Source organism: Benincasa hispida, chromosome 3 (genome assembly GCF_027475165.1).
Source record: "Benincasa hispida cultivar pf3 chromosome 3, pf3_genome.v1.1, whole genome shotgun sequence".
In the NCBI taxonomy this organism is placed as follows: domain Eukaryota; kingdom Viridiplantae; phylum Streptophyta; class Magnoliopsida; order Cucurbitales; family Cucurbitaceae; genus Benincasa; species Benincasa hispida.
In genome coordinates, this window is record NC_143480.1 from 47,208,952 (window position 1) to 47,281,040 (window position 72,089).

Here is a 72,089-nt window from a genome sequence, read left to right on the forward strand (position 1 = left end):
ATACAACTTAGTTAATTGGTCTAGGGTATAAATAACTTTAAAAGGTAAAAACTTAGCTGTTTTTGTCAATCTATCCACAATTACCCATATACCATCATAGCTCGTTGGTGTCTTAAGTAATCCAAATAGGAAATCCATTGTAATATGCTCCCACTTCCACTCTGGTACTGGGAGTGGATTAAGTAATCTTGTTGGGCTCTGTCTTTCCGGTTTAACTTGTTGACATATTAGACACCTGTCAACATACTCCGCTATTTCTCATTTCATAACAGGCCACCAATACGATCTCTTTAATGTTCTGTACATCTTCGTACTACCTGTATGCATAGCATAGGCTGAACTATGTGCCTATTCTAGAATAGCTTGTTTAAGTGCTAAGTCCTTAGGTACGCATACCTTTCCTTCTTTTAGTAGCACTTTGTCGGCTCTTAATTGATAGTCCGTCCTCAATCCTTTACTTACTTCTTCAGCTAACTTCTAAAGATCAGAATCCTTTAATTGCTCACGTAGAATATCTTCTATGAGAGTAGGACGTACTTCAAATGAAGCTAGTAATCCTCTTATTTGACTGATTGATAATGCTACCTTAGCATTATACAACTCATGAATAAGTGTACCCTTCACTGAATTGATACTAGCTCTAGCTGATCTGGTCTTTCGACTTAAAGCATCAGCTACCACATTTGCTTTACCTGGGTGATAGTCATGGAATTCATATCTTCTTCGTCTGGTCGAGAAGGGACTGTGACTATTTTATTACATTACGGAGAAGTCCATTTTCGTCATGATCGATCCACGTCCTATGCCAGCTTCTTGTAGACTGAACTCTCTTCTCTTTAGTTTCAATGGTATAGTCATAATCTTTTATCAACTCGATCCATCTTCTCTACCTCAAGTTCAGCTTCTTCTGATCAAAGATATACTTCAGACTCTTATGATCCGTAAATATGTGACAATGCTCACCAAATAGGTAATGTCTCCACAACATTAGAACTAACACAACTGATGCAAACTCCAAATCGTGCGTAGGGTAGTTAAATTTATGCTTCTTTAACTGTCAAGAAGCATAAGCTACTACCTTTCCCTCCTGCATCAGCACACATCCTAACCCTTGTCGGGATGCATCACAATAGACTTCAAACTCCTTACCTGGTGTAGGTAGAGTTAATACTGGTGCTGACACTAACCTCTGTTTCAATACCTGAAAACTGTGCTCGCATTCTAGTGACCACTCAAACTTCACATCTTTTCTGGTCAATTTTGTCAACGGCAGAGCGATCTTAGAAAAGCCCTTCACGAATCTCCTATAATAACCTGCTAAACCCAGAAAACTGCGTACTTCGGTTACATTCAGGGGTCGTTCCCAATTGATTATTGCTTCTATTTTTTGGAAATCTACGCTAACTCCGTCAGTTGAAACTATATGCCCAAGGAATACGACTTGATTTAACCAAAAATCACACTTACTAAATTTGGCATATAACTTCTTTTCCCTTAGCATCTGCAACACCATCCTCAGATGTTCTTTGTGCTTCTTTGCACTACTAGAATACACTAGTATATCGTCTATGAAGACTATCACAAACTGATCCAGATAATGATGAAATATCCTATTTATTAAGTCCATAAATACCGCAGGAGCATTTGTCAATCCAAACGGCATTACTAGGAACTCATAATGTCCATATCTAGTTCTGAATGTAATCTTTGGAATATCTATGTCTTTCACCTTCAACTGGTGATAACCTGATCTCAAATCTATCTTAGAGAACATTGTGGCTCCCTTTAACTGATCGAAGAGATCATCTATACGAGTTTCTTATCCTGTGAAACTGCTACATAGGCTAAATAGGCTTCACATCCCTTACTCAACAGTTTCCTAGCCTTCATTGCTGATATTAAACTTCCTGGAAGTATTCTTTTACTTCTTACCAAGGTTATTTCTTTCTCACCCAGTTTTCTAAATACTATTTCTCTTCTAAAACAATCCATAATGGCATAGTGTTTACTTAGGAAGTCCATACCTAAGATAACATTAAACTCCATTAATTCTAATGAAATCAAGTCAACCCATAAATTCTGATTTCCAAGAATTACTTCTCAATTCCTATAATACTCACATACCACTAGAGTATCTCCTACAGGCGTAGAGATAAACAAATCCTCATTCATACGCTCAGGCACTCTATCTATATGTAATGCACATATGCTAGATATGAATGAATGCGTAGCACTAGGATCAAATAATGCATAAGCGGATTGATTACATAAAGTTATCGTACCATTTACGACATTTAGAGCTTCTTCCACTTTCTGGTGTGTCATAGCATATACTCTACCTTCCTGCTGCTGCTGTTGCTATTGTTGTTGGGGTCGTCCAGCTACTCCTTTCTGCTTAGCTGCACCGGATCCCTCACCTCTAGTTCCAGTCGCTCTTGGTTGGTCTACAACCTGGGTAACCCTTCTTTGTTCACTCTGTGCTCCATGACCTAGCTGAGGACAATCTCTTTTGAAATGCCCCGTTTGTCCGCACTGGAAGCACACATTTCTATTGCCATAACATACTCCTGTATGGGGCCTACCACAGTTTACACAAAGTGGTTTTCTCCCTGTACTAGCTACTGACTCGCTAGCACGACCTGATACCGATCTACCACTCGGTCCAGCTGTAGGTCTTGACCTCTTTGGACCTGAACTTTGTTGGCCCGTGCCTCCAAAACTTCTCATACCTGACTGTCCAGAGAACGGGGGTCTAAATTTTTTACTCCTCATTTCTCCAAGAGTCCTAAACTATCCTTCACCTGGCTGGAGTATATCTTCCCTCGCTACACTCTGCTATACTTGGATAGCAGTCTCAACTAACTGAGTGAAATTCACCCAATTGGATGTAGAGGTAACGGGTGTACGTATCTTTCTTCTCAGGCCATTCTCAAATCTCCTACACCTCTCATTCTCTTCCGTGATGATTGGAAGGGCATACTGAGATAACTCAATAAATCTTTGCTCATACTCAGCAACCGTCATTACTCCCTGAGTTAGCCTAAGAAACTCCTCATTCTTTTCTTATCCTCAAATACTTACCTAAACTCATACCAAGTCATAGTTTCCGAACTATTCCTTCTGGCCTCTATCACTTTCCACCACTTCTCAACCCCTTTCTGTAGCAAGAATGCCGCTAATTCGACCTTACGGTCCTCAGGGCACCTCATAACCTTAAAACATTTCTTAGTCAAGTCCAACCAGACCTCAACATCTACTAAATTTGTGGCTCCATCAAACGTCGTGGCTTCTAAAGATTTCAGCCTCTCAACGTTGAATTGCTTTTCTGGATTGGTCTGAATCGATCCTACACTCGTCGCCAATCTCTGAGTGATTCTATCAAACACTCGATCCTCCATCTGGGAATCTACATCTACCCGTGGTGTACTCGACTCGTTCGCAGAAGTCGCTTCCTGTTCTACTGAGTCTCTAACTCTTTTCCCCTATGGATCTGGGTCCCGTCTAGCTTCAGGACCTCCGCTGGTAGGGTTAACATTCCTTTCCTCAGTCTGCTTGCTCCGCCTGTGACTTCTCCTCAGCATCTTTGCCTAATTATTAAGTACATATATTAAGGACTTATTTATGGGACTTAATCTAATGCATGAACTCTCTCTTTCACCCAAAACCTTATGCTTTAATACTAAGCTAGTATAAACTAATTCCTTAACCTTCCCAGAAACTTATGCTCTGATATCAAGTTGTCACACCTCGCCCCAGAATACCCTCCGAGCATGAGGAAGGGCGTGACTGCAGCAGTATCAACCCTTTTGTTGATACTTACTGCTTAATAACTCTTGCGGAAATAACTCTGATACCAATGAACAAAATTCAACTTATAACTCATTAAGTAGGCCCATTTTATTACAACAACGTAACATTTATACAACTCCAAAACTTAATAACGAAGTTTACAAGAACAACTGTAAAACCGTCTGGAAGTGTAACTATGGTTTGTGGAAGACCTTGACCTCAGCAGCACCCTGGAACTCCTCACCTTTCTGCTACCTGGGAAGAAAAAGAAAAATATTTGGAAAGCATGAGCTATAAAGCCCAGTGAGTGACCAGAAAACTGATTTTTATCAAAAGAACTACCTCACACTTGGGTACTTTTGCTTAGATACCTTCTCAACTGTGTCCTTTAGTATCGAGCTACTCAGATACCTTCTCAAATGTTCTTCGTTATCGAGTTTCAAATAAAACTAGTCATACAATGACTTTCTTCAATAAAACTTAGAAAACATGTCTTTATCTGAAAGATCTTTCTTTAACATATGGTTTCTTAAAACATTTTAATATTTTAGTCACTTACCTTGATCGTTTAGGAACCTTTCTCTCTAGAAGTTCCTTTGTCACCTCGGGCTCCCTTTTGAACCCTAAAATTCAGATTTAGTTTAAAGCTTAGTTACTCATAGTTATAGGCTTTATCTAGAGATACTTCCTTCTACAAATATGCTCTAAAATGTCTCAGAAATCTTACCCTAAAATCTAAACTCATAACTCCTTGTGGTTTAGCCAGAATTTTCAAAACATCAATACTGGCCCAGCTTATCCAACATACTAACCCTTATGTCTTTTTCTCAGCTTCCATCCCGATTCCTTGGAGCTTCTTCTCCGGAAGCCCCACCATGAAAACTAGACTCTTTTATCTTTCAGATGGATTTGAAATCACTCCAAACGCACGAGTAAATTGGGAGAACTTCTCGTCCCAAATTGATGCTGCTTTCCAGGCTTCACTTTCCAATGCGTCCTCTTTGAAATTCTATGATCAACGAATGGAATTTGGCCTCAACGCAAGATTTGCTCAACTCTCCCACTCTTTTTACTGTATTTTGAATTGTGATCTAAAAATAAAGTCTTCTGGCCCTATTTATAGGCGTCCAAACCTTCTCCAAAGTCGACACCACCTACTTGGCTGCATGTCCAAGTGTTTCCTCCTCACACCAACAACACAATTCTTTGATCAACATAATTTAAGTGTCCTTCTCCTATGTAGCCAAAGCATGAGCTTCCAATCTGATGCAACTATCTCAAATTCTTAAGGCTTAAGGATACCTCCCAAGAAGACACATGGTTTGATGACGTTTTTTAGATGATCTCATCTTTTATATGCGTCCAACTCTTAGATGTTCAACGCATAGTCCATACTCAATGCATAGCCTTTAATGAACGCATAGCTAGCCAATTCACTACCATCGTAATCTAACTTAGCCATCACAATCCAACTTAACCATCGCAAGAGCTAGCCATCACCAACGCATAGGGTGACCACCTATCCTCGACATGTGGCTCACTAGGTAGCATCACACGGCTTGCTTGGCATGGGTGCATGGTGTTGGCCACCAACGCATAGGCGTGCTGCATAGGCTGGCCGCTTGATGCATGGATGTGGGGCATAGGCTGGCCATCGCTCGCTTGCTCGGCTGCATGGACGTGCTTGGCCGCATGGCAGGGGTGTTCGATGCACGACCATTCAGTAGGGCTCTTCGATGCTTAGACATGGCCGCTCGGTCAGGACGCTCACTGCACAGGCATGGCCGCTCGACGCATGGCAGGAGCGCTTGGCTGGGCATTTGGCAGCGCTTGGCTTGTTCGACGCATGAGCTGCCTTCCAACGCATCACCTCCATCTTTCTTCCTCCACCCGTATGCCATCACCAACAACCCTTCCAACGCATCCCACACAAAATTCTATATTTAGCCAAATTTCCAAATTTTTCCCTAAAAGTCAACCTTCCAATTTCCCTATTTTCTTCTAATCTCCACTCTTTTCTCTACCATTACACACTAGTTTCCACATCAACCTACTCACCACACTAGTCTTAGTAGGGAATGTACTCAAGTAGAGAAATTAGAATTCAGGGTTCACATCGCTACTCAACCTATAACAGTTTTCTTTTTTGCATGTTAATTTTCGACGTTTGACACCGTTTGATCGCAATTATCTTCTATCCACCGAAGGTAGCCGTTCCAACATGTATAAAACTAGATACAATTTAGGCAACATCTAATCATTGCTCTTATAAATGGTGTTGAATCATTCTCAAAATAAATTTATTGAGAGAGTGCACGATACAATGACCAAAAGGTGGCTAAAAATGGAATGTGCATAAGCTTAATCCACAATCCATATCGACGTCCATGCAAATATTCACCTCGACCGTGATGCTAGGTTAGGCACAATAGTGCCCATTGGCTAGAAATTCACAATATATATTTTAAAGTTAAACTAAATTTGTAATTAATTAATTAATTACAAAATTAATTCAACTTTAATAAAAATCTTCTAAAATTAACTTATTAGTTATCTATAAATTTAAATTTGATATATAAAGGAGATACAAGTTTTCAATCTTATGTATAGTAGATTTATAAAATTTAAAAAATTCAAAAACTCAAAAATTAAATTTCTAATTTTGAAAGTTTATGAACTAAATAGATACATGATACTAAATTTTCATCAGCATATCAACATATCGATATGTCCATCAATATTTATACATATCCATAGATTCAACACTGACACAAGGATGAATCAACATTTCCATTATGTCGTTAAAAAATCATAAAATGTATGAAATTAACAACATAATAATATAATGTGAATATGATATAAATAATAAATATTTAAATTTTTTCACCGCGTAAAATGTTTATTTATTAATTTAAATATATAATTTTATTTATTATTATTTTTAATAATGTTTCATTGACATCGACAATTTTTGTTTACATTTTTGTAAAACCGAGACCCAAACATTTTTATCAATATCAACATTCTAAACAAACGTTGCCTCCTCAAAGTTTCATGAATAAATTTGTAATTTAGCATTATGTTTTTCACGGACTCATTATATAGATAAGATATGGTAAATCCATAAATTAAACTTCCTATATTATCAAAATGGAAAAAGAGAAAGAAAAAGAAAAAAAAAAGAAAAGAAAAAGAAGGAAAATGGAAAAAATAGTATGTTTACGTTTTTACCTTACAAAATTATTTTTTTTAAAACTCGTAAAAATGGTTTTTCTCGATCCATCTAGGACGACATTGGCCACCGGATTTTAGTTAAAAAATCAATATTTTTCAACTTATCGATTGTTTGGGCTTTCTCGGTACATACCAGATTATACACTGATATTATGTGCATCTCGATGTTAATCTTGAGCAAAATAGCACCAAGATTCTATATATTTGAGCTTTCTTGGTGAAATCCCAAGCATAATTAACACCAAAATTCATATATTTGAGCTTTATTGGTGGAATCTCGGGTATTAACATTGAGATTCTATATATATCCCAAATCTTACCCAATTTTTCGAAAATTTGATCTTTCTCAAAATTTGAAAATGTTGAATCAATTTAGAAAATCTATTTTGATAATTGAAAAATCCATTGAGAATTTTGGAAATTCATATAATTGTGAAAACATAAATTATGCTAAAGATTTGAAAATATAATATTTAGTAAACATAAACGAATTTGGAGACAATTTAAAAATAATATAAGATTTAGTATAAGATTTGGGAATATTACATACAAACATGAGAAAATTTTGGTGTGTAATGAAACTCAGAAAAAGTTGATGTTTTAACTAATTTTTAGTGGTCGATCTCCGAGAGAATCAAGAAAAACTATTTTTTTGAATTTTCAAAAAGCATGTTAATTTTATAAGGTAAAAATCTAAACCTTTTTCCAATTGGGAAAGTTTTACAAAATGACCCCAAACCCAAAAAATTTTCTACCAATAACCCATTCCTAAAAATTTTTCTACCACTGACCTTTTGTCCAAGCGAAATTTCAAAATTACCCCCAATTTTTAAAAAGCCTTCAGACCGCACCATATTTCTTCTTCCTTCAACGATTTCTTCAGCCCTTCATTCATTGTGCATTCAATACACCACCAACATTCCTCCAAAACATTATTCCTAATCATATTCTTCCAATAGCATTGAAGAGAATGGAACGTCACTCTCAGTATTCACTTTTTGTTGTTGAACTCCCCACGAAATTCTCTCATTGTTCTCTTGTAGCTTTCTCTCAGAGTTTCAACCCAACATGTTTGTTGATCGCTTTCATCGTCAGATTCAGTCCATATTTCTTCTTTCTTCAACGATTTTTTCAGTCCTTCATTCAATGTATGATTTCTTGTCCTATATCGCTTTCATAATAAGTGTCATTTAGCATTAAATTACAATATGATCGTTTATACATTACTATGCGATCGTTTATATATTACTATGCAATCATTTACTATGTAATCGTGTATAAAGTACTATATGATCGTTCATAAATTACAATACGATCGTATAGTAAATTATAAACGATCGAGTAGTAATTTATACACGATCGTTTAGTAAATTATAAACAATCATGTAGCAATATATATACAATCATTCATTACAATATAAGTGCCGTTTAGCATTAAATTACAATACGATCGTTTATACATTACTATGTGATCATTTATACATTACTATGTGATCGTTTATACATTACTATGCAATCGTTTACTATATGATTGTATAGTAAATTATAAACGATCATGTAGTAATTTATACACAATCATATAGTAATGTATAAACGATCACATAGTAGTTTATACACGATTGCATAGTAATGTATAAACGATCACATAGTAGTTTATACACGATTGCATAGTAATGTATAAACGATCGCATAGTAATTTATACACGGTCGCATAATAATGCATAAACGATCGTTCACTTATCAATGATTTATTTATCTCAATGTAGATCAATGACGCTACTTCACATCTTTGTACGATTTGGTGGGGATTGAGATGAGTTCGGAAGAAATTATATTGGTGGTCATATGAAAGGTCTGAAAGTCAGAAATGATATAACAGTCAGTGAATTAGTGAGCATGATGCAACAACGACTGAATATCGATCTAGATATGTTTGATATACACATCAAATGTTGCTACAATCTATTGGTCCTGACTCCCCCAATTGACATAGTCGACGATGAAGATCTTAGCTTCTTTTTAGAAGGCAATGATGCATCCTAGATGCCGTTATTTGTATCAGTTACACCTTGCGAAAGTCATGGAGTACACAGGGATGATACGTACCAGCATTGCAATCCAACCGATCAACCCAATCCAATTCATACCATGTCTTTACTTGATGATCATATTGAGCCATGTAACTTGGGGGGATGACCGAAGTGAAGCTTGGTTTAGTCAGAACAGTGAATCCAGATGTACTTCACAATTTGATATGGACAATATTTAGGATCCACCAGTTGTGATGCCTTCGGTTCTCATGCATTCCACCGTTCCAACCAAATCATTTGTTGATATACCTAGACCATCAGAGGGCTCATTGTATGATGACCTCATCACAATACCTCATGACTGTCTGAATGACGAGGATATAAAGGCCGGTCAAATTTTCTTTTCGAAATATGATTTTTCAGTTAAATTATCGATGCTTACAATAAGAAAGAACTTTGACTACCGTGTAAAAAAGTCAACAAAGAGCTTACTAACTATCTGGTATTCGGTAGAGGAATACAAATGGAGGGTTCGTGCAAAAAAAAAAAAAAAAAAAAAAGAAAGAAAGAAAGTGATTCCTTCAAAGTGACGAAATATCCCAGCGAACATACATGTTCTCTTGAAATGAGAATTGGTAATCATCGACAAGCAAAAAGTTGGGTTATTGGACATTTAATCAAGTCCAAATACGAATAAGTTGGTCGAACCTACTGCCCAAGGGATATAATTAAGGACGTTCGGCGAGATTATAGAGTGAACATAAGTTACGGGCGGGCTTTCACGCTAGAGAGTACGAATTGGTGTATGCATGAGGGTCGCCAGAAGGATCATATGCTATTGTTAGGGCATATGGCGAGGCACTTAAGCTTGCAAATCCAGGTACAATATTTGAGGTTGAAGTAGAGGACAGATAATACTTTAAGTACGTCTTCATGGCATTTGGTCCGTGTATCAGGGGTTTTCTAAACTACATCCACCCAGTAATCGTTGTTGATGGGACCCATTTGCATGAGAAATATAAAGGTATGTTGTTAATAGTAACGTGTATCGATGACAATAATAACATATATCCTATTGCCTTCAGTATTGTAGATGGTGAGAACAATGCATCATGGACTTGGTTCATGACTCATTTGAAGGCTTTGATAGGAGACGTTCCTAATTTAGTGATTATATCAGATCATCACATCTCAATTGTAAAGGATGTTGCAAGTATATTCCCTGATGCATTTCATGCCCAATGTATATACCATATTCGGAACAATTTGGTTGACAAATTCAAGAATAAGGACATAATCTCATACTTTTACCTAGCGGCGAAAACTTATAGAATGTCTGACTTTTAGATGTATTGGGCTAAGCTCCATCAATATCTTGGTGTGACGGCCTATTTTGAGGAGGTTGGATTACAACGGTGTGCAAGTGTTTATCTAGTTCATTGTAGGTATGACAAGATGACGACAAATATAGTAGAGTACCTCAATGGAGTGTTGAAAGATGCATGAGAACTACCAATCACAAAGCTATTAGAGTATATCTGCGAATGGCTACAAGGTTGGTTCTATATCTGACGTACACATGCAATGGAATGCACAAACATTGTAACTGATTATGCAATGAGTATTCTTAAGGAATCAGAATTGATGTCTAGAACATATTGTGTTTCCCTGGTGGATATGCATATAATTAATGTGAACGATGGATATTTGGGGGGGTTGGTTGATCTTCGTTCATGGACATGTACGTGTATGAAGTTTAATTGCCTTGAGATCCTGTGCTCCCATTCAATATCTGCAGTGACCTTGAGAAACATTAATGTTCAAACATTATGTGCAAAATGGTTCACAGTTGAGTGTGTGCTTGCTGCTTACGCCGAATCAATCTTCCCAGTCGGACACAGACAAGAATGAGTTCGAAGACCATATGTTGGAGATTTTGAACCAATTTTACCACTGCAAAAAGTAGGAAGTGTAGGTCGATGTCAAACCGTCAGGATACCTTCAATTGGAGAGAAGCCACGACAAATACATAGGTGTACACGATGTGGTCAGAGAGGACATAACAAGAAAACGTGCAGAAAAACATTTATAACACCTGGCGTTGACCCATCTAAACTAAATAATATGTAATTTTTGTTTCGTTTTTTCTGTACAACACCAATTATACTATACAAATTTATATTGTACAATATGTAATTTTAGCACCAATTATACTATACAACATGTAACTTTAGCAAAATTTATCTAAACGATCACTTAGTTATTTATTTGCTTAGTTAAATGTACGACACCAATTATATTCTACAAATCTAATACGAATTTATCTAAATGATCACATAACAAAAACTAAACGATCGCATAACAAAATTTAAATGATTGCATAACAAAAGTTAAACGATCATATAACAAAAACTAAACGATTGCATAACAGATATCTAAACGATTGTATAACAGACATCTAAATGATCATGTGACAAAAACTAAACGATCGCATAAACATATATTTAAACAATCGCATAATAGTTAGCCAAACGATCGGATAACAAAACTTAAACGATCACATAACAAAAACTAAACGACCGCATAATAGATATCTAAATGATCGCATAATAGATATCTAAACGACCCTATAAAAAAAACTAAATGATCGTTTCGATCGTATAATGAATATCTAAACAATCGCATAACAGTTAGCTAAACGATCGCATAACAGATGTCTGCATAACAGTTAGCTAAACGATCGCTTAGTAGTCTCTATCTGATCGCTTAGTAATATCTAAACGCTCGCTTAATATTCTCTAAATGCTCGCTTAGTATTCTCTATCCAATCAGTTAGTATTCTCTCTACGAATACTTGACAACTTATAAGGTCTCCCTCAATTTCATTCATTTCTTGATAGTTGAGAGACGTGCGTTCACCAAACGGTCTGAAGACTTTTTAAAAATTAAGGGTAATTTTGGAATTTCACATGGACACAAGGTTAGTGATACAAAAGTTTTTAGAAAAAGGTTATTGGTAGAAAAGTTTTTGAGTTTCGGGTTATTTTGTGAAATTTTCCTATTTTTTTTAGCATTTTCCGAAGAAAAGTCATTGAAGGTATAATTCTAGAACCGAAGAATCAAGAGGGTTCACGAATCGTCTACTTGCCGCGTTTCTTTTGTATAAATCGACCTTCCCGTTTCCATGTTTTGATTCTTACAATTCCTAATTGTCGTACTTCACTGCACATTAATCTATCGTCTTCGTTACTTAGGGCTTCCTTCAATTACTGAACGGCTATGGCGAAAGACGGTCCCAACTGGGATGGGTTGCTCAAATGGAGTCTTGCTCACTCCGACGGAACTCGCCCTAATCGTAATTTGAGGTCCTCTCTCTCTCTCTCTCTCTGTCTGCTTGAATTGTCGATTAATCAAGTACTAAGATCTGTTTCTCGTCTTTGATATCTCATGTATTTGTTAATAGCTTTATTGGGTTATTGCTGTTGAAGCTATTGTGGTGCTTTTGCATTCTCTAACTGTTGTAGATGTTATTTTAGAAGATTGTTTTAGTTGCGAAGAACAATAAGAATTATTAATCTGTAAGGAGACGTTATTTGCTTAATACCCATTTCAGTAATGGAATCAATTTACTAGGTTAACTGACTATGCATCTCTTTAACACATATCTGCAATGATTTTTAAGTCGTCTTCCAGCATTAATTGTGTTAGTATGTGGGTGTATACCATAGTTGTTGCTATTGTTGCTGATTTTGAAGATGTGAACCTTGGTTTCAAATTATGTTGTGTGGCCGTGGTTAGATTTATCTGTTTTGCACGATGTGTTTCCTGGATGATTTATTAAAAGGTGGTGTTGAATTACGTCTTTTTTATTTTTTTCCCAGTGAGGAGGATAGGAGATGGTTTATGGAAGCAATGCAAGCTCAGAGTGTTGATGTTGTCCAGCGCATGAAGGAGATAACTCAAGTGATGCAGACTCCTGAGCAAGTCTTGGAAGCTCAAGGTGTTAATTCAGAGGATATTGAAGGTACTTTCATTTTCAGAACTATCCTTTTCCCTAGTCTCTCCGGGCAGGGGTTCTATTTCCTCTTAAGGACATTTTCTAAATTGTTGTGGTACATTTTCTGATCCTTGTAGATATGCTTGATGAGCTACAAGAGCATGTCGAGTCGATTGACATGGCCAATGGTAAAGTACTCTCTTTATTGCATTATATAAATTAATTGTTGGGTGGATGTGGATTGTTTCTATGATACCTTACGGGGAAGCATGACATGCTTTCATTTCTTTAAGAGAAAAACAGTTGGTAGAATCTACGAATTGCACTCAATTGACCGTGGTCTTTGTAGTTTCTATATGCTTTTGAGACAGAGGGCTTTTCATTGCTCTAGGTTGGTTGCTGTTAGGTTAGGCACCTAGTTTGATATATATCATGGAATAAGGGAGAAGCTGCTGCAGTTTCTGGCGTACTGTCACCACAATAACTAATGTAGAATTTTTTGGGGTGCTTTTACGTAGAAAGATTAGAAATTACCTGCAAATGGGTTTTGAACTGTTACATTCTGAGCAATGTTTCCAAGTTGTGGAATTATTGTTGAACTTTTTTCCAAGAATAAAATGTCACCGTTGAGTTTATGGTATCACTTCTTTGAGTGAAATTGTTTCTCATCCTCTTCACACTAATCATATTGCTGACAGACCTTCACTCTATTGGTGGGCTGCATCCTCTTCTTGGATATCTTAAGAATCCCCATGCAAATATTCGAGCCAAAGCTGCAGAAGTTGTGACCACTATCGTTCAGAATAACCCACGAAGTCAACAACTGGTGATGGAATTGAATGGTTTAGAGTCGCTTCTCATGAACTTTACTTCAGACCCTGATGTCACTGCTCGGACCAAAGCTCTTGGTGCTATATCCTGTCAGTATACAGATTCCTTTTTTTTCCTCTTTTTTTTGGTGAATAAGTGTTCAATTTGTTTCTGTATAGGCTTTAGGGGCTTTTGTGTATGTTGCTGACTTTGTTTTCGGTTTTGTTTTTGTTTTCCCTTTGGCTGCTTTCTCTGCAGCTTTAATCCGATACAACAAACCTGGTATTGCTGCATTCCGACTTGCAAATGGTTATGCAGGCTTGAGAGATGCTCTTGGCTCCGAGAGTGTAAGATTTCAAAGGTAATTATGATTGAATCATAATCCATCACCTCCAACCACCTTGCCTTCACGACCTTAGGAAAATCCCATTTCCTCTTGGGAGTTTTAGGAGCTATAGGAATGAATATAATAATGTTCATTACTTCGATGCAATAAGTTCTTAGGTTTGAATGACAAATAGTGTAAATCCCTCTGTTTGGGGATAGCTGTTGTAATTGATCGAGTCTGTTTCTTTGTTATACAACTACTCATTGAGGGAACCATTGTGCAGGAAAGCCCTTAACTTAGTCCATTACCTGCTGCATGAAAATACTTCAGATTGCCACATAGTGAATGAACTCGGATTTCCTCGTATTATGCTACACCTGGCATCCAGTGATGATGCTGAGGTACGGGAAGCTGCTCTTCGTGGCCTCCTCGAACTTGCCAAGGACAAGACAGGTGAGAATGGTGGAGGGTTAGGTGAAGATGATGACAAGTTAAAGCAGGTTCTGGAGGAACGGATAAAGGGAATCAGTTTACTGTCACCTGAAGATCTTGGGGCAGCTAGGGAAGAAAGGCAGCTTGTCGATTCACTCTGGAACACCTGCTACAAAGAACCATCATCTCTCCGTGAAAAGGGTCTTCTTGTTCTTCCTGGAGAGGATGCACCACCTCCTGATGTTGCTAGTAAGCATTTTGAACCTCCTCTGAGAGCTTGGTCGGGAAGGCCTCCGGCTGATACAAGTCCTAAAACCGAAAAGAAAGAAACTCCTTTATTGCTGGGCTTAGGTTCTGCACCTGCACCTGCACCTGCACCTGAAGCTAGAGATGTTACTTCCAGTTCCACATCGAATACGAAAGAAGAAGTGGATTCGACTTCATAACTTAGGCTGTATATTTACTAGTTTTAACACCTGTTCAATGATCCTACTTTTTCCTTCCTCTGTGCCATGGTTGAACTTGCACCACCAAGGCACATCAAATAGGTAGTGGCCTCACCACTTCCTCTGTTATAGTCAAGGGTGATGTAGTTTTATGCCATCTTTGAGATATTTATTACCAAACTTCATTTCGATAGAATTCTATTTTTTGTGATTAGTTGGATTAAGAATGAAAAATCAATTATTGTTGAACTTGAAAAAAGAGTCCATTTTAGTTGCTAGATATTGCTTTGCAAGACTTCACTTGGAATGATTTGTGCGTTATTTACGAATTTATATAGAAGTAATTATGCAATCTTTATTTTTGATATATTCTTTTTACAATAATAAATTAATCTCTCACTTTTCGTGAGTGTAGCTAATATATTGTAATGAAGTTTAAATATACTGTAAGGAGGAGGAGATTATATAAATCTCAATGTTTCGTGTAGCTAATATGATTCCTTTTACTGTTTACAATTTTTTTCTCGCTTTCATTCATTATCGATTTTTAATGACATTTTCCCCATATTCTCTAAGTTATAAATGCTTGCATCATCTAGAAAAACAACAAAAGGTAGAACATATTATATTATCGTCATTAATGTTTTTGAGGTTGAATAAAAAATGCTTGGAGTTTGACAGTATTCAATGAGAATCCTCCAAAATCAACTTCATTTAGAATTAGATGTAACTTTACAGTTTGTAAAACAAACGAAAATTCTCTCTTCCATTGATAGAAGGATCTTCCCATTACAGTTACATAAGCTAGGAAAACAAAACCTTAGCAATGAAGAACTAATAAAACCAAAAGACATCGAAGCCTAACAGCCATCTACAACAACTGAGGAGGGCAAAAAGTAATGACATAACGAGAAGCCCTACATCTGTTAAGACTGGAGGAATCATCATAAGCATAGCTATAAGCCTTGGGACATATGGCTTTAAACAAGTGAGCAAACAGAGTAGGCTTGCAAGTATTTGGATTTGCATATTGTCCTGTGCAACAATACTTAGCCGATTGCATAGCCAAACAAGCACTCTTGCAGCCCACAACCTTGCTGCCCCTTCTCACCTCTAGCGTCGACGGGCAACAAACGTTCACATCGACCTCGCAAGACGCCACCCCACAGCCAACCCCTCCTCCGACCGGCTTCATTGACACAGGCAAGTTAAACCCATCCACCAGACTCACATCGTAGAAATGTAGGGGTGATGTCGACGACCCTAGCGTCATTTCCACCAATGTGGCTGGTGGTTCACCCCCAGATCCTCCACAATGTAGTTGGCCGCCGCAGTCGCCCGTGTCGCACGAGCCTTTACCGTTGGAGTCAAAGTTGCAGCCTTGCCTACCCCATATTCTCCCCGACCATTTGTCGGGTACGTCGATGACTACTTCCTGGCCACTTCCGAGTAAGAAACCCCCATCTTTCGGCGTGTTCTGCCCTGCACCGCCAAGAATTCCCGGCCATATGCTTTCGTTACAGTTGTTGACTATGATGATTTGTTCCCCATCTGCACAAAAACAACACAAATCAGTACATTTGTAAAGCTCTGTTCTCTAGAAAAAGAACACAACGGATTCAAGATGAGACCAGGAGAGAGTAGTACTTGTGATTAAGAAAGGCATTGATGAACAGAGAAGAATGTAGATGATGAGAAGTGAAACAGCTGCCATAGCTTCAGAAGATCTTGAGAATGTAAACAAAAAAAAGAGAGTTTTGGGGAAGAAGTGAAATTGAAAATGGGCATCAATGAAGAACTATATATTTGAGTTTACGATTGCTTTATCTCAATTTCCTTTTGGTGTATCACTTTCACTTTCAAATAAAGGGCAATATTCATTTCTTCTTAATGGGGCTTTCTTTTATTTCTATTTTTTCCCCTCTCATTGTGATATAATATGTTGGTTAGTTGTACGTGGTTAACCCACTGAAGTAGTTGGATTTGTGTCTAAAGACACGACCATTTGGAATCCTAAAACATGGCTATAATTTTCTTTTGTTGTAATTTATTGTATATTCTTCTTAGGTTGTCGTTCAAAGGTGTAGTCTTTTGCCCTTTTCTTTTTGTGAAGACAATTGGGATGGGTTGATTTAAATTCAAGATGAAATTGATTATATCTTTCTTTATAAATAGTAATTTCATTTAATTGATTTGCAAAGTAGTTCAAGATAGAAAATGGAAAAAAGAGGAGAAAGGTATTATAATTCTTATGAAAATTGATTTTTTTTATTTAAATTTTATAATTACATCATCATCTTTCTTTCTTAAGCAAATATTTGATTTCTTCTATTAATTAAAATACAAGTTGTTAAAATATATATTTTATAAAGTTTTCAAAATTTGAATTTGATTTTGAAAACAAAAGTAGATAAGAAAAAATCATTAGGTAGATGTAGGTCTTTGAGCTTAATTTTTAAAAAGTATATTATTTTGTATTTTCTGTTAATAAGACTAAGTATATATAGACACTACTTTCATTCATGATTTTCTTGCTTTATTACTTACTTTTTAAGAAGCATAGACAGATTTTAGAAACGAAAAAAAGTAGTTTTTGAAAACTTGATTATATATATATTTTATGTGGTTTAGAATTCAATTGTATGGTCTTAAAGAATGTGAGAAACCTAACAAAAAATTTGTAAAAAAATAGTATAATTTTCAAAATAAGAAAACCAAAAAGAAGATGGTTAACGACAAAGCTTAATTTAATTTTTAAGTGAATTATATTTTTGATTCCTTAGATTTGTGATTTGTGTCAAATTAGTTTTTATGTACAATAAAGTTGAACAATAAGTCTCCAAACATCCATAAATCGAAAGTTGATGTGACAACTTTTATAACAAAAACCCTTTTCTCACTCGTTTCTCCTATTTCTTCTTCAACTCTCTTTTGATGAACCGGTTGCTTTCAAGATTAAAAATATAATTTACCTAGAATATGTTTGAGAGTGATATTAAAAGGGTTAAAATTTCCTTTATTATTTTCAAAATTACTTATAAATTTTTAGTCCTTCGGAAATAATTTTGATGATATGAATATTGCCTTTAAAATGTAAAATTACATATTTATAAATTAGTTTTAAGTGATTATATGTGTGTTTCATAATGTTTTTCAACACAACCAAAGTGATTTAAACATTTTTTTAAAGATAGATTTTAACAAATTCAATATCATACCAAACATGTAGACGTACATAATCTTTTAAAAATTCTCATTTATAAGGTTCAAGCCACCAAGTACTCAAATATTTTTGTGAAATTAAAAATGAAAGAGTAGCCTTATAAATTATATGGCATCAATTCTAAAAACCTTTTATTTCCATCCTATACACAATTTTGTCTACATAAAAGAACAAAATTAAAGTAATTAAATGGTAAGCTTTAGATACAAATTGGAATAATTAACATTTTACTTTATGGGATTATTTATGTTTAAATTCTGCAGGGAGAATATAATGATTTTATCTTTTTGATTCTTCTCCAATAAGATTGCATTTAAAAGTTACAAATAACCAAATAAAAAAGGAAACAGAAAGAATGGAAGTTGGAGAATGATTTGCCATTTGAGAATCTCATACCAACTTAACATTTTCTTTAATTAAAAAATTATAAATAAAATAGTAAATGAATATCTTAGAACTCTATCTACCTCCATTACAAAATTACTGGATAACAACTTAATTAAATAACAAATAATAAACTAAAAAAAAAAGGTAACTTTTGTTTATCATCCTCCTTTTTATGATATTAGAGACCATCTAAACATAGCTCAGAAAATAAATTAATTATAATCACCATCTTCAAGGTCAATAGTTCGATCTTCATCTTATAATAATAAAACTTGACGAGAGAAAAAAAGAAAGAAAGTTGAAAGTATAATATTTTGACCTCCCTCTCTTTTTGAATTGAAACAATTCAACCATCTTCATATTGTCTTATACTAAATATTATTATTATTACTATCATTATCACATATATTTTTAAATGAAAAGAGAAGTTGTAACAATACATACTTTTGTTACTTTTTGTTATTATTATATTTTGTCAAATATTATTAATATTTTAGATATAAGATGTAAGATTTGGAATAAGCATATTCTAAAGAGGAGTTGGAAAGATTATGGCAAATGGCTCTTCAAAAGTTAAGATTTGGGCTCTTTTAAAATCTTTTGAATAAGAAATAGGTTTAAACTTTAAAGGGATTAAGTTGGAATATTTGTTGTTCAAGCATACTACTTCTAAAGCTCCATTTCATAGGCCATCTCCCCAAATATATATATATATATATATATATATATATATATATATATATTTTGTATAAATTATTATGTTTGTGTGTATAATAATATTGATCTTTTTAATATGTAAATCATATAAACATTTATGTGGTATAATTTTGATTAAATTATAAATTTAATCTTAATAGTTTGTTAAAACCTTCGAAAAAATTACATTTTCTACTTTTTACAAATTTGGGTTTATCTATGATCCAAATCCCATAGAAATGATGCAGACATGTACAACATTATTGATAAACGATCTACTTTTTTTTTTCTTTAAAGTTCAAACCAAATGTGTGGCTATAAATTTTATGGCTATTTTAAAATATAACAAAATTTTAGAACTATCAATGATAGACACTGATAGACTGATACTGATAGACTTCTATCAGTGTCTATTATTGTCACATAGACTTCTATCAATGTCACTGATAGACACTAATAGAAGTAATTGTCTATCAACGTCTATCATTGATAGTTCTAAAATTTTGCTATATCTTGTAAATATTTTCAACAGTTTAATCATTTGAAATAATTTTCCTAAATTTTAAGGTTTTTAATCGAGGGTATTACACTGATGATGAGCTATGAAAAATTAATTCGCAGAGAGAAAGAAAATTGAGAGTAAGCTCCAAATTAGTTTCACTAAAAATGACAAATTCTTTGCCACATGAATAAAATAATAATAAATGAAGCTCCATGATTGTTACAATTATCCTTGATTTTTCCTATATATTAACTCTAGTGGACCTCAATTGATAATTATTTAATTATTTTTTTTTCAAATTAACCTTATAAATATAAATATGACTTTGTCCATCAATCTTTTAAAAATATTTTCAAAACCTAATTAAAGCAAAATTTTGAAAATTAAAAGAGTACACAATTTTTGTTTTTGAAAGGATCAAAATATTTTCTTTGTTTTTTTTCCAAGAAAGGTATCGAAACTAGGAGAGAGTAAACGTAAACTTTAAGAATAGAAAACTAAAAACAAAATGGATATCAAATGAGCCGTTGATTATTAATTTAAAGAAATGATTTGTGTTGGCTCTCTTGACTTTAGCAGCAATGGTTCTTCATTAATACAGAGGTGGGGCTTTGAGGGCAGCAAGAAGATTGAACAGCTTCCATAATGGCTCGACATTTCATCATCTCATCCTATATAATTTGGTTCAACACCACATGAAATAATTAGTAATCAATTTGGATAATAGTTCTAAATGATCTGTTCTAACTTAGTTAATTAGAAGATGATATGGTAATTAAGTTGGTGATTAAACTTTGTCAACGTGTGATGCAACTAGGTAGAAGAGAAAGAATATCATAGATTTGTCAATCTATGTTCATCCAATTCTGTAATCATAATTTGTCACATGACAAATTCTTCTTACTTCATTTTAGAAATATTTATGATTTTTTTTTTTGTGTATTAATTAGAGTGATCTGGGTCCATCCGGGATGCATTTAATTCTTGTTCTAAAAGAAAACATAAGGGTTGTTTGGTAGACAATTCAAATTCTGTTCATGTTTTCAGATTCATTGAGTTAATGAGTCTCGGTTTGGTAGACAATTTGAATTTTGTTACATTTTCGAAAGTTGTTTTCGAATTATTTGATCTAAATAGTGAAAATTTTGAAAATAACATTTTTATGTCTTAGGGTATTCAAATTTTGAATTTGAAATTTTAAAATGGTGGGTATTAAAAAAAAGATAAAATTTAAATAAATATAGTATTTCATTTAATAAAAAATATATATATTACAAGATAAATATTTTACAAATTTTTTAACATAAATCGAGTTCATAAATTAATCAATAATAATTTATATTCATTTGAATATTTAGTGAGCAATTATAATTAGTTTTGTAGATTATAAACATATAATCAAACACATTTTTGAACAATTTTTAAAATTGAAACTAAATTTCTTAATATGCTATTAAACACATTTGTTTTCAAATTGAGATTTAATTTTTTAAAGTTATTTTCATTGAATCATTTGTTTTCAAATTGGTTACCAAACATGCAATCCCAATATACTTTTGATAACTTTAAATGAATGGATCATGTTAAAAAAAGTCAAATCACATCAACTTAATTGTCATATGTTATCCTTCTAATTAGGGCATCCAATGACGATCCTATTTAAAACCACTTAATATGAAACTCAAAAGAGTGTAATAAAATAAAAAATATGTTAGAATTAAAAAGTAAGAAAGAATTGATAGGCCAATTTAATTACCTTATGATGCTGATCGAAGAGGCTCATAAAATATGAAAGAGAAGATTGAGAGGTGATTGGAGGAAGCAAATCTAAACAACACCAAATTGAAGAGATAGCAATGAGACTTGGTTTGAAAGGGATGAGCCTGTAATCCAACACTGCTCCAATAAGCAACTCTTTGATCTTCACCATCAAAACATAATCAGCTTCTTCTCCAATGGAAGACTCCAATAATTTCAGACCCAAAAGTTGGATGTAATAATAAGGTGTTGGACAACTTAGATGCCAATCCAATGCTTCTAGCAATATCATCTCCATTCTTTCAATGCAGCTTTGATCAAACACATGATCCATATAATCCTCCATCTTCAATAATAGTATTATCCAAATCATCAATATTCATTACAATATATATAATGATTCTTTTAATGATTTGTTTTATGTTCTTAAAGATCAAAAACCACCTAATACTAATAGATTTATAAATTTTTTAAGAAATATCAATACATATTTAATAGCGATGTTCAACCTTTCGATTTACATCAAACGTTAGAGTAGCCAAAAGGTTTCTTTTAATCTAACTTTTCATAATTTTTTGAATTTCTAACCAAAATTATGATTATTATTATTATAGAAAAAAGGAAAACTAATTAGTTCATAAAAAAATCATTTAAAAAGATTTACCTGAATTTCACTTAAAGTTGGAGGATAGGTCTCGTGGAATTTGCTGGCTATGGATAAGCATGCAACAGCCAATAATTCAACCATCCAATCCTTCCATTCCTGCCATTTCAATTATATATATTATTCTTTTGCTAATTAAGTAAATACTTTGGTTATTCCTTGTAAAATGAACTAATTAATTTAAGATAGTTAAGGTTTATTGAATTAATTAGTGTTGAGAATCTAATCTATCTTATAATGAAATGTAATCCATATTTCTTTAATATGACAGACATTCGGGTTAAGAGTTCGGCATGAATCCATCAACAATACCCAAATGGGAAATTTACTTTTTAAGTTTCTCAAACCCATCAACAAAAAATGAAGAAATGTGCTTACTTTGGATCTGTTCTTAGATATGAAGCGATCAAGGTAATTTGCAGCAAGAAAAACAGTTCCATATGAGAAATTCCATCGACTTCTACACTGAAAAATATTTAAGAATAAAAATGTTAAAAGAACTCATTTACTTATTTATTTTTTTTTCTTTTAGATGAAAATCAATGGAAGAAAAACTTGACCTTGATAAGCCATTGAATACATCTAAGCCTCACAAAAACAAGACTTTTACTTTCAAGAAACTCCTTATAATGAGGTTCAGGCATGTAACTCATCTCCTTCTCCATGCACACTGACACGGCCTGCTCGTCTTCTTCCTTCATCGTCGTAGTCATACAAACCGAACCCATGACGCTTTTACCGTAACCACCATGCTTTTCGTTACGAGTCTCAGTTGAACACGAGAGCCAATCCTCATCACAAAGCAAAGCTTCCATATTGGGTAGAAAGAAAAAAAAAGAATAATAGAAGTCGATCGACAATTCGAACGACGAAGTTAAATACCTCTTTTTCTCGAGATATTTCAACAAACTCATAAATGAAAAAGAGAATTATTATAACCTAGCTAACACGCCCGTAAGATCTAGATATATTTACGTCTCATTTGATAACGTATTTTGTTAAGGTGATGTTTTTTTTTAAAGAGGTAAATTGATAAGATGTAGATGATCATGAAGGTTGAGAGTGGGAAATTTAAGGAGGAGAAAGCATGTCCCACATGAAAAGGGTAAATGGTTAAGTATGGGATATTTTTGGTCATTTATTTAGGTGAGAGCACGAGGGATATGCTGGTTGAAGCTGAGCCCTTACAAAACCCTAAAATTGAAGTAAATAAGTTCTTTTGGCTCAGAAGGAAAAGCTGTTTTCAACAACTCAACTGCCCTCTCCAACTGGAATCAATTACTTCTTTCCCAATTGCTCATACTTTTTCTTCAATCATTTGAAAATGCATTCGAGTAAATAAGAGTTTACTTTTAATTCAATAACTTAATACTTTTGCTTGTTAGTAATAGTCTAGTTGATTTAGCATGGACATATTTTAGTTTAATTCTTAGAAACTTAAAATTAGATTATATTACAAATTTGTTGGAGAAAGTTAGAATTTATTTGAGAAAATACTCCTAAATAGTTTCAATGGTCCTTGTGATATGAATCATCTAGGACATCAAATTATCAATTAAATTTTATATAATAATTTTGATGTAATTTTATTGTTTTCTAAATTTATCATTTTCAGGACATTTTAAGTAGGGGTATTTTAGTCAATTTTACTATGAACTATGATATGCCATTAGAGTTTTCTTTGGGAGGCTATTAAAACCTTACCTTTAGATTGTTTAGATTAGTTTACGATAAATCAGGTTTTAGTCTTTGTATGTCTTTCAAGATTAATTAGCTAGGAGAGCTTCTTGAATTTGTAATTCATATGTTAAGTTGCATGTCAAGAACATTCATTTTGTGGAGTGTTTGAATCTTAGGACAAAGAACCTATTCTTTGTCTCAAGCGCTTTGATCTTAAGATAATATGTATCTACAATCCAATCTAGAATTGAAATTGTCGCCTTAAGAATTTTAGTGATGGAGAATTAGAAGCTCTCATGCCAAAAGAGTTCTTAATTCCAATTCGTTAAGATTTTCATAACATTTTGTCAAACTATTAAGACAAAATTATTTGAGGATCATAGGATCTAAATTCTAACGTTTTCCTAATCATAGAGATTACTTTTTTTAGTTTTCCATAAGACAAATTTTGAAAACACTCTTAAAATGTAAACAACAAAACATAGAAACCAATTGATGGAATGAGAGTTTATAGGATTAATTTTCAAATAAAAAAATTACTTGAAAATTAAACACAAGTAAAATGATTGCCAAACATGACTTATATTAATTTTTGAATGATTAAAAGCATGATTTGAAGTTATTTTGAGTACAATAAAAGTTATTTTAGTTATGAAAAAAATTATTTTAAATGATAAAACAACTAAAAATATTTATACATAATAGCAAAATATCACGGTCTATCTGTGATAAACCGTGACAAATAGCGATGAACTACTATTTGTATCTATCTGCATCATGGTAGACATAGATAGTCTATCGCTGTCAATCACAGATAGACTGTGATATTTTACTATTATTTGTAAATATTTTGGTTCATTTTCCTATATTTGAAAAGAACCCTTTAGTTATCTCAAACTAAAAATCACCAAAGCTTGCCTTCAAGAGAAGTTATTCTATTCATTAGTAGAAATATCTCAACTACCAAACTATATGGTAAATTACTACTGTTACTGTAATTGAAGAGAGGTTCAACTTGAACAGTGTACTTGTGCATGAGAGTCATTATTTGAGAGTAGGTGAAGTGTGAGTGACCCAGCATTCATCCATAAATGGCTGTTCTCTTTTGCTTTTGCCATTATTGTTCCCACACATACAATCTCAAAACTTCTTACCATATGTAGTACAATATTCCCACAATTTCACATATCTACGTGCACCAAAAAGGAAATTATAAACTTGAGAAACAAACAACAGAACAGAGATAGAATCATTACAACCTGTAGCTTGAGTCTTCAATCCTGCAACTTTTGGGACCAAAATTTTCATAAACCGAACTTGGTACACTGGACCTTTCCCATTAACTTTCATGGCGAGTCTCCAAATGTCGAAGCAAAATCTCGGTATCACTAAGCCCCTGCTTTAACTTCAGTGGTTTGAAGCAGGAAAACCATGGAATTCATATATAGCAATAAGTTAAACCAACCATAATTGTATTAAGGAATTTCCCACCTAGGGTCATTGCAGCACGTACGATGAGAAGCTGAAACCTGATCTTCCCTCGTTTGTGGATTTAAGTTCAAGCTTCTGAAATGGGCTGCAGATTTCATGCAGTAACTTGTTAACTACATTGTTAAAGCAGAGGAAAGCTGTATTTAATCTGTGGTTATAATTAAGATTCATACCTACTATTAGGGTCATAGTAGAAGCCATTGATAGAACCGTCACTACAAGAGAAGCAAACATAATAAAAGCCAGCTATAGTTAACCCACAATCGGTTCCAACATTCACAAAGTATTGCTCTTTCCATCTCTGCAAAGCAACCATAATCCTTGGTCTTAAGAACGTAATAATGTTTATGGACACTGAAACAGTAACTGTAAAAGGAGGTCAGAATACCATAAAGATGCATGGATAATTACTAAGGTCCAAAGATTTTCCGCCATCAACTTCCACCTGGTTCTGGAACAGATTTTTTAAAAAAGGTAAACGTAAAAAAAACAGACCGTTATCAATGGAGCTAAAAGTACTAAATGAAGGGATGTATTGACTATGGGGTCCTCACCATCAGGGGAGCAAATGACGGAAATTTGGTCCAGTGCCTTATATCATCTTCTGGTCTGAAATATTGTAAAAAAGGACTTAAGAGGTTAAGATTTTTATGTTCTTACCGATATTAAAGTTCACATCAGAAATAAACTTGTTTTCAACAGCTCGATACAAATAAGCTTGGTGATTCTTGTTAGTTTATATATTAATTACATACGCTGCTTGCCATTTTCCAGTGAAGAAATTATAATTCTTGCCATCCACAATTTCTCCTTCCCAAAAGGTTACTACCTGTCACAATCAGAAAAGCCAAACAAATTTTCAAATGAAGCTATAGTAATATCATTCCAAACAAGGCACTAGATAAATTCAGTAGAATCCAGCACCCAAGGTTTTCAAAACATGAATTTAAGCAAGTATAATTTCTCAAATAGAATGGAATCAAGTAATGTAAATTGTGTATTTTTTTTTTTGTATTGAAGTAATTATAGTTCTAATATAGCTACTAGATCGATATATGAGATGCTTTGTCATTATTCATTAATAAAAAAATTTTATTTTAACCAATTCATCATTGGCTCCATTTACCCCAATCTCTCCCACTTTATTCAGAAGATGACATCTTCTCTTGGCAGTTGCCACTGATGCACGCTATTGAAATATGGAAATGAGCAAAAATCTGACCTCTAAAGGTTGTCTTGGATCTTCTTGTGTAAGTATTGCCATGAAAAGAAAAGTAAAAAATTGATGGTCTAATGCTACGGCGTTTATTTATTTATTTATTTCAATCTTTCATTCAGTAACAATGAAAGAAAGAGGGCATACACAAAAGAAAAAGGAAAATGGAGAAGATTTTTATTATCAATTGGAATAGATATGGAGAGGTTGTTAGTGATATTGTTTTGATGGGCTCACAAAGTGGGATGATAAGAATGTCATCCTCCACCCACGACAAAATCGATCAATGAAAATATTTCCCAGTCTGAGATGGGTACAGAGGTTAAGAATCATTTTTAGTTTGGAAAACATGGAAATGAAAATAAGAAAGAGCCCTTCTTGTTGGGTAAGAAACAGCAATTTTTTTTCAGGTACAGAATATGTAAGAATCATTCTTTAGTTCCCACTCAAGTAAACAATGCGAATGGAAATAAGAGAAAATTAATTTTCTCTGAACAAGTAAATATAATCATCGTCATACCCATACTGTTTTTTAGCTACTACATTGTGTGGTTTTAGTTGATTAAAATGAGCCAAATGCTTATTGTCAGCACCTACAGAGTTTTTTTAAAGGAAATTCTCAAAAGTACGTTCGTTCTTAAGAGAGGAATGATGAGCAACAATGCAATACATTTCATAAAATCCATCATCAAGCATGTGCAACACATTCTCAAATCAAAGTCAAAGAGGAAAGTACGCTCATTTGCTAAGTTAAAAGGTGCATCTAGTAGTAATGCAAAATGGGTTTATAAAAGAGTATGACAACAATTAAAACAAGCAGGTCGTGTTTCTTGCAGCAGAAGAGAAATATGGAGGTGATTAACAATATGATAGAAACCCCAGCCTTACCATAGGATAACCCAATGAAAAAGAAATGTAGAATCATAACCATAGAGTTCACACACAATATATTAAATAAGATCAATCAGCCAACGGAAGTCATAAATTGTGGTTATACAAGAAAGTATGCAGAAATCATACTCCATATAGCCACATATGAAAGTAATTAATAAGAGTAGTTTTTAGCTTCGTGTTAAGCATCATAAACAAGTTAATGTTTACACTCAATTTTCACAGAAAACAAACCAAGAGTTTATTTACCGGTGTGTCCGCCATAGGAACATTAAGAGCCTCCATCGTGCCACAGAGGTACCCATGTTCAAGGTCCAATCCCTGTATTCGTACATTCACCCTCCATGCCTCATCCTTTTGATTATTAGAGACATTCTGAGTACCGGAGAAGGCCTGGTACAAAAAATCATGAGGCTACTTGAAGATAATTTCAACTATTATTCAACCTAAATCAACATGGCAAATGGTTGAGTACTGAGTTAACGAAAAAACTGACGAATATGAAACCTGTCCAACACTCAACAGTGTACAAGCTTGAGGAGTGGTCTGCCTAGGATCAGCACCTACCAGCAGCAAAATTATGAATGAGAAACTCGAATCAATTTTCCAAAAGCAACTTAAGTAGGGAAAACAGTGACTCTAATGGAATCGCAAGTAAATTCAGTCCAAGAACAAGGCGATAAATTAACCGGAGAAATCGAACAAAAACAGGAAAATAGAAGAAAAACCCTAATTGATACACGTTGATTCATGGATGGATGGATCGGCAGAAGAAAAACCCCAGTTTTCAGAATCGATCAGAGGTGAGAAATATAGGAGAAGGATGGATGATGAAAAGTGGAATTACCTGAAATTTGAGAAGGCGTTGAGCTCTCAACTCGCACCGGCATCGCTTTGCCGCTAAATTTCCGGTGGTTGCAATTAGCGAGCAGTTTAACGGTTATTTATTTAACGTAAAACCGAACCTGGAAGAAGGGACTATCTAAGTGGCTTCTTGGGCGGCCAAAGGGACCAAATGCTAGATGAAAATATTTTAAAATTAACCTCTAACATTTTTAATTAGAAATATAATTTTAATAATTTGGCTCAATAGTTCATGGGTGTTCAAATGACCCGACAATCCTGACTATCTAACCCATATTATAAGAGCTGTGTTGGGATAGTTTTAATTTCGAGTTGAGTTGTACTTTTTATGTTTATTTCGAGTTGGGTCAGATTTGGGTTACACTTTTAAAAATATGGGTTGACCCAACTCAACCCAAATTTCTAATATTATTAAAAAATATATATTATAACTTATAACTCATATATATTGTTATGATGTTTATTTGAAGTTTGTAATAGATATGTTGGATTTTGTTATTTAACATGCATTTTATGAAATTTTAATTATTAGCATGTGTTCTAGACAATTTTAATAATTTTAAGTTAATAAAAAAATGTATTAGAAAAAGAAAAGAAAAAATAAATAACCCGTTAGAGTTGGGTTTGGAGTCCCTATTCGAGTCATTCGATAGCCAACCCAACTAATTCGAATTTTTTGGTTGGTCCAAAAAATCTCCTCAACACAACCCAACCCCACCCATAAACACCCCTACATATGATACTTTGTCAAGCATATATATATATATATATTTTAATAAAAACATCCTTATTAATTTAAGTCATGGGTTCAACTGAAACATATTTCTATTGAAGTTTATGTGGATAAAAAAGTCATTATACCTTGTTGAACTAAAACAAAAATCTTGACTGTTGTTATTTATATAGCTTAATTCATTAACACTAACTCTTATTACTAATTTGAATGCACTTCCATGATTGATGGTTATATCAATTATCATTTTAAAAGTTAATGATTCGGCAAATCTTAGACTTTTCTATGTGATTAGAAAATACCTATATTCTTTCATAAGTTACAATATTATCTTCAAGATTTCAAAATATCTTAAAATTACTCTAGATGAAAATTGAGACTTAACAAGCGAATGATATCGTAGTACAGAATCATCTCCAAAAATCTCGATTAGAACAGACATATGCCAAATGTGAATACCACCAGAAGCCACTGACAGAATACTTAGTAAAGAGACTCGATAAATAAAGAAAGCAAGAAAACATAAATTGTAAAAATCGACACGAAGACTTATGTGATTCACTAACAATATATTAGTTATGTTCACAAGTAGGAGAATGCTTAGTTTATTATTAAAAAGAAATATCAGGTAATACAAATTATAGATGGATTAGTAAAACCATATATCACAATCTTTTTTTTTTTTTGAAAGAAAATACTTCATCAAGCCTTAAAGGCATTTGAATTACACGTGTGTTTAGTAGCTAAAGAGACAACCCATTTTGGGAAAGAATTACACCAAATACCAGACATTCTAAATCTCCTACGGGCCACTGAATTCAAGTTTCTCTTCACATGAGTAAAGGAAATTTCCATTAAAAATGAAGCAAAATTAAGAATTTTCTCTATCAAACATTCGACTTCACTGAAAGAGAAGGTGAATGGCTATGAAGCACAGATACAGATACGGCTACACGATACGGATACGATCGGATACGACGATTCGTCAATTTCTAAAAAATTAAGATATGGATATGTCTAATGATACGTCATTTTTTTATATATATTTTTAAATATATATATTTCTAAAAAACGAGGATATTGATACGTTGAAGATACATTTTCTTTTTCTTTAAAAAAAATCTAGGATGTAGATAAATTTAGCATACAAATTAATAACAATAGCACAAAATAGAATACAAATACTGAAACACAATACAAAAAAACAACTAAGATGTTGAAGTACAATAGTCAATAAAATGCAATAGAAAAGTGATTCATATTGTAAAGAAGAAGAAGATTAGAAGGAGAAGTATGAAAATAAACGAAGAACTTCTTCATTAAATTGTTGAAAATATCCAAATGGTTTATATTTTGGTGGATTTTGTGGGGACTCAAATGTAAAAATGGAGATTAGATGATTCTAGTCTAGGATTTTGTTCGTTATTTATTTATTTTTCCTTTTAGTTCTAGTCTCAAGTAGTGAGCTTTTTAAATAGGTTGCCTAGTTTTAGATTGGGAAAGATTAGATGAGTTGCTTGTATTTTTTCTTTAAAAAAAGTACGCATAGAAATAAATACATCAAATATGTGTCAGATACGTATCTGGAAAATATCTAGAAGTATCGATATTTGATACGTGCTTGATACGGATTTTTTGCCTCACATGAAGTATCTTTGCTTCATAGGTGGATGGATTAAGCAAATTGACGGCTACTAAACAATCTGATTCAACACCCTGTCGGAAAGAAGGGTGAAAACCTTCTAGAATAGCTTTCATCTCAGGTATAGCTAGGAATTTCAAACTTCCTGAAGAGTCACGACAGACAATTCCAATTCCTAGCATTGAACGAAGGATTCTCGTGCCAAGCAACATCAACATTTATCTTCATCAGATCAGATGGAGGACGAACCCACGACAATACATTCAAACTCTTCGTAGCAGCAAGGACAAAAAGGTAAGACATCAAGACCTTTTATACTTAAATTACATCTGGTTGGTAATATGTTGTATAGTGCTCTCCAAAGGAAGTGTTTAACTTTTTCATGAGTGTCCATTTTCCAAAGATTCTTCTAAAAGGAAGAGTTTAAATAGGAGTATTCCTCTTCAATTAGACCCTTTATGAAAAGATTGTATCCCCTTTTAACAGTGTATATGCCTGTTTTGCCGTAGTGCCAGATGATTTTGTCTTGGATGTTGTTATTCACAGGAATTTTCTTAATACAATTCACATCATCTTCACATAAAAAGTCTTCCAGCTTCTCAACATTCCAGGATTCCCAAGGAATTATAAAATCAACAACTTTGGAATCGGTCATCAGAGTATTAAAGCAAATGAGTTTGAAAAGTGAAGGTTTTGGCAGCCAAGGATCAGTAAACATCATTACATTTCTTCCATTACCAATTCTAAATATGATATCTTTAGTCAGTAGTTCTCTGCCCCAAATCAAACTTTTCCATATAAAAGAGGAACGATTACCAACCTTAGCTTCCAGGATTGAATAATTTTCATAATAGATGCTTTTTAAAACCATAGACATAAGAGAATTAGAATCATCTAGCAGCTTCCAAACTTGCTTGGCAATGGGAGCTTGGTTAAAACCTTCCAAATCACGAAAATTCAGTCCTCCTAGAGTTCCTTTTTTTTTTTTTTTTTTTTTTTTTCAAATTTTCTTTTGAATAAAGCTAAAGTCAGCACATCTACTTCTTGATAATGAGATGGAAGGCCTAGGTAGTGACCAAGATTGTTAACATAAGAGATCCCCAACAAATTGTTGAGAAATTCAGCCCTGTTTTGACTGATATTTGTAGAGAAGAATGAAGGAAATTAAAAACGAGGATTTCCATGAGCAGCGAAAGGAATCATTCTAAATTCCATTCAAATGAACACAAAAAATTACAGTCTTAAAACGAAAACTAGCAGGTCATGCATATACAGAAATTACAGGATGCTAAACGATGATACAAGGGATAGAGGATGCATACCTTTGAAGAACCATTCTTCAAGATTCCCTCGATTAGTCTATAATCATCCAAACGAGCACACGAACGTAATGACTAGAAACACCAACAGCATGAACAACAAACAAACCTAATCGAGTCCAACTTGATTCGTGAACAGAGTGAGGACACCACCACAATGGTTACCTTGGTATTCTTGGTGTGAGAATCCAAGAGTGGTGGGTTTTGTATGATCTTGGCTTGAGGAAGAGACTAGAGAACTATGATCGAGTAGACAATCGAGCAAGTGAGAGATAAGACACTGTCTATCGTATAGACGATGTGCTCGATTGTTTAGTAAATGGCAGCCTATCGTATAGACTTAGCCACTCGATCGTGTAGATACGATCAACTGAATGACTATCGTATAGTCCACTCTAAGCGACCACTTAGCTGATTGACTATCATATAGTCCATTCTAAGCGACTGCTTAGCTGATCGTTTAGTCTCTCTTTACTATCGCTTAGTAAAACACTTTTACTTGATAGCTTGTCACTGTGAGAACTTTCTGAATGAAGTAACTCACTAAAATTTAGGAAAACAATTTTTCTTTTATTTCACGGTTACCATTAAACTATCAATAACCTCCCATTTAATTAGTTATTGGAGAAAAAGTAATTAATTATCATATAATTAATATATTATAAATAAATATGATAACCAACTTACCATATTATATTTATAACCTATAGTTTTAATATTTCATCTCATGAAACATACAAACCATAGTTCTTTTTCTATTTTATGGTACTTAATGTAAATCATATTTACATTAATTCCTCCACTTGATGTATCTCATACATCATACCAATTATATCACATATAATTGAATTTCCTCTTGTCAATTTGAACACTTCAAATTAACCCCAAAATCTGATTCTCAACTTGAATCTATTGAGCTACCAAGGGGACCTTATGGACCTGTAGCTTGAAGCTCCAACGGTACGTGAATAGCTGACTAAACTATTTAGTCACGAGATCTACCATCCGTTAACTGCCAGACACTCCACTAAAGACCAACAGTTGCACTATTCTCACTACAGATATATTTCTGTATCCATATCAACCTATCAACAATGCGATAACCCTTCATAGATCGCTCATAAGTACAATTGGGCCAATTTACCATTTTGCCCCTGTAGTTACATCTAACTCATTAAGTACCACTGATTTCTCTAATGAACAGTAAGTCATAGTCTTACTATGAATGAGTTCTCTCTTCCAAAGAGAGGGTGTGACCACTATATTCAAGACTTGGAATCAGTCTTTAAGAGAGCAATCTATCTACTTACCCCTGCTTTGGGGAAGGAGTGAATTCCTTCTTGTGTAACTGAGTTCCCAGCTCCCAAATCAGACAAATCCCCAAAAAGGTAGGCTTGTTGAGTTGGCAATCTGGTCACTCTCATCCATACTAATCGAAGGACTATCCTCATAGACAGAAGTTTCCAAAACATTGAGGATTAAGGTCATGTCATCTATGGTCGTTTTAGTGAGATGTAAGTCTCAATTATTAACATCGTTATATAAAGAGACGAATCTTCCCATGGTCCGATCTTATACAAACTCTTTGTATAGGACACTCCCGCTTGCATGTCTCCACATGAATGGTCAGGATCAAACCATCTGTAGTAGTTCACAACACTTATAAACCTCTACAAAGCGGGTCGTATCCGTAGTGTCACAAGGATAAGGTATCCCTCCTTTATCCTTATACTACAAACCATTTAGGTTATTACTTAAGGCATGATCTACTTGTATATCTCACATACATGCTTAAGTTTACATAAAATAACCACGAATCTTTGTTTATTGTATATGAGTAAATGCAAATAAAATAACTCTTATTTTATTAATAGCAATGTGTACAAAGTTTACAAACTATGAGATTCAGGGAGAATTAGGACACCAATCCCAACAAAGAGCACAACAGACTTCTGGAAATTGATTTTTTTCCCCCGAGGAAGATTTATAAAGAAATCGAATATCTCTGAGGTTGATTAATTCTCTTTCAGAAGCTTTGCAAAGGACCAAACTATCATCAGCAAAAAGAAGATGTGAGATAGTAGGACTTGAATCACTAAAGCAAAATCTTGACAATGTACCTATGATAATAGCATCCTGCACCAAAGAAGAAGAAACTTCAGTTACAAATAAAAAAAAAATATGGAGATAACGGGTCACCTTCTCTAAGGCCTCGAGAATGTATGATATGGCCTTTAGCTTCTCCATTAATAAGAATAAAAAATCTTGCTGATGAAATGCATCCATGATGAGGGATATCCATGAAGGATCAAAACCAAGCTTTTCCATGACTTGTTAAAGGAATATCCACTCAACTCGGTCGTAAGCTTTACTTAAATCCAACTTTATTACACCTACACCATCTTTTTCCAGCTACACCATCTTTTTCTTTCTTTCTTTTTTTTTTTTTAAAAAAAAAAGATTTTCAAAGCATGTAGGCATTCATCCCCGATTATGACATTGTCTATAATAGCTCTTCCAGGAACAAAGACAGGTTGAGAATTAGAAATCAGAGAATCTAAGAAATGCTTAATTATGTTTGCAATAGCCTTTGTAATAATTTTATATGAAACATTGCAAAGGCTTATAGGTCCCAAATCACCAACTGAAGAATGGTTAGGAATTTTTGAAGAATAATTTGGGTATTGTTTAACGAATTAATTCCTTTCCTATTATTGAAAGATAAGAAGAAAAGAGACAATACAAGGTTTACGTGGAAAACCCTAATACAGGGAGAAAAAACCACGATAGAAAAGTTTTATTATTTAATGTCATACATACAAGAGACTCCAACCTCAGATATAAATAGAATGAGGGGAAACCCTAATTTAGTAGGCATAAAGTAAAAGACAAATATGCCCTTAGGGCTAATGCATCATATTTCAACACTCCCCCTCAAGTTAAGGCGTAGATATCAGCAAGACCCAACTTGCTAACACAAACTTCAAACGTCTGTCTCGGTAATCCTTTAGTAAGAACATCTGTAACCAATTTGACTGAAGGGACATAGGGAATACAGATAACCCCATGGTTTAATTTCTCTTTAATAAAGTGTCTGTCAATTTCAACATGTTTGGTTCTATCATGTTGTACTGGATTGTTGACAACATTGATGGCAACCTTATTATCACAATATAGTTTCATGGACCCGAACTGTCCTGATGAAGATCAGACAAAACTTTCTGTAACCATATTTCTTCACACACTCCCAAGCTCATAGCTCTATACTCTACTTTAGCACTACTTCTGACAACTACACCCTGTTTTTTACTCTGCCAAGTCACCAAATTTCTCCATACAAAGGTACAATATCCCCAGTTTGACTTTCTATCGATCATTGATCTTGCCCAATTTGAGTCAGTATATGCTTCGATGCTCCGTGTGTCACATTTTTTGAAAACTGAGCCCGTCCCTGGGGTGGATTTCAGATATCTCAGAATTCAAGTCACTATTTCCATGTGCTTCTCATACGAACTTTGGATGAACTGACTTACCACACTCACAACATAGGAAATGTCGGGTCTAGTATGAGACAGATAAATAAGTTTTCCTATAAGGCATTGATACCTCTATTTATTTATAAGAACTCCTTCCGTAGTGTTTTGCAGTTTGCCATTGACCTCAATAGGAGTGTCAATGGATTTGCATCCAGTCATTCCTGTTTCCTTTAACAAGTTCAGAGTGTATTTCTGTTGAGACATGGATATTCCTGCTTTCGATTTTTACGACTTCCATCCCGAGAAAATACCTTAGACTACCAAGATATTTATCTCAAATTCGCCTGCCATCCTTTGTTTTAGCTTAACAATTTTTGTCGTATCATCTCATGATAAAATGATATCATCGACATAAACCACCAAAATAGCAATCTTCCCTGAAGTGATTTTTTGGTGAACAATGTATGATCAGAATGCCCTTGAACAAACCCTTGGGATTTAACAAACACTGTGAACCTATCAAACTACGCTCTAGGAGACTGTTTCAACCCATATAAGAACTTTTTGAGTTTGCAAACATGGTTCCCAAATTTAGCTTCGAAACTTGGAGGAGGATTCATGTAAACCTCCTCTTCTAACTCACCATTCAGGAAGGCATTTTTTACATCCAGTTGATGTAGGGACTAATCCTTATTCACGACAACAGACAGAAAAACTCAGATCATGTTGAACTTAGCCACTGGGGAAAAAGTTTCTGAATAGTTAATCTTATACGTCTGAGTGAACCCTTTAGTAACTACTTGGACTTATATCTCTCGAGCATTCCGTTAGACCTATACTTCACTGTGAACACCCATTTGCAACCAACTATCTTATGACCTCTAAGGAGGGCCACTAACTCCCAAGTCTTGTTCACCTCGAGAGTTCTCATTTCTTCCATTACTCCCACTCTCCACTCGGGAACTTCCATGGCTGCATGTACACTGGTAGGTATTGCTAGAGCATCCAGTTGGATAGTGAAAGCCTCAAAAATAGGAAAAAAGTTACTATAGGTCAGAAAACTGTGCATAGGGTACTTTGTACGTGACCTGGTTCCTTTCCTCAGAGCAATTGGCATATCAAGAGTGGTACACTAATTGCCAGTTTTCTTCGGCCTCTCTCCAGTATTAGGATACCGACTCTGCTCAAACGTCTGAGACAATTCTTCATCTTCCTGAGGATCTTCCAGCACCTCATTACCTCCTGTAATTTCAACATTCTTTGAGCTCGTCTCACCATTTTCTATGTGCCCAGACTTCTCTTCAAAAACCTTCTCTAAAACAACAGGATCTTGAACCTGAGCTGGTTCCGATGCTTGGACACTTTCCGATGGAACAACAGAGGTTTCCTGGGTTTCCTTTCTGAGATTCTTCCTATAGTATGTTATCCAGGGCACTTGTCTAGCAGAACCAGATTCGAGACTAGGTAGACTGGGTTTAGAAACATTAGGAATAGGTTCAAGATTGAAATTAATAGATACGGAGTATGTGGAACTATTAGTCTCTTCACTCATGGTCTCATCCTGAAGATGACTAACAGAAAGAATGGTTTATCTTCAAGGAACGTGACATCTATAGTGACAAAGTACTTTCTGGAAGGTAAGTGAAAACATTTATAGTCTCGCTGATGAAGATGATACCCGACAAACAAATACTTTTTAGCTTGTGGGGAAAACTTAGTCCAGTGAGAACCGTGAGTGTGAACGAAAGTTGTACATCCAAACACGCGAAGAGGAACCTCAAGGATAAGACGTGTAGACTGGTAAGACTTTTTAAAGCCTCAAAGGGTGTTTGAAACTTTAGAACATGTGAAGGCATCCTATTAATAAGATGGGCTGCAGTAAGGATCGCATCTCCCCATAGGTACGATGGAAGAGACGCCGGAATCATAAAAGAACGAGCAACTTTAATGAGATGGCGATTTTTTCGTTCAACAACCCTATTTTGTTGTGAAGTATAAGCACAAGAGTTTTGATTGATGCCTTTTGACGTTAAGAATTCCCGGAGGGTGTGATTGACGAACTCACGTCCATTGTCACTCCAAAGAATGGCAATTTCGTATTAAACTTAGTTAAAATAGTGGTATAGAATTGTTGGAAGGTAGATAGGACCTTGAACTTGTCAGTAAGGAGATATACCCATATAAGCCAGGTATGATCATCGATGAACGTGACAAACCATCGTTTAAGTACAGGGTAGAGATGTTTGAAGGACCCCAAACATCATTGTGGATCAAGTGGAAAGGCTATTTAGGTTTATAAGGCTAAGAAACAAAAGAAACACGAGGTTGTTTAGCATGTATACAGACATCACAAGACAAAGAAGAAAATATCACATTGTGGAATAAATGGGGAAACAAATATCTCATATATTGAAAATTTGGGTGTCCAAGACGAAAATGCCACAATAAATAATCTTTTTCATATATAGTAAATAAAGATAAAAGACTAGTCCTAAACAAATTCCTAGAGGAAGCATCTTCAGAAAGGAAATAGAGGCCCCTGTCATATCGGGCAGTACCAATCGTCTTCCCCGAGCTCAAGTCCTGAAACAAAGTAACATCTGGTGAAAAGATAACTCTACAGTTCAAATCTTTTGTTATTTTACTTATTAACAACAAATTATAAGAAATTGTTGGCACATGTAGGACATTCTATAGAATTAATAACAAGTTATAAGAAATTTTTGGCACATGTAGGACATTCTGTAGAATTAATCCCTGAAACGATGACAACCAGACTTTTCCAGCAACAGGAGTGAAGGACCCATCTGCAATTCGAATCCTCTCATTTTCAGCACTCGGATAATACGAGAGGAATCGATCATGAGCTAGTCAAGTGATCGATCGCTCCTGAATTTAGAATCCATTACTCATTCCCTTCAACAAAGAAACTAAAAGATTGAGGAGTACCTGACTGAGCAACTGTTCTGATCCCTATGGTACCTGAATCACTTGGGTTCGTCACTGGAGGTTGTATGGCGCCCTCAATAGATTCACTCACAAGGGCACGACCAGACTTTGACTTGTCATTTGGAGGGCGACGTTTTCCATTAAGAGGTCGACCATGCAGTTTTCAACACTGATCCTTCGTGTTCCATGATTTTTTGCAATGCAATGCTCATATATTGGGGGTGTTTTGCCATTCTGTTTGTTTCCATCAGATCTAGAGGATTTTACCCCAAAGGCAACCGACTCTACAATGGTAACACTAGACACATTCATTGCACTTAATCTATCCTTTTCTAATCAAACCTCTGAATAGACTTCCATGAGAGACGGTATCGGTTTCTGACTTAGTATTCGACTTTGAACCGTATCAAATTTAGGGTGCAATCATGCAAGAAAATAACACACGATCAACATCTTCTATCTTTGAGTACTAAATTTCGTCATGTGGGCAGTTCTAGATGATCTCCCGACATAGATCTATTTCTTGCCATAATAAAGACATCTTGTTGAAGTATGACGTTACATCCATGCTCCCTTGTTTGCACTCATGAATCTGTTTATGTAGAGTATACAGGCGAGATGCGTTCTGACGTCTCGAATATAACTGCCAGACTGCATCCCAAATATCCTGTGCGGTGGCTGAATAGAGCAGGGGTTGCCCAATTTGTGGTTCCATGATACTTATCAACATCGAGCGGAGCAATGAATCCTCTCCCTTCCAGACATGCTCTTGAGGATCCCTAGGGCTTGGTCGTGGTATCTCTCGGTCAAGTACCCAAACTTATGACGTCCCTCAAGGATCATTTTAATTGTTTGGGACCAGGAAAAGTAATTCTGGCCATTCAGCTTCTCTTCTATGATCATCCCTGTAGAGTTTCCTATAGTCCCAGATAAAAGATCAGTAGTAGGAAGAGTAGGAAACATTGTTACCAGATTTTCTGAGTAGATTGGAACACTGGAAGAATCATGGCCATTCAGTTTGGCTCCAAGGGCGGCCATCTGTTGTTGGAGACTAGGTAATTGCTGTTGAAGTTCCCCATGGCATTCAAATCTGGGATGTTTCTGTCCATAGGGAATGGAATTTTCTCCAATAGAATCACCCATTCGAAACTAAGGTTGAACCAAGTATACGTAAGGGAGAAGCTATCCACCATGGTGCTGTGGAAAGGAGGATGTTGCTGGAACTCCAATAATGGCAAACGGAGATTGCCCACGGTCGATGTTGCTCCTAGATGGTTGCGAAGTTTGATAGTGAGAGGATGGCTTGGCGATCGGCTGTGAACTGGAAGCAAAGGCATCGATCTGACCCGACCTGGTGGTTGGAGCAAAACCATGGGAAGTGTCTAAAGCAAACCGATAGATTACGAAGTTAAAGCAACCCCGTCGGCAGCGTTTGGCTAGAACGAACCATATTGCTAGAGCTGGGAGGCATTCGGTGCACTGGCTGGAACGAACCCATTAGGTGTCTGAGTAAATCGCGATCTAGCTAGGTTGAGAATGCTCAGCAGCGCGATTCCAAGGGATGGGTTTAAGAAATCTGGCGGCGCGACTCTAGGGCCTGGTCGTGGTTACGCCAGGTTCAAGATGGTCCGGAGATATCAATCCACGGCTACTTGAATCATAGCCATATTAGTTGTGTCTGCCATTGTTCCCTCACCTACCAAGTTTGATGATTGAATTTCTTCTATCGGGGCTAGAGTTTCATCACCTTGCTCTGATACCATATTGAAAGATAAGAAAAAAAGAGACAAGACAAGGTTTACGTGGAAAACCCTAATACAGGGAGAAAAGGCCACAATAGAAAAGTTTTATTATTTAATGTCATATGTACAAGAGACCCCAATCTCAGATATAAATAGAATGAAGGGAAACCCTAATTTAGTAGGCATAAAGTAAAAGACAAATATGCCCTTAGAGTTAATGCATCATATTTCAACACCTATCATTTACAACTTCTAATTATTGTTATATTGTACATTTGTTTACTATATTTTATTATCTATGATAAAAAATAACCGAATATCCATCGAACCTAAAGCTTTCGTCGAAAACATTCGATGGATAGCCACCTCCATATCCTTGGAAGTGAAATGAGATAACAATTTTTTCATTCATTTCCTTTGTAAATTTAGGTTGGATGGCTTTCAAGACATTCTCAATGATTAGGATTTAATGATGTAAAGATGTCCTCAAAGTATGAAACAAAGATGTTTTCAATCATTGTTGGGTCGGCACTCAAAACATCTTGATGATCCATAATGGTAATGATTTCATTCTGCTTCCTCCTTATAGTAGCTTTTTTATGAAACCATCTAGAATTTTGATCTCCCTATTGAAGCCAATTCTCCTTTGATCTTTGCTTCCAATAAATTTCATCCTCTTCAAGCAATCAATCAAGTTCAAACTCCAGGCTATGAACTTGGTGAAATCAATATAAGGACAGTGGTCATGTTCCAGCTTAAGTTCTCGTTTGCATTTAGAAATTCTATTTCTTTTGTTATTCAGAACATTTCCCCCCATTTACGGAGAACCTTTGAGCAGATAGAAAAATTGCTTTCAAGAGATGACTGGGTTAATATTCCGTTGTTCCAGTTACAAGAAGACCATATAATCTCCTTGCATTCCTCATGTAAGGTTTAGGCTTCTTCAAATTTCAATGACATGTTCCTACTCTTGTTTTTTCTTAGTCTAGTGTTTTCCAGGTTGCATACATTTGTCTATGATTGAACCAGCCAAATCAAGATGAAAGATATTTAGATTAGAAAAAAGATCCTCAAAGGTAGCATTACATAGAAAACGATCAAGTCTTCCAAATTTTGATACCACATCAACTTGACCAAGTGAAATCCATGCCAGAATAACCCAAGTCTTTGAGTGCACAATCATCAATCACGTCTCTGAATCTTTCCATAATCATATTGGCTCAAAAAGGACCACCATGATTTTCATAATTCCATAAGATTTCATTAAATTCACCACCTATAATCCTTAAGGTCAAGAGTGAGGTTGTTATGTGGGCTGGATCTTGGCATCTCATTAACATCTTCTAGTTCGTCAAGGACAGAAGTCAATGGATTTTGGACATTGCATTCTTTATCATTCAAGGTGTTTATTAACTTTCTCATCGTGAATGTCTTCAAATTTGTCGTTTGGTCGATCTTTATCGTTTGCCAGCGTTAATTTCCTCCTTTCATCCATCAGTACATTAGTATCTTAAGATCATTCGGATAGAGAACATATTAAAAACATTTCAATAAAATTTCTATTTTAAAAATAATTTTGAAAGCCTTAAGATTAAATAATAATTACTCACAAATTAGACGACGTCGTCATTACACGGCTCAATAGTCATCGTCTTCCCAACCAAAGCTACCTAAAAGAAAAGCATTCTAAATCAGCGGCCATCCGACAGAATAGACTCCGCAACCGACGAAGAACTCGTCACATTCCTTTCCGTCGATAACGGATAAGACACCGTAAAATCGTCCAACCCATCGTCATCGCCGTTGCGAGGCCTCAAATTGAAAAACCCACTTCCGGAGAGGCGCCACCGGAGCGAAGAGAGGTCCGGCAGTGGCGCAGCGGCCTCCAAATACTGCAAAACCTGGTGCATTGTGGGGCGAACTGAGGGTGAGTAGTGGGAACAGAGCAAGCCAAGCTTGAGAACCAATTCAAGCTGTGAAGGTTCGAAATTTCCTCCCAATTTGGGATCAACGGTTTGGAGAATGTGGCCGTTTATCCAACAAGAGAACACCCAATCCATTAAAATGAAATCGTCGGCATCTTCTTGAGGGTGAATTGGCCTTCTTCCACAGGCCACTTCTAAAAGAAATGCCCCAAATGCATAAACGTCTGTTCTTGTTGTGGCTCTCCCTGTTCTTATGTGCTCTGGCGCTAGATACCTGTGTTCCACAATCATCACTCTTTTTAGTTTTAGATTAAACAATTTCTAAATTTTCAAAATCTCTAATATTTCTTTCAAATTTCAATTTTGGAGAAATAATATTTAAAGCTCAAGAACTCAGAAGCCATGTTTGAGATTATGAATAAAATGGTTAAAATCCCTTTCAATTGAAATTTTAAAGATTTAAAAACGTGTTTTAAAATGATTTTAAAAATAACAAAAGAGATATTGACGATTTTAAAATTATTCTCAATTATTTGATATAAAATCAAATATTTTGGAGCCCTACACTTTTCAAAATTCAAGGGCTAAATAGGTTTGTATCTTAACCTTTTATTTATTTTATTTTCAATGCAATCCTTTTAGTTTTATATTACAACTTTCTAATATTTTTTTGGTGTTATATGTGTGAACTTTTAAAATTTTAAAATTTATCTTTATTCATTCATCTTTAGACATGATACTAAAAAGTTTAGGTTTCAAATTTATTTGGATCAATAAAACTTTCAAATCTCAAAGTTTAAAGGCTAAATTTGTAATTAAGCCTTCTAATTTTTAAGTTCAATTATGAGTTTGGTACTTAATGGTAAAAGATTTTGTTTAGTAAATTTTCTCTTAAGTTTAACAATCATGAATGAGATTGAACCATCAATATTTAGAAAAATAATAGGTGTCTTTATTTGTTAAGATATATTTGAATTGATGGTGTCTAATAAAATTTTAAACTTTTAATTTTAAGCATAATTTCTCTTAATTTATTACCATGATTTGTATATTTCTTAAATAGAAGAGTTGAATTCTTAGTAAATTCCAAAAACAAAAATAATTTTTTTTAAAACTATTTTGGTTAGTTTTCAAATTTTGTTTTGATTTTTTAATATTAAATTTTCTCTTAAGTTTAACAATCATGAATGAAAGACTGAGCCATCAACATTTAGAAAAATAATAGGTGTCTTTATTTATTAAGATATGTTTGAATTGATGGTGTCTAATAAATTTTTGAACATTTAATTTTGTGTATAACTTCTCTTAATTTATTACCATGATTTGTATATTTCTTAAATACAAGAGTTGAATTCTTAATAAAATTTCAAAAATAAAAATAAGTTTTTTTTTTATTAATTGTTAAATTTTGATTTGATTTTTTAAAATATTAGAAAAAATAGATAACAAATATTGAGTTAAAATAAGTATTTGTAGACTTAATTTTGAAAATGGTAAAATAAATAATTACCAAGCACGATAATTGATTAAAACTTTGAAAAGATAATGTTTTATTTTTACTTATATATACACACATAAAGATATTTTGAGGTAGTCGAAGAATTACTATCTACTCTTGATGAAGCAACATTTTTCTTTCAACATTAAATAAACAATTTGAAAGTTTGACAAAAAAAAAAAAAGTTTACTTTTTAAATGTCAAACACCAAAATCTTACCTTTAAGATATTCAAATATGAAATGGAGAAAATTTGAAAGTTTAGACCATAGATAACAATTTTCTTTATAACTTTTCCTAGAAGATATAGGAAAACAAGGGAAGAATATTTTTGAAAAAGTATAAAAAGATTTATATATAAATCCTATAAAAACAAGGGCAAAACTATAAAATATTAAACCTAATAAAAAATAAATTTAAAATTCAAAGAAAAAAAACGTAACGTTTTAAAATTAAGAAATCAAATAGAAATTAAATTCAAAATTTAAGATTAAAATTGTAACATATTGAAACTTAAAGATCAAAATTAATCTCAAATTTAGTAATCAAAAATGTATTTTTTTTTCTAAAAGCAATTTAAGTTATACCTAAAGTAAAAAAACATTACAAAACTTTCCAAATTTTTTTTAAAAAAAACAAAATTTTCAATTTTCAAACCAAAAATCAATATATATAAAAGTTGTATCAATTTTAATCCTAAATTTTTAGTTTCATCTATTTAAACCTCAGACATGGAAAATTGTATCTATTTTGACCTTAAATTTTTAATTTAAACTTAAATTCTAGTTGATTGTGTCAATTTTAATCCTAATAAAACTTACTAGATGATGTAAAATGTTACAATTATTCAAATTTGAGATTTAAAGGGATGAAATTGAAAGTTTATATATATATTTTTTTTTAAAAAAAAAAGTTCAATATTTAAATGAATAGAATCAAAAGTTTAGAGTTAAAAGATTGATAAAAGAGTCAAATTCAACTAAAAAAAATAAAAAAAATAAATAAAGATTAAGAAAGTAAATGGAATTGAAGAACAAACCCAAGAGTTCCAACGACGTGGGTGGTTCGAGGATCAGCGCCACGGTCATACATTTTAGCCAAACCAAAATCCCCCAATCTTCCATTAAATTCATCATCAAGCAACACATTACTCGCCTTCACATCTCTATGAATCACCACTTTCTCGCACTGTTCATGAAGATAAAACAGCCCCGACGCCACCCCTTTTATTATCTCAAATCTCTGTTCCCAATTTATCGTAATTTCTGGCCACTCATGTAAATACGAGTCCAAGCTTCCATTCTTCATGTAATCATACACCAAAAACAGCTCCCCTTTCCGCCGGCAATACCCCAACAGCGCCACCAAGTTCCGGTGTCGGAGCCGCCCTACACTCACTATCTCCGCCACGAATTCCTTCATCCCCTGTCTCGATTCATGAGAGATTTTCTTCACTGCAACTTCCATCTTTGAATTTGGTAATACCCCTTTGTAAACTCTACCGAATCCACCAAATCCCAGAAATTCCTTTTCCCTGAATCCCTTTGTTGCTCTGTATAAATCCTTGTATTTGAATCTTTGTGGTCCGTATTCCAGCTCCCAATCCTCTAGAATCTCTCCGAATTTTCGTCTCCGGTATATGAAATAAATTACCCCCGAAACTGTCATTGAAGCTGCTGAAACAGAAATCAACGGTAAACCGACCGTCAAGAATTTAGATCGTCTCTGTTTTTTTCCCGGCCGAGATGGAAGATTGGGGAGTTGAGATAGAGCAAGCCTCTGCGCTTCGCCATTGACGCTGAAACTCCAAGCTAAAACGTAATGCGACGTCGTAATGGAGCCTGTCGACGATGAGAATCCGACGTACATGATATCGTTGATGACCGACGATAAGTCGCGCCGGTAAGATAAAAGGGGAATTTTGGGTTTATCTCTGATTTCAATTGGAGCTAAAGTAACGTTAATTTGCTTTTCAAAACCGTCGTATTCAACCCAAACTTGCATGGGTTCACCACTGATTAACGTCAAATTCCTAAAGTCGCTGTCAACCCAATACCCTGCTCGCTCCGCCTTCTCCGATACTAGTCCGTTTATGTTGATTCCGACATGGTTCTTGTTGATGTCTCTAAGATCAAGATTCTGAATCGTGTCGAGTTCAACAGCGAAGACGTGATTCGTTTCGTTCCCGTTATTGGACTCGTTGAATAGACCGAGGCTTTCGCTCGGCCGAGCTCCGGGGAGACCGCTCGTTGGAGAAACGACGAAGGCGATTCCATGGCCGCCGAGATCGTCGTATTCTGAGATTATGGCGAAGACGAAAGTTGCAGAGAAGGAGGAAACTGAGGAACTGTTTGATGGGGTTTTGAAGGAAATGGAATTTGGGTAAAAGGCGTGGCCAATTTGTTGGTCGTAGTCGTTGGTGAGCTTCAAAAGGCCATTGGAGGTTACTTCGGCAACGCCGTCGAGAAAGAGATCGCCGGAGTGGAAGCCATTGAAGGTGAAGCTTTGATCTCCAGAAGATAATGAAATGAAAATCAAAAGAATTAAGGTGAAGAAGACAATCGCCGCCATTGTCTCTTCTTATGAAGTTTGTATCTCTCTGGTTTGTATATTATTTGTATCGGTAGATTTTCAAGCTCGGGGAACGACGTGAGTGAACGGGAGTCATCTTATTTCTTGTCAACGAATTTGACTTGGTATTAATCGTAGCGACTTGGTATTAATCGTAGCCGTTCAAAGGTTCAGCTTCAACAGTCTAGATTCTAACCATGGCACCCACTACGGCCCGTTTGGATATTTATGGGTAGGGTAAATCTAAAATTTAAATTTCTGTTGTGTTTTAGATATGCAAAATAATAATAATTAAAATATTGAAGTTAAATTTATGTGTTTATTTTACCTATTATAAACACTAATTTTTTTTTTTATTTAAAAATAATATTTAATTACCTGTAGAAAAACTAGTCATGAATTAAATTTTGCATAATTTAGTATATTGTTATATTAATTACTTATTTAATTATTAAAATGTAAAATTAAATAAATATTTTAAGCACTCAACTGCGCTCATACTATTAACATATATTTAATAATTAATTAAAACTAATTAGTAATGATTATTAAATCTAATTATTAATTAATTAAGTTATGTTTTTTTATTATTATTATTATTGTTCATCTATAAAAGTTTTAATCTACACAGAGAGTGCATGTCTAAAAGATTTTTAAAATTCGCTGAATTTGTAATATACAAATTTTAAAAAGTAAAATTCGGTAAAACAAACCAAAAATATTAGCAAAATGGGGTTTGATAAAGTAAAAAAACCAAGTTCAATATCCATGAAATAATTTCTTGCATATTATATTGTTTGATTCAATTCCACAAATAATAAACAAGATCTTTTTTCAAAAAAAAAAAAAAAAATCTAAAACGTGAAAACTTTTTGACCAAGAATAAATATTAAAAATTGAACTTGAGTTGTCCCAAAGTTTACTTTTTAGATTAAAATATCACTGTGATAGTTGTATGTTCAATTTTAATCTTGGTATTTTTAAATATTTTATTTAGTTTACGCATTTTTTATAAATCTTAAATTCAATTCCAAAATTTATTTTTCGCGGAAATTAGTTTAATAATAAAAATAATTTTCATGAAAAAAAAATAATAATAAAACACATCTTTAAAATTTATAGTAAAAATATTAATAAGACAATTTTTTTTAGAACAATAATCCATAGGAACTAAATTTAAGATTTACTAAAAGAAAATATTGAAATTATATAATTAATAATATGTAAATTAAATTTCAACAAATTTCGCAAAAAATAATAGGACAAATATCAATTTATATCTCTAAAGTTTACAGTTATATCAATTTAAACCATAAACTAAGAATTGTATCAATTTAAACCCTAAGTTTTAGAGGTTGTATCAATTTAAACCCTGAATTTTTAGAATTGTATCAATTTAAACCCTGAATTTTTATAGATATATGAATTTAAACCTAAACTTTCATGAATATATCCAAATAAAATACAATGAAGGGTTTAAGTTGATACGATTGTAAAAGTTCAGGGTATAAATTGACCTTATAAAAGGTCAGAGATTAAATTGATACAATTATTAGTTTGGGGTTTATATTGATACAACCCTCAAAGTTCAGGGTTTAAATTGATGCAATTAATAGTTTAAGGTTTAAATTAAAACAACACACAAAGTTCAGAGGTATAAATTAATATTTGTCCAAAATAATATTTTAACATATTTTATATCACCTCATCCATATCTAGGACTTTATTTAAAGTCGCGTATATAAATTTTGTACCAGAAGCTATTTTTGGCCACCTAAGAAAAGTATATAACTATTGGTGAACTTGAGGAGAACACATATACCAATAAAATATAATACTAAAATAAATATAATATAATATAATATAATAATAATTATAAATAAATATTAAAATAAATTAAACATAATATATAAATATATGAAATAAATAAATAACAAAAGTAAATAAAATAAAAAAATGGAATTCTCCACTTTCTCCAATCTTTTTGGATTTTGCCCAATGTTTGTCTTCTAGAACCTACCAAATACCACTACTTATAGGTAGTTTGGCAAGTAGAAGGTAAATTACATGGACACCAATAATGTATAATGTTGAGACATATAGACAATATTTTAGGAAATGAGGGCATAACACAGTCAATGGACACTAAGCATGAGTATCTAATGGTAATCTATTATCATAATATTTATAATACTCCCCCTTAGATGTCCATTATATATATGAAATATGTCTCGTTAAAACTTTACTAAAAAAAACCTGTTGGAAAAAAAATCCTAGTGAAGGAAAAATAGTATATATTTTATATAATCTAATACTTTTAAAAAGAATACAATATATTTACTCCCCCTCATGGAAACATCACTTGAGATCCCAGAGTCGCCGCATTTCAATATTGTGCATCAATTTCTCAAAGGTTGTGGTTGGTAATGATTTTGTAAATAAGTCTGCTAGGTTATCCTTCGAACAAATTTGTTGGACAAAGATGTCACCATTTTCTTCTAGATCATGGGTGTAGAAAAGCTTTGGTGAAATATGCTTTGTTCTATTTCCTTTAATATATCCTTCTTTGATTTGGGATATGCATGTTGTGTTGTCTTTGTATAATATCATTGGAAGATTTTTACTAGAAGACAAAACACATGTTCCACGAATGTGTTGAGTCATTGATCTTAGCTATATTCTTCGAATAGCCCCATGAATTGCAAGAATTTCAGCATGATTTGAGGAAGTAGCCTTTATGGCCTGTTTCCCTGATCGTCATGTTATAAAAATTCTTCTTCATGCACTAAGTAACATGGTTAAGATCTAGCTTGTATGAGTTAGATAACTAATCTGCATATTCAAAACCAACTAGATCATAATTAGATTTATTAGAATAAAATAAATCAATGTAAACTAATTTCTCAAATAAAACGTACCATATGTTTAACTCTACTCCATTATCCTCATTTTGGAGGAATATCATATATATGTAATGAAATTACTGAAAAATACTCTTAAATGCAATGTATAAACTAGTCAAGTTATATAAGTGCACTTATTTCTCAAAATTTATGATTCTTCAGTACCTAACATTCTTCATCATCTTTCTGAGATTTGATGATATATCCTTTTCATATTGAGTGAATGAACCACCATAGGAGTATTTGATGATGTACATAATCCACGAAAGATTTTTAATCTATAAATTGATGCAATTCCATTTGCTCTATGCTTTATTTGCAAGTTAAGACAAACTTTATCATCTCAATTTCTTTCTTTAGAAATTCTATTGTCTTTGAAATCTCTTCAGGAGTTTCTTCTCAAATCATCAACATATAGTAAATCTCAGATTGTGATTTCTTTATAAAAGGATATGACAAATATGGTTATTTTTGTATTCTCATACCAACAAATATTGAATAAGATGATTATATCACATTCGTCAGGAATATTTTATAAGAATCTATATGATATATATATGATTCTCTAATATTTGAATTATAAGATTATGATATCTTTAATTCTTCAGGAATTTTCATAAATAAATATCATTATTAAGAGATTCATATAAATGTGGTATGACTACATCCATAAGATGTATATTAAACTTTTCATACACAGTCAGATAAATTGAATATCTCATGGTATTGTATATCGACCATTAGAGAATAAGTTTTCTCATAATTAATACCAGTCTATTGCGAGAATTATTATATGTTTTCTTGAATTGTAAATATGTCTAGATTTATGAATTTTAGGTTCATTGTTGCATATGTTACAATTATTCGTATATGAGCATAATATATTCTAGAAGATAAAGTAGACAACTCTTCTAATATACGTTTTTCATATGAGACGGTAGATATGAAATAAAGATACTCCATATTAGTCTTTCTATCAGTCTCAATATGATAACCATTGCAATGTATATATTTAAGACTAAGTAGATTTCTCTTTGATTGACTAGAGAGCAATGCATTGTTGTTCGTAAATTTTGTTTCTCTAGACAAAATAATATTTGCTTTTCCAAAGCCTTATTGCAGAACCTGATATTGTATTAACTTTTGCTTACAATATTGTCAATTTGGAAAAATATTTTTTACTTGTAAGTATTGTATGTGTAGTTGCACTATCTGCCAGACATAAATCTTCTTTATTCATTTTTTAGTCACCCAACATATGAAAATGATCCAGATTCTTCATTAAAAATAAATAAATAAAAATAAGAAAAACAACACTTGGAATATACAAAATTTAATATTAACCAATGAAAAAACGTGAAAATAAAATAATAAAAAAAAAGGACTACAGTAACATTAAATATTCTCAAAATAATAATAATAATAAAAAAAAGCTTGTTATGCCATCAATTGTGCCAATTTTATCTTTAGGAGATTTGAAAAAATGTGTCACATCCAAGATGGGTAAAATATCTCATTATCCTGATATGCAAAATTTGCTTCCACATTTCCCCTTTTTCCTTTGAGGTTTGATAGAGATCAATTAAGTGTTTTGACGTACTACAGGTATATGATCACTGCCTAGTCATTCTACATCGGAAGCATTTATTTTAACACTTTTTAAACTCTTATTTGTTGAGTTTTTTCTTTGTGATCATCATTTTGTGTTGTTCTTTTGAAATTTGAATGATTAGAATGACTACCACGAAAATAATAATTATTTTTCTTCTGTGCCACAGTCACAGCCTCGACTGTGACCACGACCTCGAACATGGTCAAAATTGATGATTTTTCATTAATAACTCGTTATTTTGTTCGATCACGAGAAGACATGAAATTAGTTTAGAATACTGTTAAAAACCCTTCTCTCGATATTGCTACTACAGGAGCATATTCAAAATGTAAAAAATATCTTCTCTAACATATTGATTTAAAATTTTGGAGCCTCAAGTGCATCCATTTACGACGAGCTTTAGGAATTTTTTTTTTCGATGATCACATTTTTATGGCATCCAGATATATTTTGGCATCAAATACTAATGACAAATAATTATTACCATTAATATCAAAGGCTACAAATTCTAATTTTATAATATTTTCATAGTAACGCTATTACAAAATATTATACTTATACTAGAAATTTAATATATATATATATATATATATATATAATATGTAAAACAACATTTAATTTTATTAATTATAACAAAGGAGAAAAACCGACATACCTTTAAGACCCACCTTTAGCGAGGAAAACGATAGAAACTTGTGCTGATAACGTGGTGTAAACTTGAGAAGTACAACGAGAACAAAGATACCAATAAGATATAATATGGTATAATAATAAAATAAATAAATAAAACATAATATATAAATATATGAAATAAATAAATAACAAAAGTAAATAAAATAAAAACGATGGATTTCTTTACTTCTACGACCTTTTTGGATTTTGTCCAATCTGTCTTCCAAAATTCACAAAATGCCACTATTTATAGACAATTTGGCAAGTAAAAGGTGGATTACATAAACACTAATAATATGTAATATTGACACACATGGACAACACTTTGAAAAATGAAGACATGACACATAGTCAATGGTCACTAAACATGTCCATCTAATGGACATCTATTATCATAATATTTATAATAATAACATATATATCAAATGACTTCTCGTGTTAGAAAACTAAATTCTAATATTAAAATATGCATGTTGACCCATAAATGAATACAAATATATTATTTACTTTCTAAGGCACTCTTAAATTAAGTATTATATGGATCAACTGGTTTAGACATATATTTTTTAAAAAAGATTTAGACATATGTTTTTACTAAAAAAAATTAGATTTTTTTGTATGTTAATAATATTTTGGAAAACGAGTTATAATTACCTAATAGATTTGAAATTCATTAGAAAAATATTGTTTTTTTTTTAATCATCTCGTATTATCAAAATGTGATTTTTTTTTTTAATTTACAAATTTTTGCATTTGAAAACACAAGGAATTATAAAAATATTAAAAAGAATATTACACAATGGGGGATGCATCACATTTTCAAAAGCGTGGAATAGATTTTGACCTTCAAAATACAAGGAAAGAGTCCGTGAGGTCTCCTTTCTCGTATTTTGGAGGGAATTTAATGGGGTTTATTTATTTATTTTCATATTTATGCGTAAGATTTTTTTTTTAATATTTTGTAATTCCTTTTTTAAATTGGATTTGTAAAAAAAATTGATCATTTCATTTTAAAAACATGAGAATCTACCAAACAACTATAATAAGATTCAAATCCTTGCATTTTAAAACCATGAGAATTTGGACGACGACAACAATAAGTTTCAAATCTATTTTATATTACGATAAGTTTTTAAAAACATTATTAATAAAAAAATCTAAAAAGGTAAATATTCAAATTTCTATCCATATATCTGTTTTTTAATTAAAAAAAAACTATGTAATAAAACGTTCCTTAATTTTAAATACATGTAAGGATGTCAAGTTTTAATATATGGTGATGAATGATAAAAGTTGCCAAAATGAGTTTGATTTAGTGGTATTGACATGACCTCCGTCACAAGAGTTCGGAAGTTTAATCCCTACCCTAGAGTTGTGTTATACTAGAAAAAAAAAAAAGAATGACAAAAGTATTTATCATATCTCCTAGCTATTGAATTTTCGGTTCACTTATGAATATAGATGCAATACTTCTTTAAGGAGAATATTGTATTTTTTTAAAATTTAATAATAACATATTTTATTTGAACCACTATTTGAATTCTGTATTATTGTAAAACAACTGGTTAGGATGAAATTTAATTATAAACTTAGGGAAAAATTTTTAAATAAGGAGAAAATGGAGACTATTTAAGTTTGATTGATAAAAAAAATATAAAATGGATTGTTTTATGCAAGAAATTGTTATGAATGACTAAATTAATTGGCTTGCTTAGTATTAATTATTTGATTTGCCTTTTCTAGAAAGTGAGACTTAATTAATATGAGGAAAAAAGCTTGAAAAATTCAATATAGAAAGTTCTCATTAATTATAAACGGTCATAAGTTAAAATGTTTGTGTATAAATGGTCAACCTCATTAATTTGATTTAAAAAATTGTATTTACTCAAAAAAAATTTAGGAGAAGATAGTGTAGTCTATGAAAAAACTATAAAAATACAAACATATTAATGAATGACTTTGATAGTGGTACCAATAATTTTTGGAATATTGAAATTAACAAATTTGAATTTTGTGTATCTATCTTTTTCAACAGTGATATTCACTTCTTTTCTCTTAAATCAAACAGGTTGACTTGAGTTGGGTTGTTTTGTTATACATTGTGAAGTTAATTTATTACTTTTCACTTTATTTAATATAGTTTATTTAGAAAAAAGTCAATATAGCTATAATTATAATTCTGATTTGATAATAAAAATTTTTAAATCTTAAAGTCAAAGTTGGTTGTTTAACCCGTTTGATAACTCGTTTTCGGTTTCTTGCTTCATTTTTCATATTTCTTGTTTTTTTAAGAACTAAAAGGAGGAATATACTGGTTAAATATTTATATTTTTTAGAAATTTAGATTAATATTGCTGTTTTTAAAACTAATTAGAAAAATATTGTAGTTTGAAAACAATTTAGAAAAAATATTATATTTCTTTTTTTAATTTCAGTTTGTCAAGTATTCAAAACTTGACAATTGCAAGTCGAGTGTTGAAAACTCGACAAGTATGCAAGTCGAGTGTTGAACACTCGATAAAGGCATTTTGTTATTTATTATTTTCGACCACCACTTTCATTTTCTTTGTTATTATTTCGACTATCAATTTCTTAATAACAGTATGTCGAGTGTTCACATTTCTTTCATAATTGAAAAATAATAAAATGTAAATTAAAATATTCATATTAATACAACTATTATCTCATTCATTTAAAAATAGTTAAAAAAATCAATGTGTCCTACAAGGTAGACGTCGTAGTTTTCGAGCTAGTTGTCATCATCAACTTCGAACTTGAGGTTACTCTGGTTCCTCTTGATGTTGCTCTGGTACTTCTGCTAGTACTTCATAATATAAATATTCATTATGCTCTCCACGACGACGGCCATGTCCATGCATGTATGAAGACGATGGACCAATCTCTGAATCATAATATCATGAACCAAATGTTGGAATCATCATCATCGGAATAACATAATTAGTTTGGCGCTGCATCTGCATCATAGGAGGCAATTCTTCCACCTTGTGGGCAATCTCATCAAACTCATCTTCTTCTTCTCGAACAGGTTCCCTATGTTTGGGAACTGGTGGAGGAACAATAGGTATATCGTACATATAATGTATCTCCTCCATATAGCTCTCGTTGTTACTGGATATAGTAAGAATCTGGTTCGAATCATTTGCAACATCACGAAGTATACCGTTGTTTAATCTCTGTGAATTATAAAACAATTAGACAATATTTAAAATAAATTTAAATTAGACAATATTTATTTATGTACCAGATGACCCATCGCTGCTCCCTGACGAGTAACATAGCACCTTATAATATTATTGTACCAATTGAAGTAATTTTGAGTGACGTCCCTATCAAATTGTCCAATAGAAACCCTTGTTGCAATAAATGTTGCACGATAATGTCATCGCACTACCAAATGTGCAACTTTTTCAGATCAATCTCTAGTTCTTAAGTCGATGTCATACAACAGGGGTTCAGTATTACAAGGCGATGAGACATCCTGCTGGGATCCGAATTGTCTCATTACCCTATTAGGAAGATGCCACTCACCAATGTGAAGATATATGAGAGGACTTATAAACCATACGTTTTGACCGTTTGTACAGAAATTGGGTAAAGTGTCCATGACAACTTTGTATGACTCCCAAATAATCTGAAACATAAAATATTATATTAAAAATATTAAAGACAAATACATTAAAAATTTGTATAAAAAATTCATATTGGTTCAGTATCAATGTACCTGATCAAGTTGAAGCAGATCAAATATGTATCTATACCGACTAACACCAAGTCAGAAGTGTAGAACAATTAGCTCATAAGGACCACCATTGTATAACCATTCATCAACGAAAGCTCTACATGTGTAGTTGTTAGTTACACAAAATTTGTCTCTCCACCTATATTTTTAAATTAATAATTTAGACCTTGGATTAACTAGATCAACTATATAAAAATATTTGTTAAATTAAATTGAATTAATAACAGAACCATAGGCTCTCCAACTAATTGAGTGTCATTTATAGGTTGGAGCTGTGGAGCCATTGTTGGAGATTGTTCCCAAGCCCATATTTGCAAAAGTATCAGAGGTTCAGTGATCTCATGAACGTTAAGTTTTGTTCTTTGCACATCTATCTATACAGCTAACCTCTATACAGCTAACCTCTATCAGACATATCAAGTAATTTTTTATTATAATTTATTAAGTTGTACATTTTTTTTTATTAAGTTGTACATTATTTACTCGAGAAATAAATAATTTTTTTTCTTTTAGATCATGGCTTTAAATCCAAGACCAATTGATCCAAATGTTCTATACGACCAATCGATTCATCAATTGTACGGCAAGATCATATTACTGGCGAGATATCTTGTAGATGTCAAGGGACAGTTGTTCATCGCACTATCCCATTCCACTCTCGAATACTACCATTACTTCGTATATTTGAATTTTATGGAGTTGTTAGATTGGGATTCATTTAGCTAGATTGGCATCTCATCACAGCATTGGTCGAGAGATTGAGGCCTTAGATGCATATATTTCATATGCCCACTAGAGAGTGCACTATCACTCTACAAGACATTGAAGTGTTGTTTATGCACTCTAATAGATTTGTCATCATTCACCCATATCTGAACCCTCCATCGTGTAGTTGAGTCCATTGCTCCATACCAATGTTGTAAAAAAACTCAGACAGTTTCAATTTATTCCTTTGATGTCCTCACTAGCTTTATTAAATTTTTAAATTTGGAATTGACATTCGACATGATAAACATAATTCTTTTGACGATATATCGTAAGCAAAATAGATGGTGACATTTTGGACATGTCCAACCATTTGCTGGATTGTTCACTTCTGAGTAATGTCAATATGTCGATTTAAAATTAAACATGCCTCCTCGTTTGTAACAATTTCTCTCGAATATTTCAAGAACCATCCCCGTGTGTAACAATTGGATATTGTCAACATCCACAAAGACTATAATTGTGTCGTGTTCTCGAATGTTATCTATTACATTCTTATCCAAATCGTTGAATGTATCTAAAGGTAACTCATGTTCATGACCATCCAATTCCAACTCTTCAAGTTCATTGATTGTTGGTCACCATATCTTCATCATCACAAGGTGGTGCAACTGATTCAGAATTAGGGTCAATACATTGAATCAAATCTTCAAACTTACTAAAAGGTGCATTCATGTTTATATCCAACCCTATCCTATTCACATTAACATATAAATGCACTAAATTCAGGAGTGACATCGCGATTGAAAAAAACAAGTTCATTACTTGTTCATTAGGAACATGGAATGACATAAAATCCTGATGGTGTTAGATTATGATGTCTATACATTATTTCTAAGTGATTTGCTCTCATATCTATACCAAGTGACATCCATACTATTTCAACCAATTATTAAAAAACAAGTCCATTGTTCACATTGATGCTAAAATCCCACATTGTGGTTGGTCATAATCAATTCCATCATACTACCATTTGTAAACAACATAAGTCCCAAACATTTGTCTGCCATTTTCGAAAAAAATGACAAATAATACATTACTAATTATTTTACTACTTATCAAACTTAAATATTAACAAAAAAATATATTAAAAATATTAGATACTAATAAAAAAACTTTGAACATCAAACTTAAATACTAAAACAATTAAATATTATAAGAAATATATATTAAATAACAAAAAAAAAACTTTTTGTATTAAATAACAAAAAAGAACTACTAAACTTTTTAAAATGCACTAATACTAAAAGAATAACACTAATACTAACAAAGTCTAATATTATTTAAAATGCAGAAAAAAACATTAATAGTAGTTCTAACATAATATAAATAAGATTATTAAAATATGTAGAGAAAAAAACTACTAACATCAATGTGTAAATATTATTGAATTCAACAACTATTAAAAAAATTAGCATGATAGATCTACTAACATCAATATATAAGAAATTAAAATTATATACTAGAATAATATAGTATAAAAAAACTAGTAATAAATTAAAAAAAAGGACAAACAATAGATTACTAATTATTTTACTACTTATCAAATTTAAATACAAAAAATACAAATAAAAACAAACAAAAATATAAAAAAATATTTAAAATATTTAAAACTAATAAAAAAAACTTTGAACATCAAACTTAAATACTAAAACAATCGCATATTATAAGAAATATATATTAAATAACAATTTTTTTTTGTATTAAATAACAAAAACAACTACTAAACTTTTTAAAATGCACTAATACTAAAAGAATAACACTAATACTAACAAAATCTAATATTATTTAAAATGCAAAAAAAAAAAAAATTAACATAGTAAGTCTAACATAATATAAATAAGATTATTAAAATAAATAGAGAAAAAACTACTAGCATCAATATGTAAATATTATTGAATTCAACAACTATTAAAAAAATTAACTTGATAGATCTACTAACATTAATATATAAAGAATTAAAATGGTATATCTAGAATAATATAGATATAAAAAAACTAGTAATAAATAAAAAGTAAACTCTCAAATTCAATAGTGGTTTTACTTTTTTTTTTTTTTCAAAGTGACAATGATCCCTCTTTTCTTTGTTATTTGTTATTCGATAACAAAAACTAGGAAAAATAGAATACTATGAAAATATGGATCTATAACTTATTTTTAATTTAGAAAAAAACTAGAAATTTTGTTGAGTGAATGTTATTTTTTTTTTTTTTTTTTTTTTTGTATTTTGTTTCTCAATAGCAACAAAAACTATAAAAAAAAATATAATAGTATAAAAATAGGAATAAAATTTATAATTATTTTTTAGAAAAATTGAAATTTTGTAGAGTAAATATACTAACCTCACAATTTGATGGACGAATGTGGGGAAGAAGAGGATTTAGTAACAATTTTTGGAAGAAGAAAAGGAAAAGATGATCTAAGAGACAAAAAGTCAAAAAGGGAGAGTGGTTTTTTATGAGTTTTGGAAAGAGAATAGAGCAAAATTTTGAGAAGTTTTGAAAGAAGAAGAAGACGGCAGAGAGCAACCGAAGGCAGTAGCAAGGCAGAGGGAAAATTGTGATTTGGGAAGCTTATGGTGGGGTTTAAAAAGTTATAGGTCGAGTTTTCAAAACTTGACCCACAGATTAACATTCATGCAGAGTTGCAAGTGGTTGGCATTGACTAGGCGTTGAAATTTGACAGGATGCAGGTCAAGATTAAAGGCTGGACATTGAAGTCTGATGGACGATGGAATGGGACAATGTGTCGAGTGTTGAAAACTCGAAAAATGTAGGCCAAGTTTTCAACACTCAACCTCAGTATAAACTTTATTGTCGGGTTTTGAAAACTCTACTTAATCCCTCTCTCTTCCTCGATCCTACCAAACTCCAATATATCTCTAAACTACCCTTATTTACTTAATATTCTCCAAACTACAATATTGTAATAAAACTTCCTATATTTTTTGTTTCTTGAAAAAATAAAATAAAAACAAAACTTGTTTGAAAACCATTTCTTATTTCTTGTATTTTTTCTCCTTACCTTTCTTCTTATTTTAAGTTAAAATATAATTTAATTATGTAAATAAAAGATATGCTACATGCATTAAAATATAAAAAAATAATTATCAAATATTTTATTATCAAATACAAATAATAATTATAAAAAAATCACATCATCAAATATAAATAAATCCCAATGTAAAATTAACAATAATAATAAAGTTATTGTTTTTATCTTTTAATATTGCTCAAATCTGATGTGCCATATTATTTTTCACTCGAATCATTCGTTTTAAATAATTTCAACTCAAATCCAATTCAATTATATTATTATGTAAATATCGTGGTTGTAAAATATCAAAGATAAGCTAAATGAGTGTCTCAGCGAGCTATGAAAAATTTAAAATTTTAAAATAAAATAAAATATAAATATAGAAAAAATATTTTTTTCAAACCAACAAAATTAATTAAAGACAATAAATAAAATATAAAAGATGGAAATAAATATAAAAATAAAAATAAATGAAAGAGGCGTATCTAGGACTTTAGTGTACAGTCAAAGAGTTAGAAAGACGGCTTGCATATCTACCAACAGGCCAGGGATAGCCTTTTGATTTATAAAGGAAATAATGTTATATAAAAGAGAAACAATTATCTCAAATTTATCCTATTTTCAGAAACGTTTCTTAAAATTTAGAAATAAAAATTAAAATGAATTATTTAATTTTTTAAAAAAAGATAAAAAACGAGAATAGAAAATAAAAAATGAGAACATTATTGGACCTTAGGTTTTCTGTTTTTCTTCTTATCAATACTTATAAAATATCAACCAAAATTTATACAGTACAGAAAAAATCTAAACGTTTTATAAATAAATTACATGATAAATAATATGGTTATCAAATAGATAAATCTTCTAAAATTTAACTCCATTATTATTAATTGAAAAGCTACTTTAATATAAAAAATCCATAAAAATAAAAAAATTAAGGCAAATATCAATTTATACTCCTAAATTTTGGGAATTGTATCAATTTAAACCCTAAACTAAAAATTGTATCAATTTAAGCTTTAAACTTTGGGTGTATCAATTTAAATCTAAACTTTAATATTTATATCCATTTAAATTTCAAACTAATAATTATATCAATTTAAACCCTAAATTTTTATATATGTATCAATTTAAATCCTGAGTTTTGATAAATTTATTAACTTAAAACCTGAGCATTCATAATTGTATCCAAATAAAACATAATGAATGGTTTAAGTTAATACAATTATAAAAGTTTAAAAGTTCGAGGTTTAAATTGATACAATTATTAGTTTGGCGTTTAAATTGATACAATCTCTAATGTTCCAGGTGTAAATTGATACAATTATTAATTTTGGGTTTTAATTGATACAACATCCAAAATTTAGAGATATAAATTGATATCTACCCTGAAAGTTTATGTTTTTTTTTTGGTTATTATAATTCTCGGAGATATATGTCACGCTATCCTAGATAATCAGTAATCAAGATTTAAATGCAGTTTTGAAAAGAAAATGATCATTGTTTAGTACAAATTAATAATCATTATTATATTTATATAGCAAAGCCTTACCAATTAATTAACTACTTATTACGAAATATTGATTTATATTGAATTTGAGAAAAATAAGATATAATTTATAAAGTAAGTTTGACTTAATGATATCGGTATGATCTCCGTAAACTAGAGATTCAATCCTCCACCCTCACAATTATTGTACTAAAAAAATGTTCCATTCGAATTAATAAATGTATTTGAAAATTTGAACCAAATCTAACTATAGAATAAAATTTCCCATATTTTTAATAATCATCTGATTTTTTATATTTAAAAATTAAGGTTATAAATACAATTTTCACCTATTGATTTCTTTACATTGTTGTCTATTTTGAAAAGTGTTTTCAAAATTCAAGCTAAGTTTTACAAATTGAAAAAGTTAATTTTTAAAAATTTATGTTTGTCTATGAAATTTAGTTAATTTAAAATCTATTGAGATGGAACTACCCACATTAATAGCAAGTTTGATTCCAACATTGAATAGATCGACAGATAAGAATATTTGTCCATCGATAATGGAAATTACATTAGTAGGAATATAAGCTGAAACATCTCCCGATTGGGTCTCAACTACTGGTAAAGCAGTCATACTTCCTTCACCTAAAGCAGAACTTGATTTAGCGTCTCTTTCCAAAAGGTGTAAATGCAAATAAAAAACATTTCCCGGATAAGCTTCGCGGCCCGGCGGTCTTCGTAAAAGAAGAGACATTTGTCGATAAGCTTGTACTTGTTTGGAGGGATCATCATAAATGATTGAAGTGTGTTGTTTTCTGTACATAAAATATTCAGCCAAAGCTGCTCCTGTATAAGGGGCAAGGTATTGTAATGTAGCCAGAGAATCCGCCGTTTCGGCTACTATAATAGTGTATTCCATTGTCCCCCTTTCCTGTAAAGTAGTCACTACTTGAGCCACAGAAGATGCTTTTTGACCAATAGCTACATAAACACATAATACATTTTGCCCTTGTTGATTGAGAATCGTATCCGTGGCTACTGCAGTTTTACCGATCTGCCTGTCCCCAATAATTAATTTTCGCTGACCACGTTCGATAGGAATCATTGAATCAATAGCAATAAGTCCTGTTTGAAGAGGCTCATATATGGAACGTTTCGAAATAATACCAGGAGCGGGGGATTCAATTAACCGAGAGTTAGAAGATGAAATTTCACCTCAGTCATCAATAGGTTTAGCCAGGGCATTTATAATACGACCTAAATAAGCCTCACTTACTGGTATCTGAGCAATTCTTCCCGTTGCTTTTACAGAACTTCCCTCCTGTATCAGCAAACCATCACCCATTAATACAACACCAACATTATTTGATTCTAAATTTAGAGCTATGCCTATAGTACCCTCTTCAAATTCTACTAATTCACCTGCCATTATCTAAAAAGGACGAATATCACTATGGTTGAGAAACGGTGAGAAAATAAGTATAACTTTACAAAATAATAATAAAAAAAATAGTTAACCACACGGGACCTTAAAGATTCAACCTGTGAAATTTTGACAAAATCATTCGTTTTTGAAAAATAACTAAGCTTCAAAGTGGCACATTTTGAAATGGAAGAAGTTATATGTCTCATTTAACCAACAAAATTCCAAATTTCAAATACACCATTTTTCAAAAAATTTCTATTATATTATCTTTCAACTCTCTATACTCTAATCAAGAGTAGACAAAGACATGAGGAAAATAAACTAAAATTTCTTCACATATAGTTGGATTATCTACTCTGAAAATGCTAGGGTGACACGCCACTCGATATACAGATGTTAAACAGAAAGCACTGACAAATACTGTAACAATAGAATACTAACAACAGTAAAACGAGTAAATTAATATAGGAGTTAGTAAATCAATTCGGCGATAAACCACCTATGTTTTGGGGAAAGAAAACCCAAGAAATATAATCCACTAATATTAAAGAGTTAAACAATTTACAACGTAGTACTTGTCTGTAATACACGACTACTACAGTGGCTCATGTAAAGCTTAACTCACACGACACCTAGACTCCCCTTAGGATTGAGACTCCCTCTCAACTGAACTTAGGCTCCCCTTAAGTATGTTAATATTAGCATCTAACACTTCAGCACCCGATAGTATGTGAGACTCCTTCTCACGATGATATCTTTCCTCAAGCCAATGAACTTCCTTCACTGATGAATCTTAAGATCTCCCTAAGATGGAGAACTCCTCATCCGAAGCTGACTCTTAAACTCCCCCTAAGACTGGGAATCTCTTCTCTTGCAGTTATGGCTTAGGTTCCCTCTAAGCCGTGATAATCTTCAAATTGTTGTAATCAATGGATGAAGAACTTACACAGTGCAATAAGTGAGCAACGAGCAAGAACACAATATAAAACAATTCGGCTAGAGTATTGCAAAGTTTTATTCTCAAAAACAAAAATCGGCGTAATAAAACTACTCACTGAAAGTAAACTAAGACACTTCTTTTATAGATGAAACCAGAAAAGGAAACATCTCCCAAAAAGGAGAAAATAAGCCTCATCGCAATAAAGGAAAATACTAGACTAAATATCACAGCCAGATATTTCTAGATAAGGAAAGTATTCTATAGGAAAATATTTTGACGTCACAGCAGGATGTTAAGATTTTATTTGAGACATCTGTAGAACCACTGTCTTAGAGAAAGTTATAAAGCCAACCAACCAAATCTCCAATAATCTCCTCCTTTGGGTTATCATAATTTTTTTTATAGGCAGAACACAAAACAAACTACCATTCAACAATAAGCACAGGTGTCTAAAAGAAAGGCTTGACAAAATAATAACATCAATAATTTAGAACCATAACCAACCGAGAACATAATTCAAACAGAACCCTCCAAACACAACCAATCAAAACTGACCCGACCACGCCACTTTTCCTTGTCTGGCTGTAAAAAAAACACCCAAAAACAACAACTCCGTGGTTGAGAAGAGGAAACTCTTGCATCCTTGGACAAGACGGACCGCATGATCAAGAAAACCTCTTCCACTTCAGCCTTTCTCTCTTGAAGCTAGCGCACCAAAGACGTAAGGTCACAAGATTCGGGGGAAAGAAGTTGGAGGATATGACTACCAAACGAAGGAGCTATTAAAGATCGACTTATTGACCTTGCTAGAGCTTAGAATTGATGAAGAATAGACTTGGAGATGATCCAACAACTTCTAAAGTAGCAAAAAGATCAGGCTTCATTATTGAATTGTGTTCTAATCCCAATCTGATACATCAAAGTAGCAAGAGCAATGAACAAACCATATTTGGGAGAAGAAGGGTACCAATTATCAATCTAAATCTTATGCAGAAGGGCATCTTTAACATTCAAACCGGTTGTAGACAGTTGATCCCTTCATGATCAAGTGAAACGAGCTTCTCTAGATAATTCAAACACTAAATCTCTTAGAGGACGCCATTCCCTCACATTTTTAGGCACATTACTGAAGGAACCCTTATACAAGAGTATGTATGAGTGGAAGCGGATCTTTCCAATTCATTGAGATATAATTTCCACATATACATTCAAACATACAGATATGCATTCACAATGCTAAACTATTGGCATGCTTAAAGGATAAATAAATAAAAGACCGAGAGAACATACTGGTAGAAGACTTTTCTTCACTTGAAATCTCGCTCTCTCCACGAACGACCAGCAAGTAATCATCCAGCCACACCCCGGTCGTCTACACGAACAGCTTCGCACGAACACAAGGAAACATGAATGACACCACCATTCGAAGCCCTCAGTATTCTCAGAATGAGAATCCAAGGGGTAGGCATTGTTTGGATTTGGTAGAGGGGAGGAGGAAAAGAGATCGTATACAACAATCAAGCAATTGGGAGAAAGACGTCTATCGTATAAACAAAATGCTTGATCGTTTAGGTGAAGTATACGATCGTGTAGGAAAAACTAAGCGATCGTCTATACGATCGTTAGGAAAGGCTAAACGATCGTATATACGATCGTTTAGTAAATGGCGTACGCAGGTGTAAGCGATTGTTTAGTAAATAGCACTATCGTATAGGCTCTAATTTACTAAGCGATGACTGTCTCAAACACTATATCCTCCAATTCTTAACACACCGTGAGCTATTTAAGCATCCCAAAACAATTCTTCATCTTACTCATCAGTTGCAAAAACAGAAGAGACGCCGACCAATTATCCCAGAACTATCCAATTAATAAATAATAAATATAATCACATTATATTCATAACCTATGGTTTAATATCATATATTAACCATGGTAATTTTTTCTCCACTAGATATAAATCATATTTATTTTTAATTTCCTCTAATGTATCTCATACATTAAGTCAATTATATCATATAATTAACTAGTTCAATTATATCATATATAATCGAACTCCCTCTTATCAATCTGAACATTTCAAACTGACCCAAACTGATTCTCAATTTGTATCCAAGCTACTAAGGGGACCTTGGGGACCTATAGCTCAAAGCTCCAACGGTACGTGAATAACTGACTAAACTCTTTAGCCACGATATCCACTATCCTTAACTGCCAGACATTCCACTAAAGATTGACAGCTGAACTCTTCTTACCACAGATATATTTCTATGTCCATCGGATATAACCAATCATCAGTACGATGACCCTTCACAGATGCTCGTAAATACACCTGGGCCAATTTACTATTTTTCCTCTGTAGTTACATCTTACTTCTTAAGTACCACTGATCCCTCTAATGAACAATACAACATAGTCCTACTATGTGTGAACACCTTTCGGGCCATAAGAAGGTGTGTGGCGCCACATTGTTCAAGCCCCAAGATCAGTCTTTAAGGGAGAAATCTATTTACTTACCCCTACTTCGGGGAAGAAGTGAACTCCATCTTGTGTAGCTGAGTTCCCAGCTCTTAAATCAGACGAATCTCAAAGTGGTAGGTTTGAGTTGGTACTCTAGCCACTCACACCCATGCAAATCAAAGGACCGCCTTCAATGACAGGAGTTCCCAACTCACTCAGGATTGAGGTCATGTTACCTATGGTCATCTTAGTGAAGTGAAGTCTCTGTCATGAACGAGGTTATATGACGAGACGTTAACACTTCGTGGTTAGATCTTGTACAAACTATTTGTATAGGACGCCCCCGCTTGCATGTCCCCTACACGAATGATCAGGATCAGACCATCTGTGACAAGTCACAACACTTGTAACTATTCCACAAAGCGGTCGCGTCCGTAGCATTACGAGGATAAGGTTTCCCTCCTATATCCATATACTACAGACCATTTTGGTTATCACTTAAGACATGATCCACTTGTATGTCACCATATACATGCTTAAGTTACATAAAGACAACCAAGGATTTTAAGTTTATTGGTTTGTTGTAAAGCAAATAAAACATCTAAATGTGCAAAGTCAAGAAGTGAAGTAAATATCATAGATTATACATCACAAATATTCATGCAAAACTGTTTACAAACTACAAGATACGAGACTTTAAGGCATCAACCTTAACAATTTTCCACTTGTCCTAAAGCGAAATGGGGTGTACAAAAACAAGTACAAACTAATAAACTAGGGCATAAAAATCCAATACAAATAAAATCTCCTAGTCCAGCCGTGGGCGGTCCCCTAGACTCATGCTCTGAAGGTAACTCTCAAACGCTGTAGTCGTGAGAGCCTTCGTAAACAGGTCAGCAACGTTGTGCTCCGAGGCGATCTTCGTGAAAATCATGTCTCTTCGATGCACTATCTCACGGATCAGATGATACTTCTGCTCTATGTGTTTACCGCACTTGTGACTCCTAGGCTCATTGGAGTTCGCCACAATACCACTATTGTCACAATAGAGGGTGATAGGCCTAGACATATCTAGAACAACTTCCAGCTCTATCAAGAACTTCTTGAGCCAGACAGCCTTCTTAGCAGCTTTACAAGCCGCTACGTACTAGGCCTCCATCGTGGAGTCGGCGATGCACCCCTGCTTATTGCTCTACCACACTACAACTCCTCCGTTAAGATTAAAAACTAACCCTGAAGTGGACTTTCGAGAGTCCTTATCAGTCTGAAAGTCAGAATCCGTGCATCCAGTAAGGATCAAATCCCCAGACCTATACATGAGCATGTAGTCCCTTATTCTCTAAAGATACTTGAGGATATTGTTAACTGCTGTTCAGTGACCCTTGCCTGGGTTAGACTGATACCTACTGACTATTCCCACAACATAGCAGATGTCTAGCTTAGTGCAGAGCATCACATACATCAAAGTGCCAACGACAGATGCATATGAGACCCTTCTCATCTCTTCAAGCTCTTGAGGCGTCTTAGGACACATGTTCTTAGACAAAGTGACTCCAAGCTTGAATGGTAGTAGGTCCCTTTTGGAGTCCTGCATCGAGTACTTAAGCAATATCTTGTCAATATATGATGCCTGAGACAGCACTAACACTTTATTCTTACGATCCCGAAAGATCTGTATACCAAGAACAAACTGAGCCTCTCCCAAATCTTTCATTTGGAATTGGGTCGCTAGAAAATTTCTCTCTCGAGCTTGGTTCTCTTCAATTCTCCTTGATGAACAATGGTGATGGTTCTTTTCCTCCTGTGATCTTCTTGCAACAACAAAACTACTCTATTCTAAGCTCTAAGATGTTCTCTCTATGTTATGCTGCATTTTCTGGTTGCAAGTCTTCTATTTATAGGCGTTTTCCCTCTGCAACTTGTGATATGATAGCATTAATTTTGGTACCCTGGTCAACCGCCTGCCATTTCAGTTGCTTTTCAGACGTTGACATTCAGATACCCATACTTGTAAGTGGGTGATTTGATAGGAATAGCTCGAACCAATGTACCTGTTATGCGTTGGAATTCTTTAGACACATGCCTTTGCGTTAGTTGCGCCTACGACAGTTAGTGAAATTTACTAAAATCCTGTGATGAGATGCGTTAGTGATGCAGTTTTATAAAAAAGAATGTTTTTGTAAAAATTAGTAATGTTTGAAGGATTTCGTGTGTTTTCCTTTAAGAAAGATGATATTTTATCATTAAGAATCTTGATTGTTCCAACTTTTGAGAGACAATAACTTATATTTCTATAAGTTATCAAGCACTGCTCAACAAATCTTCCATTTTGAGGATAAGACTGAATAGATAGCTGAGGATATAGTCCTGCAAGATGGAATTTATTCCTATCCATTTTAGGGTTAGCAAATAGATTGTTCCCTTAAGTATTGATTCCTGGTCTTGAAAAAAAGAGCCCCGCCCTTTCATGGCCGAGAGGGACATAGTTTATTAGTTAGACTATAAACTGATTGTTCAATAGAGGATCATTGGGAGCTTAAGAAGCAAGATGTATGTACAGAGGTAAAACAATAATTTGACCTAGCTGTAAATACAAACGACATGTGAAAGATCGACTTACTGATTATGGTTAAATCAAGTGGATAGAAATATACCTACAATGAGAAGAGTGCAACTATCGAGCTATAGTGGTATGTCTCAGTAGTTAACGAATATTGATTAAATTGGCTTAAAGAGTTTAGCCAATTAATTTGAAATCGTTGGAGCTCATGATCTATAGGTCCATAAGGTCCCTCTACTAGCTCGTAAAACATTACACATTGGATTAGAATATTGAGCGATTTTGGAGTGTTCAAATTCGAAATTTGAATTTGAATTTGAAATGTTCAATTTCAATTTTTAGAGTTTGGATAATTATATTTGATATAATTAACGTTTAAATTTATCGAAATTAAATGTAAATTAGAGCGTTTAAAATATTTAAATATTGATTTAAATATTGTTTACATAATTAGATGTTTTATTAATTTAATATTTGATATTAAATTATCAATAACAATTTAATTAATTAATTAAATCTAAATCAATTTTTTATTTTAAAATTCAATTTATGGAATTTGAATTAAGATTTAAATTATTCTTAAATTGAATTAATTCAAATTAAGAAAATGAAAATCTAAGTGGATTTATCCGAAATTTGGAGATTTTAGTAAATTTTTCCACAAACCAACATCTTGCCTACGCACTTAGTGCTAACTGAAGTGTTAATTAGCTGATAGATTAAGTGCTGCATGTTTAAATTTTTTAAATACTTCAATTTCAGAAATTGAAGGAGAGATGCATGCTAATTTGTTGAAAATTCTAAGAATTTTTTAAACTTTCTCTAGTCCCTTATTCAATTCCTTTTAATTTTGAGTTTCTGCCACTCAATCCAAGGCTGAGAATAGTAGAGAAGGTTCTCTTGGTGGTCTACTGGTGATTTGGAGATCCAATTTCGTATGGAGAATAAGGATCAAGAAGGAATCTACAAAGGTATTCATTCTAGAAACCCTTGTTTCAGAAAAATTGTTTTTTAGCATGTCTTGAACTCAAATTAAGTATAATTAGAATGCTTAATGATTTTGTTAGCTTCCATATTTTGCATCTTTACTCTTTCACGGGATAATTCAGAGTCTCTTTTCCAATGATCTTACTACACGTGCCATCACTAAAGGTGACTTTTCTTGAGCTAACATATTTGAGATGAGATAAATAGTTCTTTTCACCTGTCATATGACGCGAGCTACCGCTATTGAAGTACTAATCACCTTTGGCAGATGATATGAGGGAGTTGAAGACAACATTGCATTTGTTCTGAGTGTTCTCCTCTCTCCATACATGTTTTATCTTGCTTTGTCTTGGTCTATACTTTTGATGGAAGTAAGGAATCCTTTTGGGAAAAGAGGGTCTGTAAAGATCTTTCAATAACTGATAACAAAATGGACGTTTATGCCCAACTTTGCTACAACAGTGACAAATCCATCTTTTCCAGAATATACAGTTGCCTTTCTTAATAGGATTGAAGAAGGAAGTTCCAATAAACCATAGGACTCTAATTCTTGAGCTCTAACAAGCTCAATCTTTTGCTTCCCTTTAGACTGTTTATTATGTTGACTACTACCTTTTGAAAAATCAAGCCTAGCATTATCACCTGTCCTCCTTTCCTTTTGTTAGGATTTTCGCAAGAGTCTCAGTACTAGTTTTCAACATTCTTACATTCTTGCTCATAATGTCTTTTTCAACTTTAACCTGTGAAAATTCAAGCTTCAACTTTGCAATCATAGACATAAGCCTATGATTGTTAGCAATCAAGGTCTAAATTCTTTCTTTTTGCACATGAAGTGCCTTATGATCGTTTTGCCATTTTATAAACGAAGTTTGATAAGAAGGATCTGTAGACCCATGGTTGGCAATGTTATGAACATTTTTTGCATACACATCATACTCAGAAACTTCACATGACAGGGCATCAGATGAGATATTATTAACAAGTGCTTTAATATTTTCCTCTAAGTCACTGTTGTCTCCAGACTCAACATCAAACATAGTTAAAATATAACTTTTACCCTACTTCTTTAGAAAATTAGGACATTTTACTTGAAAGTGTTCGTAGTCGTCTGACTCTTTATATTTGAAGTACTTTTCTTTTTGGAAAAATAAAGTACCTGATTTGTCAGTTTCCTTCTTACTACTCTGAGTTCTAAATTGTTTGGGGGGAGGGAGAGAACCGCTAGACTGGTTATTGTTGGATGTGTCAGACCTCTTTTTGAAACATTTTAGTACACGGTTAAACTATTTTGAAAGCAATGAAATTGATTCAGCAAGGAAATCTTCTAACTCTTTATCATGATCAACAAGCTCTTCCTTAACAGAGGATTAAAGAGTAATACCCTTAGTTTTCTTCTTGATCTTCCATTTAGTGACATCTCAAAAGTAAGCAACAAACTAAACAATTCATCTACTCTCAGCTTGGTTATGTCTTGAGCTTCCTCAATAACAGTAACTTTCATATCAAACCTCTTAGGTAAAGACCTAAGCATCTTTCAGACAAGTTTTTCTTGTGAGATTTTCTCACCAAGAGTGTAGGACTCATTCGCAATATCTAACAGTTTGACATTAAAATCAACATTGGACTCATTATCATATATTCTAAGATTCTCAAATTCTGATGTCAATTACTACAGCCTTGACATCTTAACTTTCGATGTTCCCTCATGCATTACCGACAAAATATCCCATGCCTCTTTAGCAGAGAGCATGTGTTAATTAGTCTAAATATATTGCGATCTATACCATTAAATATGGTGTCTAAGGCATGAAAATTCCCCATCGAAGCTTCATCTTCTTTTCCAAACCATTGTGACTCTGGCTTTAAGATTTCTTTCTCATCATCAGTTTTGATGGTAGGATGAATCCACTCAGCAATCACAACTTTCCATGTTTTGTTATCGATTGGCTTCAAGAAGGCAATCATTCGAGATTTTCATTACAAATAGTTCCATCTAGAACCGGAGGATGAGTGGTAGAGCCACCTTCTTTGATCCCATCCATGATCGAAACACCTGATTTAAAGGCGGCCCTCTCTAATACCAATTGAAAAAGCATTAAGGTGACTCACCACTCGATATATAGATGTTAAATAGAAAGCACTAACAAGCATTGTAACTACAGAATACTGACAATAATAAAACAAGTAAATGAACACAGTAGTTGGGGTAGAAAGCCAAGGAAACATAATCCATTAATATTAAATAGTTAAACAATTTACAATGTAGTACTTATCTATAATACACTGACTACTATAGTGGCTCATGTAGAGCTTAACTCATGCAGTACCTAGTTTCTCCCTAGATGTGAGACTCCCTCTCAACTAGACTTAGGCTCCCTTTAAGTATGTTAATATTAGCTTCTAACACTTTGATATCGATAGTGTGTGAGACTCCTTCTCACGATGATATCCTTCCTCAAGTCAGTGAACTTCCTTTACTGATGAATCTTAGAACCTCCCTAAGACGAAGAACTCCTCTTCTAGAGCTGAGTATTAGGCTTCCCCTAAGATTGAGAATCCTTTCTCTGGCAATTATGGCTCAGGCTCCCCTGAAGCCGTGATAATCTTCAAAGTGTCGCAATCAACAGATGAAGAACTTACACAGTAGAATAAAGTGAGCAATGAATAAAAACACAATGTAGAACAATTGTGCTGGAGTACTGCAAACGTCTTGCTCTAAAAAACACAAATCTTCATAATAAAACTACTCACTGAAGTTCTTTTCTTTTTCGAAAAATAAAGTACCTGATTTTTCAGTTTCCTTTTTACTACTCTGAGTTTTAAATTGTTTGGGGGGCAGAGGGAGACCCACCAAACTAGTTATTGTTGGACGTGTCAGACCTCTTTTCAAAACGTTCTAGAACACGATTAAACTATTTCAAAAGTAATGAAATTGATTCAGCAAGGAAATCTTCTAACTCTTTATCATGATCAACAAGCTCTTCCTCAACAAAGGACTGAAGAGTAATACCCTTAGTTTTTTTCTTGATCTTGCCATCTAGTGACATCTTAAAAGTAAGCAACGAACCAAACAGTTCATCTACTCTCAGCCTGGTTATGTCTTGAGCTTCCTCAATAATAGTAACTTTCATATAATACCTCTTAGGTAAAGACCTAAGCACCTTTCAGACAAGTTTTTCTTGTG

General features: G+C 33.1%; 6 protein-coding genes and 1 pseudogene across 10 annotated transcripts in view; 2 read left to right on the top strand and 5 right to left on the bottom strand.

Moving 5' to 3' along the window:
• The first annotated feature begins 12,107 nt into the window (after positions 1-12,107).
• LOC120074732 (uncharacterized) lies at positions 12,108-15,433 on the top strand. 2 transcript variants are annotated; one of them, XM_039027954.2, is made up of 7 exons: positions 12,108-12,213; positions 12,308-12,418; positions 12,935-13,077; positions 13,188-13,238; positions 13,749-13,970; positions 14,119-14,221; positions 14,472-15,433. In XM_039027954.2, the coding sequence occupies exons 2-7, from the start codon at positions 12,333-12,335 to the stop codon at positions 15,064-15,066; spliced, it is 1,200 nt and encodes a 399-aa protein (XP_038883882.1). In that variant the 5' UTR covers positions 12,108-12,213; positions 12,308-12,332; the 3' UTR covers positions 15,067-15,433. The 2 variants fall into 2 exon arrangements, with proteins under 2 accessions (XP_038883882.1, XP_090168293.1); XM_090312167.1 differs by having other exon boundaries at positions 12,128-12,150.
• Positions 15,434-15,739: 306 nt separating this feature from the next.
• LOC120074260 (thaumatin-like protein) lies at positions 15,740-16,984 on the bottom strand. The gene is made up of 2 exons (XM_039027329.2): positions 16,714-16,984; positions 15,740-16,617 (listed from the first exon to the last, which is right to left on the bottom strand). The coding sequence occupies exons 1-2, from the start codon at positions 16,778-16,780 to the stop codon at positions 15,938-15,940; spliced, it is 747 nt and encodes a 248-aa protein (XP_038883257.1). The 5' UTR covers positions 16,781-16,984; the 3' UTR covers positions 15,740-15,937.
• Positions 16,985-20,308: 3,324 nt separating this feature from the next.
• On the bottom strand, positions 20,309-23,340 carry CYCD7;1 (CYCLIN D7;1). Its single transcript, XM_039025004.2, has 5 exons — positions 22,857-23,340; positions 22,675-22,761; positions 22,297-22,395; positions 21,631-21,978; positions 20,309-20,545 (listed from the first exon to the last, which is right to left on the bottom strand). Exons 1-5 carry the CDS (start codon positions 23,208-23,210, stop codon positions 20,447-20,449), a joined length of 987 nt encoding a protein of 328 aa, XP_038880932.1. The 5' UTR covers positions 23,211-23,340; the 3' UTR covers positions 20,309-20,446.
• Positions 23,341-25,056: 1,716 nt separating this feature from the next.
• On the bottom strand, positions 25,057-28,615 carry LOC120072609 (glucose-induced degradation-like protein). 2 transcript variants are annotated; one of them, XM_039025006.2, is made up of 9 exons: positions 28,422-28,597; positions 28,082-28,137; positions 27,824-27,967; positions 26,223-26,296; positions 26,022-26,076; positions 25,856-25,918; positions 25,641-25,768; positions 25,468-25,552; positions 25,057-25,372 (listed from the first exon to the last, which is right to left on the bottom strand). In XM_039025006.2, the coding sequence occupies exons 1-8, from the start codon at positions 28,462-28,464 to the stop codon at positions 25,474-25,476; spliced, it is 642 nt and encodes a 213-aa protein (XP_038880934.1). In that variant the 5' UTR covers positions 28,465-28,597; the 3' UTR covers positions 25,057-25,372; positions 25,468-25,473. The 2 variants fall into 2 exon arrangements, with proteins under 2 accessions (XP_038880934.1, XP_038880933.1); XM_039025005.2 differs by having other exon boundaries at positions 25,057-25,552; positions 28,422-28,615.
• Positions 28,616-37,998: 9,383 nt separating this feature from the next.
• On the bottom strand, positions 37,999-46,675 carry LOC120072910 (L-type lectin-domain containing receptor kinase IV.2-like). 3 transcript variants are annotated; one of them, XR_005480626.2, is made up of 3 exons: positions 44,761-46,675; positions 41,910-42,498; positions 37,999-38,191 (listed from the first exon to the last, which is right to left on the bottom strand). XR_005480626.2 is itself a non-coding variant. In XM_039025440.2 (2 exons), exons 1-2 carry the CDS (start codon positions 46,290-46,292, stop codon positions 41,991-41,993), a joined length of 2,040 nt encoding a protein of 679 aa, XP_038881368.1. In that variant the 5' UTR covers positions 46,293-46,675; the 3' UTR covers positions 41,836-41,990. The 3 variants fall into 3 exon arrangements, 1 of the variants encoding a protein (XP_038881368.1); XR_005480625.2 differs by lacking the exon at positions 37,999-38,191 and adding an exon at positions 41,334-41,808; XM_039025440.2 differs by lacking the exon at positions 37,999-38,191 and having other exon boundaries at positions 41,836-42,498.
• A 7,584-nt stretch (positions 46,676-54,259) lies between these two features.
• LOC150037316 (uncharacterized) lies at positions 54,260-56,679 on the bottom strand (annotated as a pseudogene).
• Positions 56,680-67,131: 10,452 nt separating this feature from the next.
• Positions 67,132-72,089, top strand: part of LOC120072499 (uncharacterized) — a 9,500-nt gene continuing 4,542 nt past the window's right edge. The window contains exon 1 of the mRNA XM_039024866.2: positions 67,132-67,368. Within this exon, the coding sequence (XP_038880794.2) occupies positions 67,132-67,368 (237 nt within the window). The remainder of the gene's footprint in view (positions 67,369-72,089) is intronic.

Coding starts and splice junctions, on each gene's coding strand:
- LOC120072910 (XM_039025440.2), bottom strand. CDS start 46,292: ATGGCGGCGATTGTCTTCTTCACCTTAATTCTTTTGATTTTCATTTCA. Junction 42,499..44,760: donor CACGTCGTTGGAACTCTTGG/GTTTGTTCTTCA, acceptor TGTGGAACACAG/GTATCTAGCGCCAGAGCACA.
- LOC120074260 (XM_039027329.2), bottom strand. CDS start 16,780: ATGGCAGCTGTTTCACTTCTCATCATCTACATTCTTCTCTGTTCATCA. Junction 16,618..16,713: donor AATGCCTTTCTTAATCACAA/GTACTACTCTCT, acceptor GTTTTTGTGCAG/ATGGGGAACAAATCATCATA.
- LOC120074732 (XM_039027954.2), top strand. CDS start 12,333: ATGGCGAAAGACGGTCCCAACTGGGATGGGTTGCTCAAATGGAGTCTT. Junction 12,419..12,934: donor CGCCCTAATCGTAATTTGAG/GTCCTCTCTCTC, acceptor TTTTTTTCCCAG/TGAGGAGGATAGGAGATGGT. Junction 13,971..14,118: donor AGCTCTTGGTGCTATATCCT/GTCAGTATACAG, acceptor CTTTCTCTGCAG/CTTTAATCCGATACAACAAA.
- LOC120072609 (XM_039025005.2), bottom strand. CDS start 28,464: ATGCCGGTGCGAGTTGAGAGCTCAACGCCTTCTCAAATTTCAG. Junction 25,769..25,855: donor ATTATCCATGCATCTTTATG/GTATTCTGACCT, acceptor GTTGCTTTGCAG/AGATGGAAAGAGCAATACTT. Junction 25,553..25,640: donor TACTATGACCCTAATAGTAG/GTATGAATCTTA, acceptor TGAAATCTGCAG/CCCATTTCAGAAGCTTGAAC.